Source organism: Plectropomus leopardus, chromosome 5 (assembly GCF_008729295.1).
Source record: "Plectropomus leopardus isolate mb chromosome 5, YSFRI_Pleo_2.0, whole genome shotgun sequence".
Taxonomy (NCBI): domain Eukaryota; kingdom Metazoa; phylum Chordata; class Actinopteri; order Perciformes; family Serranidae; genus Plectropomus; species Plectropomus leopardus.
In genome coordinates this window covers 15037952-15110040 of record NC_056467.1, presented here as the reverse complement: position 1 = coordinate 15110040, position 72089 = coordinate 15037952, and the positions used below count along the sequence as shown (strand labels likewise).

Sequence of the window (72089 nt, the reverse complement as noted above, 5' to 3'; positions counted from 1 at the left end):
AGTTCCAATTATTTTTGACATCTCAGTTACGTCTCAGAACTTATTTTTCTGAAATCCAGTGTTATAATGCAGGACAAACTGTCCAAATGCCATTTTTTGCTCTTTCACATTTATTTTAAGGTAGATTATTTGAAATGCAGACAGCCCACTCGCACACTTGCACTCTGTACCTTTGGGCACAGACACATTTACTGTTTGTTTGGCCTTCTTTAATTATCATCTATCAAAACACTTTTTGCAGCTCTCCCTAGTTTTCTTGCTTTCGTCTCTTATCTTTATCCTCTCTGTCTGGCTATCCGTCTAAAACATCAAGACATTATTTTCCCTCTAATCAAAATAAATTTCTCATGAATCGCAGCTTCTGCTCAGATCTGATCACAGTACATCTGCAGCTTGAGATGAATTACATTTCAGGGGAAATCTCTGAGCACATTCCTTGTGTCTGTTTCTTTTTCCTGTTTTTTGAGCAAACAAGCATATATATTTAAGGCTCTGCTGTTCCTTCTGAACACACATGAGGCAAACATAAAGTGATAAACCATATCTGTGTTATTGCAACAAAGACTTGGCTGTTTGTTTTGTTTTGGGTTCAGGAGGATCTCCAGGAACTGTTGCTTAACACACACACACACACACACACACACACACACACACACACACACACACACACACACACACACACACACACACACACACAGTTTTGTGGCTCAATTCCAGGGACGGGGGTTGTGTAAGTTCCCTTGCGTTCCAGGCTGTGTTCACTCAGCAGCTCTGGCTCCTTGCCTTGGCCTTATTCTCTATATGTTTGTGTCTCATAAAATGCACTTGTTTTATGTGTATAGTCATATGCACAGACAATAAATAACAAACTCACATAGAGCCTAAAGTAACAGATGCATATGGTGTCTCATTTCTTTTTACAAAAACTGAAGTGGCCACATTAATCAATGAATATGGTGCAACAGCTCCCCTCACTGGTGAATCACAGCATTGTAAATTGTAAATGTTCATCAAGAAATCCATCCTGATTTGCATAATCCAAATTCACTATCCTGGTATGAAATGTTCAACACAGCAACTTTTTTTTTTGTGTGACAGTTAAATCATCTATGATTTTAAAAAGGTGGATGTTATGCTGGGATACCTTATAACAGCCTGTCCCAATCTGATGGTAAAGCACATGTATTTATGTCCTTTGAATTAGCAGCAATGAATCTCAAAGTGGAGATGCAGCACTTCACAACAAAAATCAAAAATAGTAGTGTGTGCAACAGAGATGAAAAGAGCAGTACTAGAGTACTGCCTTTTCGTGTTACATTACTATTAGCCTACTTTAAAGGTCCAGTGTGCAGGATTTAGGGGAATCTATGGACAGAAATTGCACATAATATATATAACTATGTTTTCATAACTGTATAATCTCCTGATAATATGAATTCTTGTTGGTTTCTTTGTTGTTTCTATATACGCTACAATCAGAGAGGGGACTCTTCTACAGAGTCCATAGTTATACAGTAGCCCAGGAGGGACAAATCAAACTCAGGCTCTAGATAGGACAATTTACATTATAGTTTTGGCCAGCATAGTTCTCCTGCATGTTTGGCACACAAAAGAAGTCTCAGTTCTGCAACCTCACCACTAGATGCCACTAAATCCTACACACTAGACCTTTAAAAAAATGTTATTACAGTAGAAGTGCGATGATATCTATATAATACAGACTATAAAATCAATGGTATCACAGGTCAATGCAACAACACCAGTGAATGAAACAACATCAAGCCCTTATGTCCTAATCACAAATGGCTAATATTACTTTTACTTTTCTATAGACAGCACTTTGCAGCCCGCACACAACTTAAAACCATGCCTCTGTCAGTTAAGCCTCGCTAAAATGAACCACAACAGAGACAAAACTCACAATTAGGTTAAACAAGAGGACCAACAATATATGAAACGAGCTATGGGCATCAATATAGCAAACCAAAAGGAGCTGTATGAATAATATCAAGTCCACATCAACTGCAGCCACAACCAAAGGTTAGCCTTCATAACGCTTTTACAGCAAAGAGAGGGACGCACAGTTTGTATCGCACATTGCGCAACACACCGTTAGCTTGCTAGCTAGCAGTAGGCTAATTGTTGACGTCCCTCTCTGAAGAGTGTGTCACATCCATAAATCACTGTGTTATTGTAGCTCACTCACCTGTCTGCACCTGGAGGACCTGGAGAACTTCTCCTCTGCCTGCTCCAACAACAGGTCCAACTTCTTTGCTTGACTTTTGTCAAAAATGATATAAACAGTCCGCTCGGCCTCTCGGTCCCACTGCGACCTCAAAGTGTCCAAACAATTAGAGCTGAAAGACGCTCTGCAGTCACACCAGGGATTACTGCCACACACTTCACTGAAGGTTTGTGCTCATAAAGACGGTAGCAATTATTGAAATCAAGCTGGAGGATGAACCGGAAGCAAACACCTGTTAGTCACGTGAGTTTGATCCATCAGGCTACCACTTTTGATGCTTCTGATTGGCGCATTACATCGGTGATTAGTTACCAATAAGATGCCACGACGTTTTTTTATTTTTTAACTGTGCCGAGGTAGGCCTACATTAGTGCTCGCCATAACCCATAAATATATCCATCCATAAGTTTAATGCATGATTGTGCATTTTTGTGGTGGTCAGACTGCAACCCCAACACCTCCTGTGGTCAGCCAGTAAACAAATGGGCTTTATATTGAACATGATTTCCAAAGTGTCACTAACTGGAGCTACTCTGCCTTTTCTCTACTGGTCCTAATACATCCATGGTCCTCTCTCACATTTTAAAATGTTAAAAACCTTTTAACTAATGTGAAAACAAATGTTGGAACAACTTTATTTTTTTGAGTAATGTACTTCAAATGTGTGTTTATTAATATTACCATAACACTTAGAAAATTAGTGGGGAAAAAATCAACTTGTATGGTTATTAATTTAAAAACATGTGCTCATAATTATGGTAATGAGGTATTTAATTAGAATATTTAAATACAAATTTTAAAGTTGATTCCTCAAAAAAAAAAATGTGTTTTTCACATTATTTGGGAAAAGTGTTATGTACTGTTATCATAATTATGAACACACATTTTTAAGTTGATTAAAAGTAAAAATTACATTGGTCCAGCAATTCTTTTCCACAATATTAAGTGTTATATACTTCATTGCCATAATTATGAACACTGTTGATACCTCATAAAACTATGCTATTACAATGTTTTTTCACATTATTTAAAATGAATTTTAGTGTTGTTAGTGTTGACAGGGCTATTTCATGTGACTTTGTTTTTTACACAGTACAAATAAGATTACTGATTTTTTTTTCACTTCAAAAAGTAAGTCTACAAGTAGCATACATAGAAATGCCTTTAATACAGTAACGTGAATAAATACAATTATTACTTCCATTCTTATTGGAGCCTACAGAGTCAACACTACCTCAGATTCAGGCTCATTAGAGCACAGCAGCAGGCATTTTATGATTACAATCCATCAAAAACAATCCTGTGACACATCTGGGTCAATATGGTCAATTACTGGGCTTAATGCTGACTTGTGATCACACTTTGATCCAGCAGAGGGCAGCAGAGTGGAGCAGACTCCACAGTGATCACACTGGCTGAAAAGATTGTGTTCCTCTTTCGTCTCACCCAGAACACTGAAAGGTATCTCATTCTCAAACAATGGACATTAAGATTTTACAGCATTTATGACTAATGTTAGATGATAAATTCTGGATTACAGATGGTTTTCCAATTCAACCCAAAGATGTCAAATGGGCATGAGGTCAGGAGTTCCTCCACACGTTAACTCAGAAAAAAATCTCTTTATGCACCTTGCTTTGTGCTTGGGAACACTGTCATGTTGAAACAGAAAGGGCTTTTCCCAAACCCTTGCCTCAATATTGTCTAAAATATTAAGGTAAGGCATATTCATATGATGAAGCACCTTTCAACAACACAGCAATACAAACACATGAGACACAAAAGGCATCAAGACATATGACAGATATAAAAGGGGCAACATAAAAAGACACATAAAAGGGATTTAAAAAGAATGAAGGAAGATGGGGATAAACTAAAGCAAAATAAGAGAAATTTAACAGCAGAATAAAAATTATAGCGCAGCTACAGTGCAGTGAATCCTTTTTTTGCCATATTCCTCCAAAACAAATGAGTTAAAAGAACTGATTTCTTGACTTTCCCCCAGCCACTCTCTCACACTCTGAACTCATTGTCTCCTTTTTCCTGGCTACACTTTCTGCAGACATTTGTCACTGTTATCTTGTTTTCAAACCTCCTACGTCCACCGCTCTCGCTCTCCTTCTCTCTGGCTTTCTAATTGAATCCACAGGAGTGAATTCCAGCGGGCAGGAGAGGGAGGAGGTGATGTCAGAGGTCAAAGGTTGGGTTGTGACCTCTGGCCTGTGCATAGAAGCCGACTGTGCGCTGTTTTTGGATGTTTGTGTGCGTGTGTGCGTTAAACACAGTCATAGTTGTTATGTATTTATGCATAACTAAACATTCCAGCACAGTCACTCTGGTTATCATGTCTATTCATGAGCTGGCTGTTATGCCTTTATGCTAATAGTTTTATATAATGCGCTTTACTACATTTGAGAGGTGTATATGGTCTATGTTATCTTGTCTTTGTTGGTAAGTTTTAAGTTTAAAAAATGGTAACAGATTTCAAGGAAGGTACTGTCTTCTTTCTTGTCAATAACAAAAAGAATCACAAAATAGATGCTAATATCAGATGAAAAAGTGGTGCTAGTTTTCTGTTGATTATGTTATATAATACTCACACTGAAGGTACCAACCATGAATTCGGTAAAATTTCTCTGTTGGGGAAAATCTCTTCCCAAATCCCAAACTCTCTCTGTGAATCCTAATAGCTCTCTGTAAGCACAAACACACACAAATGCACACACACACACACACACACACACACAAGCGAATGGGGCAGGGGGTACATTGTGAAAGAAGGAAGGTGGTGAGGAGGGGGTGTTGAAGAAAGGGGAGAAAAGGAGGAGCAGATGTTCATCAGGTCCACAGACCCCTCCTCCCCCCTCCTTAATATTTCAATGGCAACAGTTGTCTCTTATCTGAGGAAGATGTAGAGGAATGACTTCACTTAATCAAAAGAGTTTCAATAGGCTGAGTGTGCAAGAATGCAAGTGTTCGTGTGTCTTTCTGTAACACACACACAAATACGGAGTTAATTGTTTCACTCTGTAAATTATCTACAGATTTACAAAAACAGCTATAGCTATACATACCTATATCTTTTTCTGAAACCCCAAAACTAGCTCTCCAACATTCCACCCTTCCTGTCAAAGAATCCAGAGATAAGTTTTTTGATTAAACATTTAATTCTGAATTTAATGTTAATAGCACAATGTAATGACTACAGAGCAATGAAAAAACCTGTGCTAACATTAGTTTGCTATTAGCCTAGCTTTATGCAATTCTGCCTGCCTGCATGTACAATCTCCCGGGGAAAAATGAAGCATTGATTTATGGCACAAAAGGAGGAGAGTAAACCATTGCACAATAAAAGCAGGATGAGAACGGTGCTGTTTGTTTTCCCAGGTGCAGTGCTAGCTATCTGCAGCAAAGGAGTAATTTTACAATGTTGTTTAGTGTTGATCACTCATATTTGGATAATTGCTATGCTCTGAGGAAAACGATGAGTGATCCTGCTCGTCTTCATGGCAGTGGTGTCAACAATAATTTCACTTGGACATGCTACGGGAGGGTAGAATTGAAAGTTGACAACTTATCACTTTCCACTTTAATGTATATATACTGCAGTGCAGGTTCATTGAGGGTTCTGCCAAATATTTCTATTAAAATTCATTATTTCATCACATCTTAGATGTACAACATCTGCACCCTGCAGTCAGTGATCTTATGGCACTCCCACAGTGCAATGCTACCTCTGTAAATCTCTAATATCATACAGATGTTAAATCAACAAATGCTTTCCTAATGACTCTGCTAATTATTTCACTGCAGGAAGGAAACATATCCCGTGATACATCTTTATGCATCAGGTTGACGAATCCCAAACCTGTAGATGAACCATGTTGCAGATCCAGTCTTAAAAACCATCTCCTTCCTCCAATACCTTCCTAATGCCTTCCTCTCATTTCCCGTTTCTTCTAAATAGCCCCCAATCTTGCCCCCTTCATCCATCTCCTCACCCCCCATCTCTTTTCTCCTAACAAGCCCTTCTGTCCCACCCATTCACTGCCCCCTGTTATTTCCACTGTGTGTGTGTGTGTGTGTGTGTGTACCGTGGCAGTCGCAGAGGGCGGGCCATTAGTTTGTTAGTTGGTTCTGCAGCTCATTGAGCTCATTGTGCTCGGTAGGCCCTCGAGCCCAGCTGGACTCAACAAGTAGCAAGAACTCTCTTTCAAATCCCTCTCCTCCTTTCTCCTCCCTTCTCCCCTCCCCCTTACCCCCAGAAAACTCCCCCCTTTCTCTCTCTGCTCCCAGTAATCCCCAACTCACCCAAAAGGGATTTGTTTATAGAAAAAAAAAACCTCCACTAGCCAATCAAATAGCCTGTTTATAGATAACACTTGTTTACTTAGCCAAATTGACAGAAGGGCCCGCTCACCTCAAGGCACTGCTGTTGTTGACATCTTGCTAATGGCTTGTTGTTCACAGTGGTGGTCTTTAATTTAGGGTAAAAAACAAACACACAGAGCCAACTTCTTAAGACAATGAACTAATTAGCACAATGTCTCATGTCTGGGTTAGTACCCAAAGGTCAGTCACAATATAATTAGGATTTGTTCACACTTGGCATTTAAAGCACTTTGGATAAACGCCAGCAGCTTTAAATACAAGATGGAACAGCCAAAATACACAGTGGGATCTGGAAAATGTGTCCACATAGTCAGAGTTCACATTTTCATATTTAAAATTTCCAAACTTTTCCATTACTTCTCAAGGACCCATAATACAGTTATTTTTTTTTCATTTCCCACTTGCCCTGTGTTTTTAAAACATATCATATTCATAAACATATCATCTCTATTCAGACATAATTTCAGCTTGCTGACATACATATAGGGAGAGACGGGACAGGCTGAGGGACCAAAGGAATGTATGTGATGGTTAACAAACCACATTAGAGCTACATTACATCAACAGCTACAGAAATTAAATTTGTTTTTATGGTGCATTTCATGGAATGTTTTCAACAGATGATTACTGTCGGAATTTTATCTGACACAACAAAATTCCACGAATTTTCCAAAACCTTAACATTTTTTTTAACTAATTCCATGCCTTTTCCAGGCCTGGTAAATATGACTACAAACCACGAAACCCTTTTTACAACCGTGTGCAACTCAAAGCAGGGAGTTTCTGTGGTGACATCCGTTATCTTTTCCGAACCATAACCAGGTCGTTTTTGTTGCCCAAACATAACAGATGACCCCTTCTTATTGCTGTGTTCATGCCCCCCAAAGCTGGGTGTTTTTTTAATGACATCCACAATCTTTTCTTAACCAAATCTAAAATGTTTTGTCACTTAAACCTTACTCCAACCACTTTTTACGATTGCCCCCTTCTGCAAAAAACAATGCAAAAGGCTGCCCCTAGCATCATTTTAGTTACACTGGGGCTTCTGCCTGAGTGGCAACATATGTCAAGTAGGGATGAAATCACATTGCATTCCTTCACTGTCTACCCTAATTTCTCAGCAACTCTCCCACATCCACTTTTTAAGGCAAAATACTTTAAAAATTGATCTAAAAGGCAGCTTGGGTCTACACAGCATAGCCCACTTTTTATTGCCCATAATGTATAAAAATGTGTATTTTTTCTCTTCAGAAGTGGTTTCCGAATGATAAAATGAAAGGTGAAATGGGAAGCAAAATATGAAATCAAAAGGTCACTCAAATGACACTCAGGAGGCATTTGGGATGAATTCCAGATAAGAACTGCAGTCCATCTTAATTGGATCTCGCCACAATCTGCTGATCTGGACGATACTGCATAAAAACTTACACCACATAACTGAGGTGCTGGTTTTCATAGGCAGACACATGAAATGAATACAAAGATTGCTTTGTGGCAATACAGTCATGGCGGAGAGTGACAGGACAGAAGGGAAAAGAGGACTGTTGAGCAGTGATTATCTGCTGCAAGATTCAAATCTGGGATGTTGTGTTTACATATGTCCGCTGGACACCAAGATACCTTAGTCCACTTTTACCACAGATATGTGAGGAAGGACACCAAATCACACACAAGTCAAAACAATGTGGCTAAGACAACCATCAGGCTAGAAGAGCACACCTATATACCATTACATCATCACAATACTGGAGGAATGAGGGTGGGGTGGGGTCCAACACACACAAGCATGTATACACACACACAAACACACACACTTAATGGTGACCACTTGGCTGGACCAAAACAAAGCTTTTCGGCAGGCTTTGTTCTCAGCTGAGCTCATCTTTCTTAAAGGGCTCAGAGGTGTGTGTTGCTTTAAAGAACGCTCATACTATTTTCTCAGAGTGAGGGCCTAACATTTCAAAAACTTTTACGTGTACAACGTTTTTTTCTTTGAAAGAGTTTTTGCGAGGACTATACACCTTTTAAAACAACTAATATGAGACTGTTTCCCTCCTCTTTTCAAAAGTGAACATAGTCATTTTTAAATTAAGCTACTTGGTATTTTTATTTTTGCCATACATGCTCACACTCTCACTTTAAGCAGGGCTCCAGTGGGAATCAAACTCTTATATCCGGCCACTGGAAGCGCTGAACTGTGCAAAACAAACCGAAAACTGTTCCTCTCCCCTGTTGCAGCCAACTGTTTGCCAACTTGTCAGGCTACTAGGCATGCTGTTGCAATCCTTTTTACAATCCCAGAGGTGTGACAACTTCACTCCTGGCAGACCTGTGTGGGTGTGTGTTCTTGAAATTCTGTCTTTGTGAGGACCAAATGTCTTAACAGTTATGATAGGGAAATCAGGCTTTATTTTTATTTTAGTGCCCACTTTTTTGCTTTATTCCAGGCTAGAGTTTACGGTTTTAAGTTGGGTTGTGTTTAGTTTAAGGTTGAAGTTTAGGGAAATTAAAGGTTGCTTTGACAGCTTTGCTGCAAAGATAAAGGAACAAGGCTGTGTTTGTGTGTGTGTGTGAGTAGGACGGTTGGATATTATCATGGCTCTGGAATTTTTCACACATTTACCTTTGAAATCAAAGACCTGACTCCTCCTTGTCTGTCTCATAGGGCTAGGTTGTCTCTGTACTGTCTTTTCTACCCATGTGTTCAGTCCTCCTGTTCTCTGTTTTGTCCTTGTGGTTGCCTTTTGTGCTAGTCTCCCCCCCCCCCCCCCTAAAAACCATACCTTTACATAAACTTAACAAGTCAATATCTGGCTTAAAGCAAATTTATGCTTTAACCCGTAAAGGAGTTTTATTAACATCTGCCAACAGCCAGCAGACATTATCAGAAAGTATCAGGATTATGGCTAAAAGTGCACATTGCATTAGGGCCAACTATTTTAGATGAATACTTTGCCCACAAAATGATCATGTGTAGATCTTTTAGTCGTGCTGTGTTATTGTGAATTTGTGAAAAAAAACTGCTTTTCTCGCATGCCTCCATGGAAAATGGTCGACATATTAATTCATTTTAAAGACTGGGAGTTTTTACATCAGTAGAAATGTATCAAAACATCAGTTTACAAACTCTCACACAACTCATGCTGTATGGTTCATATCTCATGTATGCAGTTGTTTCATCAGTACTTCCCAAACATTTGTTTTTTTATTTTTCTAAAAACACCCCTTAGTATTGAGGTTTGATGTTGAAGACGGCATAGATAATTTTTGGTTATGTTTCAAATAGTATGTGTTTTGGAAGCACTGAGCATACAACTGGATAAATCTGGCTTGGATTATAGGCTAGACTACTGAATGACTTGTGTAAGAGATTAATAACAGGTATTTTGGAACAATTTCCCTGCTGTTAAATGTGGCACACAATCAATTAATAAATGAATGTGTTGGGCATTATCTGTGGAAGCATGCAACAAAAAAAAAAAACAGTTTTGTTCACAAATTCAAGGTAACAAGGACTAATTGATATTGGCCTAAAAATGGTCTTTTTTGGGTGAAGTATTCCTTTAGTAGCAATTTCCTTTAGTGGTGTAATGAGCGAGTAGCCTAACTGTACTTCTTAGCAAAGTGCAAAATAGAAACTGGTTGACATGTAGCCTGTATTAAATTCATGTTAATCTATAGGCACTCATTAATTTCACAGGCTTTATGTTCATAAGCCTATTTTATTAATTTTTTAATATTTTATAACATTATAATTTGTTTTTTTAATGATCCCCAATGAAAATAATTAATTAAAGAGTGCAAGGAAAGCATCAGCATGGGAAGAAGTTTTAATATGTAAAACCTCAGGCAGCTATTTTTTATTAAAGTTTTCACTCGACTTTGTAAAAACAAAAAAAAAGTGCTACGAACTTGCTTGTATATGATGGGTTGAGGTTTGATTAAACATTTGCTAAAGGCATTTAAACAAAGTTTTGTGTTAGAGATTGTTATTATCCCAAATTCTGAATATTGACAGAAAGATTTTCATTTTTGTTGCAAACGCATGTTGGTTCCAAATATCGGTTATCAGTCTCATTAATTACTAATAATCAGTATTGGCATTGGCCCTGAAAAACCAACATCGGCTGACCCTCACTGACATGTTTGACAAAAGTTGTGTGTTTAGCTGTTGACTTGTACTGATTTGTACTGATTAATACAGTATTTCAAACACGATGATGACTGGACTGACTGACTGGAGAATGTACAGTCAAAATTTCAAGTTTGTACAAGTAGCCTATTATAAGTTGATATGTGTTGCTCTCCCATTTGATTAATGAAGCTAATTCTATAACTTCACTCTAAAGAGCTACCAAAATATGATTCATTCAATGAAACCAGCGTCTTTTTAAAAAATATTTTTTTAGGAATTAAAAAAGGTTAGATAGCATTTTCATAGAGCTGGGTACCCTGTGTACCCTCATGCAGTTCAGGGACTGCTGTGTGTGGTGAAAACATCTCTGGGCTGACTCACAGAGGCGTGGGAGTGGCTAACAGCAGTGTTAGGTTTTAAATCCACACGTGGTCCGGGTCTTGGGCTTGTTTAGCATCGCAGTCACAGCTAGAAACTTCTGACCAACTCATGCCAGCGAGTGGCCCACGTCTATCACTGCGGGGGCAGACGGGATAGGACGAAACTTTCGATAGCTCAGCAAAATGCCATCTTTCCCTCTCTACCAGTTTGCTGACCTGGAAGAGATGATGTGCAAGGTAAACGAAAAGCGCAAAGAAAGTTGAGCGGAGCAAAAGTTGGCTAACGTTAGGTCATGGGGGGGTTAACGTTAGCTAGCTAGCTTCACTGCTAACTTTACGCTCTTTGCTCTTTAAACCTTTCAAAGTTTTGTTAGCAGATGCTGTGGCGCTGTCGTTTAAGTTTTATCTAGCTCGCGGTAGTTTTGTGGGATGTGAAAGCTTTCTTGAACTTAATTCTAACTTGTCACAAAGTAGGAACGCTGTTGAAGTTACGATTCATCGTAAAAAATGGGCCCATTAAACAATCTTATTAATTAACGTTAGCTAACGTAGCGATTCGGTTTGAGTTAACGGTAGCTAACGTTAGCACCAGCATGTAAACTCGATGGTTTAAAAATGATAAACAACGACAACAAGACTAAACAAAAGCTATAGCGAAAATAACCGAAGTTTTTATGGTAAAAACAACAAAAAGATGACAATTAAAGTTGCCAAGTTGCGTTGATAGCATGGAAACGTGTTTAAATTTTAAAGTAAACTAACACAACTTTTTAGAAATACGAAGGTTTTAGTGTATGTCATCCGCTGCGTGGCAATATGCTGTATTTATGAGGGAGATGCAGGTTTGTGGAGGATGCCAGGTTAAACCTTTGTGGTCTTAAATTGAGGATTTAAAAGGCAAGAAAGATACTTGCTGTTTTCGATACTGTTTATGTGTGAAACGTGGTCAGCTGTTACTTTGCAAACTCATTTAGCATGTTTGAAAAGAACTACCTCCATCCACTGCTTAATAATATTTTTTCAATGTGGCACATTGTTGTGGGCAAGTAGTCCTCTACACTAATTTGTATCAAAGTTAAAGGAATACTTACCTCTCAAAGTGATAATTTGTGTATTAGTCATGCTGCTTTACCTTTATTAACTTGTGAAGAAAAATGTCTGTTTCTTTGCATGCCTCCACAGAAAACTGTGAACGTATTGTTTAACAAGAGCAAAACTATATCTAAACATCTGTTTACAAACTCTCCCACAACTCATGCACTATAACACAAGTCTTATTTTTTCAGTTATATGCTCTATACTTCCCAGACACATGCATTTACAGGAAACATTACTATTTAAAACTGAACTGAAAATGAAACTAATATATGCTTACTTCAAAGCCAGACTTCAGTATTTAGGTTTTTTAGTGAAAATGCATGTGTTTGGAAATTACTGAGCTTACGTGTTTGTAAATGAATGCTTTCATACAATTTTGCTGTATTAAACATGGTCCCTGATAAAACACATTTGCTATTTTCCATGGAGGTATGCAAGAAAAACAAAGGTTAAATTTACAAATTCAAGGTAACATTGCCTGAGTAACTGATGTACAAATGGTCATTTTGAGGGTGAAATATTCCCATAAGATAGACCGACCAAAATACAAATATTAGAGTGTGAGTCCATTAGACATATTTCTTACTAAAGTTCATGCAGATAACTTGTAGTATCTGAATTGCATTACAAAAAAGTCAGGGTTGACTAAAGTGCATATTGAAAAAGTTAATGTTAAACTTCTTTTACTTGTACTTGTATGCTAGTATTTAGTACCAATCACCCATGAATGAAGTTCATCATACATTTGCTTACTCTGCCAGAGTCAGACACTCAAAAATTATTTTTCCCGTAACATGGAAATCCTGCTAACAAACTTCTACCGGGAGAGAATTTTAAAAAAGCTAATTGCCACTAGATTGGTTGTACTTGCTGTACAGTTGACAGCCGGAAAATACATGAACTTAATGCATCTGTAAATATGTGGGCTAATTAAGTAAATTTGGGTGAAAAAAAAAAGTTTTGCCAAATGTAACTTCTGTAATGTTCAGTTAGGAAAATTCACACAGTTACATCCTTGTAACAGTTAATAAATAGCATTAATGTGCCTTTTGTTCTGTAATTTGTAAGGGAAATATCAGTGTATAGGAAGTTACGGTTATCTACAGACAAAGAAACATACAACAGTGATTCTTTTAAACTAATCACGGTATTAATTATAAAATAAACTAATGTTGTGTTGTTTTCTGTTCTTTTTACAGCAGTTACTAAACCTCGACTTGAGGGAGCAGAGCAGACCACTACCACCGCTCAGTCTGGCAATGAGAACACCAGGTTGTATTGGTCAGCCACGAAGCAACATGTCGTCTTCCCTCACGTCTCTCTCCTGCCTCCCGACTGATCCAGACAGTGCATTTCTGACCTCCAGCCAATGGGGGCAGCAATCAGAAAGCCCTCTGCCCTCCCAGCTCACTCATTCTACCCAGTGGGGAAAATCAGGCTTCCTTGCTCAGCGCTCCATCAGCATGGTAGAAACCAGCAGCAACACAGCAGCACGTCTTGGCTGGCCCGGGACTGACGCACTGCACTCCCAAAGTGACATCAGCCCCACCGCACTGAACACTGGCTCTTCCTCTTCCACCTCATCCGTTTCCTCCTCCTCATCACGCTATAAGACTGAACTGTGTCGATCTTTTACAGAAAGTGGCTTGTGCAAGTATGGCGGGAAGTGCCAGTTTGCCCACGGGCCAGATGAGCTGCGGGATCTTAACAGACATCCAAAATACAAAACAGAGCCATGCCGTACGTTTCACACCATCGGCTTCTGCCCCTATGGGATCCGCTGCCACTTTGTCCACAACAACGAGGAGGAAATGAAACACGGCATCTCTCGTTCCTCCTCATCCTCCTCCACCTCTTCAAGCATTACCCAGCAGCCACCCTCCTCCCTCCGCTCGCACAGACCTCCCCTCATCAGACAGAGCTTCAGCTTCGCTGGATTTCCCTCTGCTCCCCAGCAAACCCTTCAGCCTGCCCTTAATGCTCACCCTCCTCCTGCCACTGCGTCTTTCACACGAGCTCCATCAGCCTCCCCTCCTGCCTGTGCTGACATTACTGACCTCCTTTCTCATGCCTTCCTGGAGATGGACTCTGCCTTTGAGGCCTCCCCTGCCCACCAGTACCAGCCCACCATGGGCCAGGCCACTGCAGCAGATCCCAGATCTCCATTCTTGCCCTCCCCAGACTCTGGCTGTTCTCCATGTGGGCTGTCTCCTACTACCTCCCCTTCCCTGAGGCAGAGTCCCAGTGCCACTGGGGTCTTTTCAGGGCCACTGGGTGCCAGATCCCTGTCCTATACCTCTTTGTCAGACCAGGACCAGGATGGAAGCAGCTCTGCTAGCTCACTCAGTGGCTCTGAATCTTGTGGGGGCATTACCGAAGTCAATGGCAGACGTCTGGCGGTATTCAGCCAACTCTCTGTTCCCGAGGATGCTACTGGGTTCTGCCTTTAGGCCGCAGTGTGCTTTGAACACAAACATACACATTTGCATACATTCAGACTCAAACATGCAGGCCTACGAAACTCTGACACACCATAAACATATACATTCATGCATATCCACCCTCAAGCTCACGCAATGCTCACACACTGGAACCCTATAAATGCACACGTGCCCTCACACACACATACACGCACGCACGCACACACACACACACACACACACACACAGCCCCTGTACTGACACCTCGGATGTTCCTTGCACCTGAGTGACATCTAAGGAAACAAAGACTGATTCGAACATACAGAGAGATTTGCATGTAATATTTATGTGGTTGAAATGTCGCTATCAAATACGTAAGGGAAGCCACAGTGATGCTGAAACTGAAATTCGTGTTGCCACCAAAACGGTACATATCAAGACAGAAGTAAAATAGTGCTGGAAGCGATCAAGGCTTTACCAGAATAGTATATTGAGATGTCAAATTGTCAGAGCTATAGTGTAATCAGTGTGATTGGCCTCAGTGTGGCCTGTTGTTGAGTCCAACCACACCATTTCCATTACATCTGAGTGATCTACAGAACAAAGCCAAAGACATCTTTTGTAGCACAAATGTTTTGATTATGGTGATGCAAACACACAACTGTTGATTTTCCACTAACTGTACACAGTATTGTGTTTATAAGCTGGTGAAAGTGTTTTTTCCTCATAACTCTACAGTCTGAGGTAGATCACTGACCTTGAACGTGAATGTTATGTTTTTAAACTGAAGTGCCTGTCGCGTTATCCGCCAGGTCATATGTTGAAACAAGATTAGCTGGTTTGTTAGGAGTGATGAATGGACGGGTGTGAGTCTTCTTATTTAGTCAACTTAAGCTTGTGTGAGTTCAGGTCTCCCATTGTTAAGGTGACTACAAGTGTTCCTCTGTCCTGGTGTTATTGACAAACTGCCACCAGTAAAATGCCAAATGACCAAATTTAACCTGGGAGGAGTAAAGGGGGATCAGTTTGAGTTTAGCAAAAAAGCCAAGTGGATTTGATCATCACCTTATCAAATCACATGTTCATGACATATCAACTGGATGACTTGCCAACTCGAAAAGCAGGTCATAGAAATTGAATATTCTTTGATATGCAAAGTGAGTCAGCACAAATGGCAGGTATTAGAGAAAATCCATCAATATTGAGAGTCAGAATGGACCAAAAAAAACTCAAATGAGATACCATAACATCTTTCTGCATCTTATTTTAGGTGAACTGATCTGAACATAGCCTGAGTTAAAGGCACTTGGCATAGAATTAAAGTTTAATCAAGTAATTTGAATGTTTTATGCAAATCCTGTTTTACCTCTGGCGTTTTTCTGAATAGTTTCTGGTGCCAATATGTATTTTAGATAATCTTAAACACAAACATTTCCAGGAGTAGTATTTTTCTTCTCCCTTGTCCACAGGCAGCACTGGTGTCACATTTTTGATAATAAATATTCATGTGTTTGTGACTCACACCACCATATTTCATCTCTCCGTCAGTATTAATTCTTCTTGATTCGGCTTTGTACTGTTATGAATGTGTAGTGTTCCTGGTCACATGTATGTGAACTGTGCGCCCAGGTCTGTTGCCTCACTGAGCTAGATCCAGCAGTCTGTAGGGTTTAGGGTATGTCTGCTAATTGTTATAGAAATGTTACTTGGCTGTTTTGTGTGTTTATGACGTAGTTGGTTAGAAGAACAGACACTGTGCTGTTACCGGTCTATTTAAAATTGCCTTTTCATCAACATGTTTGAGGCCTGTTTAGTGTTAAAGGTGATAATCTTTAGTAAATTTCTTTAATTTATTTTAACGTATTTATAGAGGACTTTGAGTTGGTAATGCTTGTATCAAGTTTAATATATTTCTTTTTTGTTTTGCTTTTTGTACTGAAAATAAAGGTTTTTTTGTTTTTGATTTTTTTTTAAACTGGTTTGTTTGTATCTCTTAGTGTCTCGGGGTTACACTTAATCATCTACAAGTAAAATCTATTACATCCATGTTTGGCACATCAGCTCAGAAACTTTGTGTTGAGGTGCTGATGCAACAATTCGGACTTAGACTTATGCGTGTTTTCTTCAACATCCTGTCTAACTGTATGTTTAACACTGGTTTCAGCATATGAGCAAGTGTTCACACATTTGTGACGTTTTAGATGCAACGAGCAGGAAGGAAGGAAGCAGGAAACCAGAGAACAGACATTTATGATTTTCATTGTAGATCACATTCCCCCAGAGGCCCTTCACTGTTGAGGTTAACTCTATACAGGCGGAACGTGAAAAGATTCACTTCACTCTGAATATCTCAGATTAGACTGAGGGATAAAACAGTGATGTTTTCCTGGACAGCAACACAACACCTGGACAACACTAAATATTTTATAGAGGGTTTTAGTTGTTTGTTTCTTATTAGGCTAGAACATAAGTGAACTTTCTTAATCCATAAAAAATAGATTATTAAGTTAACCCTTTGAAACCTGAGCAAATTGTCTCTGTCTTTCAAAAAGATGAGTAAAAGGCAATAGGCAGCTTTAGAGGAAGAGACCCAAAAATCAGCCAAAAATACAAGAAAATTACCTTTAAGTTGAAAAAACAAAAACAAAGCAGGAGGATTAAAAAAAACAAAACAAGTGACCCTAAAAAGTGCTTAAAATTATAATAATAATAACAATTAACTCTTTTACATATATAATGATGACTTTTTTCCAAAGCATGTTTAAAAATAATTTTTCCAAACCTAAAACTTTCTTGCAGTTTGTGGAACATTTTTTTTCTATGTTTTCAGAAGAAATCAAGCCAATTTGCTCAGAAAAAACTACAACAGCACATATTGACCAAAATGACCAGCATGGGTAATCTGAGACTAGAAAATTTGATTTTTATCACGTTACGTCATAGTTTTCTGTGTTTACAGGTGAAATCTTGCAACGAAGTGAGAAATTAATCCTTAGTCTTAGTGAATCCCACTGCTACTCATAAATGTATATATTGATGCAAACTGTCTTCTGAAGTCGCTAAGATTAGGGCTAAGATGTTCAGCTTGGCCTCATATGGTGGAAAAGACATAACTGCAAAAAATACCAACATACACATTTTATGTTAGCAAAAAAATTGTTTAACCCTGTGGAACCTGAGTAAATTGGTTTGTATTCTTTCAAAAACAGGAAAGAAGCAGTAAGCAACTTACAAAAAAAAAAGAACCAAAAATTATGAGAAAATTATTGGGGGAAAAAAGTGCTAAATTAAAAATATTATTTTTTTTTCCTGTAACATAATTTGAAATATATAATTAGAAAAATTACAAATATACATTTCTTGCCAGGCTGCTCAGTGCCTTTTTTGTCCATGTTTAAATTTGACCAATCAAACAAAATTTCTAATGTTTCAGAGGTTTAAATGCTTGTGTAATGCATCTGAATGCAGCACAAGAAAAGAGGTCGATCGAGGTGTTAAAGGGTTAAGGTTAGTCATTACTTAGTATTGTATCATTGTTATTCAAAAATCATTTCTGCCTCAACCACTAGCAAGACACTCTTGTGCGTGTGTGCATGTGTGTGCGTGTGTGTGTGTGTGAAGTCATGCCATTGAGATTTCATGTGGAGTTAAGAAGTCTTTGGTTTGGGGTTTAATCTGGGAAATCCTGGGCTCCGATGTACCTTCTCCCTCACTGCCTCCATTGATTCTATCTTTCCTCCCTCACTTTGTTCCTCTCGTTTCCTTCAATTACATCTCCTCACCACTCCACTTATTACACTCAGCTCAGCATCAACGTACTAGTTTAAATTCTGTAACTACAGTATGGTGAGCCACACAAGTTTGTAAAACAGCAGCACTCAACTTGCTTTGCTTGGAGGCCACTTTTGCAAAGTGACAGGAGGCCAGGAGCCGGTCGCACTAGCCCCATGCATGTTTCTAGGACTTTAGGGCATTTTTGGGATTTTAGGACATTTCTAGGATTTAAGGACATTTCAAGGATTTTAGCACATTCCAAGGATTTCAGGACATTTCTAGAATTTAAGGACATTTATAGGATTTTAGAAAGTTCCTAGGATTTTAGGACATTTCTTGGATTTTAGGATGCTCCTAGGATTTGGGGCCTTTAAGGTAGGACCTCTGTCAGGGGTTGCAGGGAATCCTTCACTGACACTTTTTTAAATAATACACAACTCTATTTTGATGCTATTTTATGCCTTACCTGGACTAAAAGTACAAAATCAATTCCCAGTGTGAATCACTTTATTTTTGTTTTGAATTAGAAAACGGTTGGGGGGCAAATTGACACCCCATTGGGGGCTAGACTAGGCTTGCTGGCCAAAAGTCGACTATCAGTGTTTTAGAGAGACAGGATCTTTGTTCATAGACAACACTACACAATATAACTGGTACTTATTGAATGAAACTATGTGAAAATATGATAAAACGGGTATGGTTAAATTTAAGAATTAATACAGGATTTCATTATCTTCACTTAAAAAAAACCTCAAATTCCCACCATGAACAACAACAACAACAACAAAAATTGTTAAAGTTGCATATGCATGGTTGACCCTTTAGGAATCTCTCTTTCATGCACACACACACAAGAGCTATTATCTTGCCACTGTTAACATGAGATGGGCTGGCTGTCTGGAAGTGATTAGTGGCTGTGAAGGGGTTAAAGGCGTGTGCATGTGTGTGTGTGTGTGTGTGTGTGTGTGTGTGTGCTGCATTGTATCTGATGGACATTCTCCCACACTCTTGCCCTGTGGGACAGAGTAAAGGCAGGCAGATGGCTGTATTCAAGTCCACCACGGGTCAACATATGGCCCCGAGAGACAAAGTTTGTGTTTGAGAGACCAAGGATCTCCCTCTTACTATGCATGAGTGGAGGAAGTTGAATGAGTAGGAAGGGGGGAGAAAGGTAATAGTGCAGGCAGGGAAAAAAACTGTGAAAAAGAAGTTGCATGATAAAGAAGTAATGGGACAATTTGAGAGGATGAAAGTGGGAAACATCCTGTGAGATCATACAGGTTGTTAAATAAAGCACACTTGGTTGTCTGCAGATTTGTTCAGAATGCTCAGCGAGACTTTAAGAGCCTCTTTAGTAATTTTTAACATGGACTCTATTTTCCCATGTTTTTATGTCTCAGTGACTAACAGAAACAACTACTTTTGCGTCTGTATAAGAGGATAAAACTCTGCATACCTCCAGATGGCGATAGTCTCTATTCATCATCCAACAAGGGAAACTGGAAGACTGACAGGAAGAATTAGAAATGGATGTTCGCCTAACTGGAACATTAACAAATCAACTCGATGTTGAAAGAATTAAGCATATTTACCGTGCACTTGCAAACAATAACTCAAACAAGTAAAAAACATTTTGACTTAAGAGCTAAATGGCTGTTTTGATCTCACACTCTCTTGATTTAAGCTGTTTGTTTACTTTCCTCAGTTCAGTTTCTCTTTTTGTCCTCTAAGCTGAACGGTCAATCAGTGGGATTTCATCACCCACAAGCCCTTCTGGCTCCAACACCATTTCAACATGGCTAAAAACAGGCAACAAAGGCCAACTCTTTCCAATGATGCGGGACGAAAATCTGGGACGACAGGAGTTCACCGTGAGCCTGCAATGACCAACAGCCAACTGTTGCGTTGATGTGTCAAGGTCCTATGGCCAAAGCTACCAGAGTCCACTGAAATAAAAACTCATTTCACCAGCGTAAAAAACCCTTTAGTCAAAGTCAACAGAGACAATAAAATTTACGAATGATACTAACTCAGGTTAATGATTACTACGCTGCTGCTAGTTTACCTAGCCAACTGTAAGCTATAATACTACCAAAAATAAACATGTTTAACTTTGAAATAAACAATTTAATAGCTACAGCACACTTAACTGATGTTATATATGCTCTATTTGGACACGCTGATGTTGTACAGCTGCATGTGTTTACGACAACAAATACTGTTTTGGACCGCAAATATAGTATATATTTATATATATACCAAACTGTCAGAGTTCAACGATGACTCACATTTGGTGATTTTAGTTAGTTTCTGCCTACAAACTGAAGTGAACCTTCAGGAAACCTAACCCAGATCAATTGTCTCTGCCAACTTCTCACACAACAAAAGACTTCAGTCAGTCCATGTGGACAGTGTTGCTGAATTTTAGCAAGTCATCAATTTAAGAGAATGCTGGTTTTACTTGTCCCCCACCCCCCCCACCCCCCAACTCCCTCCTTTCTTTCTTTGTCCCTGAACACCCCCCCGCCTCCTCCTCCTCCTTTGCTCTCCTCCCTCCATTCACCGCCCCTCCTTTGTGAGGTGATATTGTGATGCAGGCTAGAGCAGGAGGAAGGGGAGCGATGCCGTGTTGACCAGCACAAAACAACTGTTGCTGAAATCTCACCATCATTCCTCAATTCCAGCAAGCCAATCTCTGGTCTCAATTCTGTTTGTGAGACATTTAGGTACAAGAAATGTCTCACATCTTTGCTCTTTCCTCTCCTATCACACCCTCCTCATCTTTCTCTGACCTCCACCTCTAATAAACTTCTCTTTTCTACCTTCACTTCTCTCCAGCCTCCTGTTGAGGCCCTTAATTCTCTCCATTTGATTTTCCTCTCGCCCACTCTCTCAATCTCACCCTCTCCTCCTCCACCCACTTTCTACAATTCATCCCCCGCCCAGGCTTTCTCTCTAATCCCCCTTTCTGTTACTTTTTTTCTTCTCTCCAGAGAGGATTTGGTCAAAGTGTTTAATGGATTGCAACAAATGGGCAAAAAGAGTGTGCTACAGTCAGCTGCTGCACATTTATGCAGACGCCTAACTCAATTTTCCTGACTGTTTTCTTCTTTCACAACATTCCTACAGTTGAATAGGAGTTCCAAAACCACACATCTTGCTTTCACCTACAATGCACTATGCAGATCAGCAGGGGCAGAGTGGTTGTACTTATAACCACAGATCTTATTTAACTTTTTTTGAACTCTTAAGCTCATTCAAGAACTCTTGTCTTGAGTGCTTACAAACTGAAGTTAGGACACAATCTAGTTTGAGTGCTACGTTTTAGACAAAGGTGTTAAGATTATATTAAGGGAATGTAGTATTGCACTTCCATGAAGTTGGGGGACCTGCAAGCAATAAGATTTTTTAATAAAGAAGGATCAAAATCGACGCAGCTGAAGCCGAGGTGTCTAGACTAGTAATCCCTACTAGCACTGATCAAGCTCCAGAAAACACTGGATCGTTCACTTCTCATTACGCAACATACAGCAAATCTGAAATTAGACTATTCCTTCCTCTCTAAGTCTATACTGCCTATTTATAATGCAGACCCTTTGTCCGAATAACCCTGATATCATAGTCAGGGTTCTTTTCTTGTACCCTTTCCCCCCAAAATTAGCACGTGCACCCAGGATTTATAAAACACACGAAAACCTACAAAACAATAGACAATACACTCCTTTCCCATTACCATTAGAACAGAGCTGACATGTATACCTTTCTGTGTGTGTGTTTTTTTGTTTTTTTTTTCTGGTTTGTCACGGATGGGCTGGAAAACACATGGTAAATAGAAGAGAGCAGCATTAAAGCCAGTAAAATGTTATAGTGGTTATTTTTAATAACTCTAAATTATTCGGTCTCTCTTTCAAACACAATGCTAACAAAAGTTTTGTTCAAGTGCTGCTTGGGCGGAGACATCTGGTATTTTCAGCCGGCTCAATATTGCATCGTACTGGCAAATTAAGGAGCTAAAATTAGCGTGTCTAACTGGGTGTTGAATTTCCATCACTGATGATGAAAGCCAGTCAGAGCTGGAGACGATAAATACCCATGACTACTGCAGAGTCATTTGACCCGAAGAGTGAATGCCGATTGTACTTTCCCATTAATTAAAAAAGCCAGATGTTGGCGGGCATTAGTGGGGTTTTTGTGCAGTGGGAAAGGGGCTTCAGACCATAAAATGCTCCCTCGAGAGCCACAGAAGCCATTTTACAACTGTTTTCAAAGGCCGATTGGAAATTGGTGGAGTGCTTCTTTGAGATGCAGTCCAAGTCATTCTCTCATTCTCCTCCCACTTTTTCATGGCAACCATTTATGCTTAATGGTGGGGTTTGTGCACAAGTTGAGCTGAGGGGCTATTGTTTCAGTGCAGAAGCAACTGATGTGGTAATGTTGCAGGAGTGAAAAACTAGTAAATTATAAAATGCCACTTTTCAAATATTGAGCATTGCTATTATTTCAGTCAAACTTTGGCAATGCATTCCAGGATATCTGCCAGTATATCACCTGGAGGGTTCTAACTAGGAAGGACGTCTAGATTTAGTGCACAACTTTAATGTCCATATAAATGCATCAGAGGTTGTCCACATAATGAGAACAACTTTTCCATTTGCTATCAACTGCCCTGTTATATACAAATTCCACTCTGATGTTGACATTCATGATTAAAGAGAGGTTCAGGAATGAGCCCTAAAACATGGAAATTAGTTGGTATTTTCGCAGTTCTGGTTCCCTCGTCTATAAGTCATTGGGTTTTTGGCTGGATGTCTGAAATAAGGTCTGTGGTAAACACAAGATCAAGTGACTTTCAGTTTTTTATTCTACTACATAAAATATGACAGTAAATCCCCCAATAGTGAAGTTTGACGCTTTTAGGTGGCAGTTGCTAACAAGTGGCTAAATGAGGCTACAGAATGTCATCATGCTGAACAAAGTCAAGCGACCATGGTGTAGTTTGTTTAAAGTCAGCTTTTTACTAGTAGCAATTGCATTTAGGCTTAAAAACTCCTTGAAGTTGTGTTAATATTTTAAGATTATCTTGCTGAACAAAATGCGCAAGCATCGAAAACTTTTTTTTAACTTATTTTCTACAGTAATCAAAAATCCAGTGGGAAAATCCTATTGATTTCAACCAGGGAACCAGGGTGACGCCAACTTCCACATTGGCCTAAAAACCATGATCCATCTTTAGCCATTATGTCAATGAAATATTGAGGTGTTTCTACCTTTATGAGGAAACTGAACAGCTGTAGGTTCCTTGGACTTACCATCACTGAGAACTTATCTTGGTCATCACACATCACCACCCAGTTTAAAAAAGCACAGAAAAGGCTCTACTTCCTACAGAAACTTAGGAAGGCTACATTCTAGAGCAAGATCCTGGCTAACTGCCACAGAGGAGTAATTGAAAGCACACTGCCTGGAAACATCACAAACTGACATAGTTCGTGCACGGCCCAGGACAGGAAGGCTCTACAGCAGGTGATTAAAACTGCCCAGAACATCACTGGTTCCCATCTACAGAGCGCCAGTGACCTCAGTGAAGTGGGATGTCTGCACAGAGCCCAAAGGATACTGAGAGACAGAAGCCACCCCAGCCACAGTCTGCTCACCCTGCTGACATCTGGGAAAAGATACAGAAGTATCTGCTGCTGAACCACCAGACTACAGAGCAGCTTCTTTCCCCAGACTGAGAATCCTGAAGATGGAGCAAGATTTAAGGACAGATTTTACATTAAAAAATGACTAATAAATCTACCTTGTACCTACTATTTTCATGTTGTGCCTATTATAGCCAGCAATTAGTGTTGCCAAAGCAGTAAGAGAAAATATGGAAAGTAACATACATGGTAGTTTATCCAGCCCAAGCCTCAGCGAGAGACACACTGAAAGGATAACATAACATATAAAGACCTTTATTGTGTGAAACTATAACACTGATAGCAGTGGAATATTGGAACACAGTCAGGATACTTTATTAGAGCAGAGACAAAAGTAAAAACAGATTGAGCACCATAATCCTTCAACTAGAGCCATACTAAAATGTAACTACAATGAAAATCCAAACATTAAATACTGTACCATATCTGATGATGGATTTAACAGCAGCAGTATGAGGGTTATTGTTTACACTGACTAAGAACTCATGTTGACCCTTATGTTCTTGATAACGGGAGTAACAGTGTAGCCTGCTGGGAATATCTCAAAAGTCTCACTCACATACAGTAGAACGTCTTAATACCAAGCTCATGATATGGATCAACAGCATCAAGGAAATATTAATAACTTAAGCAGGGATGGTGGGGAATGGACCTGCGGTTGCTAGTTCACACAGCGAAACATGTTGTTATGCAGAGAAGTAATAAAAAAGAGAAAAGGTGATGCATAGATTATTATAACTAAACAGTTCAATTCAATGTGTATTTTATTCTTTACAGTGCCATAAAAAGTGAGAACAAGTTTTGAATTGGTATGTTATTTTTTAAGTCAATGTGAAAACATTTTTTGGATAATTTCTATGAATTAAAATACCATACATGGAAAATAGGATATGCAAAAGGTATCACACCTTATTTGATCACCAATTATTATTATTATTATTATGAATAACAAATATTGAAATAATTAATGGGAGACACTGTGGTTATTCTAACAGACTTTTTAAAATCACATAATTGTTAGAGATTAATTTGTCCTAATAAATATTGTACAAGTAAATTCACATGGGTTGTTTTACATGGCACTGTACAGCCATGTTTGCTCAGCTCAGAGTGCATCAGACAGACAAACTAGAAATTTGAGAGAACAAGGTAGAAAAGGGAAGAGGATCCTGGACAGAATTTGAAAAAATGGTAAAGCGACCGACATGGAAGTAATGCAAGCTTTCTGTCTCCATCTAGTGGCTCAGAGAGGCAACAGCATCTACCCAAGAGGTGATTTATCACTAAATCATTGAATAGTCTTTTCTTATTCAGCAGGCTTTGTTTGGTGGCATTTTTTCACAACATTATTATACAATTAAGAGGAATGTTAAGTTGAGAAAACAAAATAATTAAGAAACAGCACATACTTGTGAAGTTGTAAGTTGTTTTAGGATTCATGTTTGATGAGATTTTTATACAAAGCAATGTGTTATTTAACAAATGTAACCCAGAAATTCATGTGAAATTACTTCGGAGCCATACAACAAGATCAAAACCCATTTGCAACTGACTGTATACAAGGAAAATATCAACACTACATACTACACATATTAATGCTGTGCAAAAGGAACATCAAATGTACATTTTGGTGCCAAAAATAATATGTAAGCGGTCAACTCCATAATGTGATATCCCTACAAAAGATTAGAGTGACTGCCCCCAAATCTAATGACAGAACATAATTAAACTAAGAGTCCTGCACCAATGACTCATTCTAGATTTGCATTTTGCCTTAAAATTAACTGAAATTTAAATGACCACCAGTGTGCATGAAACACCCAGCTCCTAAAGGCAATCCGCCACAAGGCAGAGCAAAGCACCAGGAGCTAGTTACAGATTCTGCAGAGAAACAAATGTTGAATAATGAATCGGATGGGCCAGGTGCAAAGATTTTCAAGAGTTCTAGCTATTATTAGGATGGATGCTCGAAGAGATGGTACGGCAGTAAATTCTTATCCTAAATTAATTTTAACTTTCATTTATTTCTTAGAATTTCTTTGTCCCTTCTCTCAGTTTGGGCATCAAACATTGCAACACATTACAAAGAACATTAAACTATCTTGTGATTTACTACACATTCACATTATTGTATTCACATCACTGACAGTCAATATTTCTTTTCAAAGCTCGACCGAAAAGGCTCAGTCAGGGCGAAGCTCAACTTATTTAGTGAAAACCTAAGTTGAAAACATCCATTATTTCACTTAAATTGATAATAAACTATCAAATGCAAAAAGGGATAAACCAAACCTTCTGTATCAGAGTATCACAAATATATGGTAAGCCCTGGTTAACCCTTTTTGCTCTGTCATGGGTACCTGGTTGTCAGCAGAACATGGCTTGTCCTCTTTGACACAGATGTGAAAATCATGGTGACACTTGATTCCCTCTTTGGTTGGACAGGAACGGCCATCCTCTCCTCAGGATCAACAGAAACCCACAGGGCGCTGTTCATCAATCCCAGGGTAGCAGATAGGATCAGGTCACAACTTTTGGATCACCACTTGAAACTTACCTGGCAAGACAAAATAAAGAAGAGGTGAACCACTTGTTTGGACCTTAAAGGTATAATATGCATGCTTGCCAGCAAAAAAAACAGTAAAAGCACCCCAGGATTCACTCATTTGCCATTTCCCCTTTCTGTATTTGTATTTTTATTTTATTTTATTTTTTTGGCGCTGTGTCTCTTGGATGCCTGCAGCTTGTTGTCTGAAACCTCGTTACTACCCTTTCTGAAAATCCCTAAATTCAACAGAGCACTTTGGGTTTACACACAACATCCTGAAACACAGAAAATAAGGTGTAAAAAGGAAAATGCAGGCTGATGACAAAGTCTCTGCAGAAAGATACACTGCCATATACGTCTTGTGGGTCAAGTGATGATAAAGAGGGTTAACTTCTGTTTAAGTCTATACTTTTTTATGGAAAATCCTGAATCATATATATTCATAAGACGAGTCCAAAATTCAGTATGCTACTTAATTATACCTCTTGAATCTCACCAAAATGTCCTGACCTGACTGACCACACAACCATTCTGACACATTGTATGGGTTACAACAGTTCTTAACAGCACGTTACGTTATCTTGCTCTTTCCCACAATAAAGAGAATCATGAATATGTATTCTGAAGTGCTTACAGGACGGCATAACAGAGACCTCAGCTGTCACAACGCTGTCCAGACCAAGGTTAGACAGAGCTCCTCTCACCACACCACATGAAAAAGCGAGGTACTGAAAAAAGACATACATAAATAAAAAAATTAACATTAGCCATAATGAGATGGATTCTGGTTTCTTTGGCTGTACATCAACAAACGAAGTCTCAAGTGCCCACTTTGAGTGGATCCCTATGAAATAGCAGTATGGAGTATACTGACCTTTGGAGCCTGATCCAGGTACTGTTTTCCACTGGACAGCTGAGTGAGCAGAGAAAACTTGTTGTCCTGCAGGACATAGGTACCCTATAGCAGAAAATAAATGCATGCATTAACACCCCAAGAAACATACAAAAAAATTAACCAACACTAAAAAATGCTTTTGTATATATATATATATATATATTCATTTCTTAATTTATTTACCAGCAAGGCTTCATGTAATTCAAATGCTATTAAGTAAAACATGACCTTAGTTAAGATTAACACACTCCAAGACCTTCCTAGCCATAATTATCTGTGGTATTTATCACAAACTAAGTCACAATTTCACAAAAGAGACCCTTATTCCTGTCAGTGAAAGGATTACTCTTAAGTTTTTTTTTTTACCTGATGGTTTGTTCTGAGGTTGTCAACCTGCCTCCTGAAGACCTTCGTCCAGAAGTCTTTACAGATGAATTTCATTACATCCAACTCATCCTTGAAGCTGGGAGAGTCCCTGGTCAACCTAGATAGAGCAAACATCAACACGAGCCCTTATCATAAATGATGATGCGTGACTCACAGCATTTATCGTTACACATTCAGTATGTGTGTGCTCGTCTACCTTTCAATGAGTCCTTGTCCCACCCTGAAGCCCATGCCTTCAAGGACAGAAACACAGACAGCTCTGTCCTGAAAAGAAGACATGCAAGCTGTTTACTTGCTCAGTGGACAAGCACATACATGTCTGTCTTAGTGTTGCGTGTGCTTTTGAGGCTACAATATTATAATGTGAAGGTGAGGCGTATCATAGAGCCCGAGAGAGGAAAACACATGGTCAGAGAGATTATAATATTATTGTTTGATCGTGATAGTGTTGTGCAAGGTGCTTCCAGACCACAGTCTTACTCAAGGCTAAGGTTATGCCTCATATTCTCTGTCAGTTCATTAATTCATTCCTGAACTCACCTTGTTGTCCATCTCTCCTTTACTGGATTGCTGCTCCTTATAAATGTGTGACACAATCTCCATGTGGAGAAAGTCAAACAAAGACTCGTCTGCCATTCCTGCAAAACGCATAAAAGAGATTATACAACCAAATAAACATTTAAGGGAAAACAGTTAACCTGGTTAACTGTACCTTAAAAGACAAAATCAACTTTGCTGCTAAATGTGAAAACCCTTCACGTTAGCGTTAGCTTGATGGTTAGCTTCAGATGGCAAGCGAGTGATATTTACTGGTAATATTATCAAAGTCTACTTTTTCCTATCTCGGTATATGAAAGATAACGAAGCAAGGCATGTGCTTATGACATAGCTTGCAGTTAATTTTTAATAAATTCAACATAGTAGACGGTGAAATGTACTATACCTGCTAACTGGCTGTAGGCTACACGAAGTAAATACAAGCCTGCTTCCCGGGTTGCGGTCGATATTATCACCAGAGTACTCCTCGAGATTCACGAAGGCGGAGTTAGTGGGAGTTAATATCCAGAGCGACATTAAAAGCAGTCGTTCGCAGTGGATTACATGTCCCAACAACCAACAGTATCTCACATCCAGCGATAAATCACACTGTTCACGGGTGGGAGGCGTTACAAAATTCGTTAGAGACTAGAAAATGACATTTCGGAGTACGCCGATTACATTACAAACTGACCCTTAATGACGAATCTGGCACGTCTATAACGTCACTTATCACGTGGGGCGAAACTGCAGATCCGATTGGATCTTGGAAAACAAGTCACTTCCTTAATGCTCCCAAGGAAACCATCTACTGCTCATGTGATTTTGAGATCCCAAAAGAGGTTCGACAGTTTATGTGTACTTTTTCGTTCCCTATTTTTGAACAGCTATCTCTTACATTGTATTATAGATACTCGTTCAGTTAATTTGTACTGAGCGAAGTGTGGCTGATATTTCGGGACCACTGTATTACCGTTATTACTGTTTAGCTGCAGTGATTACAGTTTGTTTCAGTGTTGCTGAGAAAGTTCCGTGTTTTGTGTGCAGTCATGTCCAGCAGGTACCCGATTGTAGTGCAGGGCGAGGCCTCTGAGACAGACTCTGATGATGAAGTCTACATCACGTCCATGTCTGCTCCCCAAACTGCCACCGTCGGAGCCAAGGTTGTCTTGCATGCTGTGTGTATTTGAGAGAGATAAAAATGGATGTTCAAAAGCATCAACCGCTATCTCCTTAATTCACAGTCCGCTTTGTCTGTGATCTTGGATGCTGTCAGGTTCCCGGGGAGGCGTCTGAGACGGACAGTGATGATGAGGAGGAGGCTGACCGAGCCTCCTCAGTGAGCCAGGAGAGCGCTCAGATACTCAGGAGAGACTTGCCTCCTCTTATCGTAGTTAGAGACCATCCTGATATACAGTCGATTGTGGAGGACAGGCCAAGTCCCACACACAGGCCACAAGGTGAGAAGTGCCACAAAGCAATGTTATGATAAATACACAATACGATATTATCACAATACTAAAGCCACAATACAATATTATTGCGATTTTAAACATGTTGCAATAGGCTGAAAATTGTGTAATATTGCAATTTTTTTTTTTTTTACCATTTTTAAATTTCAAATTATGTTGCCAAAGGAAAACATTGCCACCATTGATTTTAACTAATAATGTAAAGTTTTCAGTCTATTCATCTCAATTTTTTTTTTTTGCGGCAAATTGTATCTAGTAATTAAAAAGGAAATTGGATACCTACAGCTTAGTCTGTATTCATAACACTAATAAATTATATCTTTAAAAAAAAACAATACTTGCAGTCTGTTTATCAATATGATTTTGCCAGGCAAAAATATTGTAATACGATGCCGTGCCATTTACTGATTTTTCATGACCTTCATCAGTGAGTGGATCATTTGGCTGTATGAATAAGTGTATGCATTAGTGGATCCAGCTGTATTTTCTCATTAAAACTGATGTATTTGAAATATGGTTGAAAGCTTAAAAAAAATTTAAAAAAAGTAAGTGGACCTCTTAGTTTAGAGTATCTTGCCCCAAAAGAACAAAAAGAGGCTACTTGTTCAAACTGTAAATATAATTTTTAAAAATAGCAAGTAATCAACAAAATGGGTATCTCTTTTTGAGATCATATATTGTTATGTGGTTGTTGTAGAGTGCAATGATAAATTAAAATTTTTTAACAGTGGTTTTTAGTGTTCACCTTTTTTGGTTTTGTTTCATTGCATCATTATTAAGTGATGGATAAGTGACAAATGAAATGGTTGGTTATTTAGTTCTCAGTTATATCAGTATGTTATTCTGTTTCCAGGTGAAACTCTTTTACAACAGAAGCTGCAGGAATCTAACAGCCGGCTGTATTCTGACGTGGGACAGACACTACGGCAGGTTTATGGCAGTGCCAGTCGAGAGGTACATAGATGTATTTAACTCAGGACATTTATTATCACATATTAAGCATACAAAGTTCTTCTAAATACCTTTTATAGTCAATACTCATCATTGCACTTATTCTCCAGTGTTGTGGTACAGAATAACAATATTTTAGCACCAAACATATTGCCATGCACAAGAAAAGTTATCAGAATAGCGCTGCATAGTACAGATAAAGACACCGCAATGCAATCTTGTCGTAACTTGAGCATTTAGTGGCTATGACAAAGTAAGAGGAATCATATGCCCGTCACAAAGAAGTACATGTAAAGTAGCAACACCGTCACCTTTTCATCATTATCAAAATTCCTATAATAAACATCTTGTCACAGCTAATTGGTTGTGGTTGGAATGCCTTCATTTGACTCTTGATTGTTCTTTTGAAAGGTGCAAAGTGCAACAGCTCAGCTGAATGCGTCGCAGAGCGCCATCATTAATGCCTCCCACAGCATCCGATTAATCCTGGATGACCTAAAGGCTGTGTCCGAGAAGATTGACATCATCACCAGCTGTCAAATACTGCCTGATATTAACATCAGTAATCAAAATACTTGTACTGCCCCTGTGCCTTAAAGAATCAAAGCAATATGTATGTTTGAAATGCACGTGTCATTATATTTATTTGTATATTTTCATTGAATATCAAAGAGTCAGATTCAGCTGGGAGAAAAAAAGCATATTAGCTTTACTTCAGTGTTTACAAACAACACCTATGCATATGAACAAATATGTATTTTAAAGTCACACACTGTTTATCTTTCAGGATTCTCTGTCCCTGTGTCTGGGGCTGTGGTTATGTTTCTTTAAATAGTAGGAGTTAAGGAAATAACATGTTCTGTCATCTCATGTGCTTTGTTCTTACACTTTGGTCTACAAATTTACATGAATTTATGAACAGTATCCATTTTTTCTTTGTAGATATCAGTGTAATTACACATAATCCCTCATTGTAAGAGTTTTTCTTTAAGGCATATCCTGTAATATCTTTGCTTTTTGGGGGAGTCCTCTTTTATAGACTTGTACAAGTTTATCATGCTATAATTATTTCATTTCCTCTGTTTTGTGTTAAAAATAAATAACTCGATGTAAATTAATTTTTGCCAAAGCGTGATTGCTGTTGAAATGTGTTGGCTGGCATAAGAAAACACAAATTGTCTACAGAGATGTAGGTCTTTGTAGCAAGTGTCCACAGCTGCTGCACTGATGGAAACAATTCGGAATCATCTCTTTGCTTCAGATGTATAAGTTATAAATTTATTTTAAAAACAATAACATTGAACAAACAGAAAAATACATAAATCAAACCACGTATGTATCGAAAACATAATTCACAAAAATGTGTAGTGAAAAAATATGATTTACCCAGTGTTGGTCAAACATCTTCCGTCAGAGAAAAGGACTTTGAAGTTATCTAATCACAGTTACAAACACAAATGTCTTTCATATACTCAACACTAACAATATTAAAGAATGCTATTGATATGATAGGCCTTTTCTTAGTACTAAAACACATTCCTGAGTTCAAGCATCCTGTCTTTTTCCTTTGGTTGTCCTTCAGTCCATCCATCCATCCATCGATTAGGTGATGTCCCATTCATACACCTGCCCATCCCATCCAACAGTTTCACAATAAATAGACCCATATGAACTGGGTGAAGGCATGTCAGACAGGTGTGTAGATGTACACAAACACCACGACCAGCAGGTTGAGAACAGCACCCACAATGCCCGCAATGCCGAGCATATGTTCAAGGTCCACTTTACACCTGGTAGCCTCAGAAGGCACGCTAACAGGACCGTCCACCTGAAAGAGACAGAGAGACATGAGCAGTGTGTAGCTCTTTGTGTACAATTCATACACACTCAAGGCAGGAGTTATTGAATTCTCTTTTAGTGTGTTGACATATTTCCACCAGCTGATGGCGCCATTGATGCAGACACAAAATCACTCAGAACAATACAAAACTTGTTGGCCCTCTTCTTAAGTCCATAATATCCCATAATATCTGCCATCTGAATAGGAGGGATATCCACATTATGTCTAATGCAGTGGTGGGAGGAGAACTCAGATCTTTTACTTACAGGTAAGTATAATACCAATGTGTATTAGAAGCAAGTCCAGTCTGTTGTCTATAAGGTTTTCATGCACGAGGTACTTGGTTTGGTGTATTTGTGCATACTAAGAGAAAACGAAACACTGTTGAAAATAAAATCCATGCATTCAAAAATTGAAAGTGAAATTGAATTGAAATTACTAATTGCACAGCCTTTTGGGGCATGTTCTGTGATTGGCCTACAATAAATAAACTTTGGCTTGACTAATCTGTAACACGCTTTGGATTGCTTTTGGGTATGAAATGGGTTCTATAAACTTTGCCTTGCCTAAAAGCAAGTATTGAAAAAATAAAATATTAATATTGAAAAGAAGAAAATATCAAAAATACTAAAAAAAAATACTATGAAAAGTAAAAACACTATTACAAATTTTAAGCAATGCATTCAAAATTATAAAATGCAAACGTGTTAGCATCTATATATGCTAAAAGTACCAAAAGTAATAGTCCTCATTATGCAGAAGAGCCCATTTTACTGCATTACTATTACTATTGCATTAATATACAGTATACACCACTATAACACTGCAGCTTATAAAGATAATCAAATTTAAAATATTAATTAAAAATTAAAATCATCATTTATTTGTTTATTTTTATTGTAAGTATTGTTAACCTGAATCTGCAGTAACCCTTGACATCAGATACATGTAGTGGAGTGAAATATTTCCCTTTGAATTGTAGTGAAGTAGAGGTATAAAGTAGCTGAAAATGTTAATACTCATGTAAAAGTACATCAAAATTGTACTTAAGTCCAGTACTTGAGTAAACGTAATTTCAAACTCTGGTCCTACCTCTCTGCTGTTTCTCATTTTTCTGTCATTCCTCAGCTCCGTTGGCAAGGTGGGCTCCATTTTTCAAAACTCTCAGAAGAGTCAAATCAATTTCCACCTTAATCCTGTTTGGTCCCAAAACAAATAGATCCAAATATTCACAGGGATAATGACTAGACGACTGTGCACCACCAGCAGCTCTTTAAGTTCAAGTCTTCTTTATCCTCCTCTCCCAGGGCTCCAGAGACCCATAGCTCTGTAAGAAAAGAGAGAATAAAGGGATGCTGTTTTGTTGCGCTGTGTGGCTAATAGCACAGACTGTCACAAAAGGCCAAGAAGCTGCTCTGTGTTAGTTGGCTTGTAGCTGCCCCTGTCTGTGTGTTTCTGTGTCTCCAGTGTATTACTTAGGGAGTGGGGAGGCCTCAAATACTTTCTTTTGACGTCACTAGTGTGCTCTTTTTGTGTGTGTATGTGTGCGCATCCTAATTATTGCTGTGTCTTTAAGTGTGATGGATGAGATAGAAATTTTAGCCCATTTTTCCTTTAGGGAGTTTCCCTTTTACATAGTTTATTGTTCAGTTTAAAATGATTAAGATAAACACACACATACAGTGTGGTGCTGATTCACATCCATCATGCTTAAAACAGACAGCAGAGAGTTTGCCACTGGAGAACCTTTATAGAAATCCACTGAGGCTTCATTACAGGAGAAGCTGGGGAGCACAGCAGAGGTGAGCTGTTAGTTAGGGTTGTGCTGAAGCTCCCTCGAGCTACCTGTCATTTAACAACACAAATTTAGTCCATTCAAATGACAGTCATTCAAAATTGTTAGATGTCTTATTTTTGCTGCCATAAATTGAAAAAAGACAGTTAAATCATATGTATTGGTCAATATTTGGAAGTGCATATGTTAGATTCATATCTTTTGCATGTGCTGTAAAGGGAGTTTACCAAATGATGACAATTCTGTGCAGAAACTGGAGAGAATTGGCTAAATTCAATTCAATTTTATTTATAAAGCCCATTATCACAAAACAGTTTGCCTCAGAGGACCTTACAGCATAAGACATCCCTCTGCCCTTAGACCCTCGCATCGTCTAAGGAAAAACTGATCCAAATAAGAAAAATTAATAGCATCAGCGGCCACGCTCAACACCAACCCTTTAGCACACACAGAGACCACTGGTTAAAATATACAATAAGAAACAATTACAAAGCTAAAAAACAACTATTGGAAGAAATTTTTAAACAGTGAGGTGACAAATAACCAAATAAACACTGTTTACACAAATAAGTCCAAATTAACCCCAAAAACTAAAAAAAGGTCACACAAAAGCACATGGCCCAACTGCAATAAGGAACAAAACAAATGACTCAATCGAACCAAAAACCAGGCAAAACAGCAGTGGCAACTGTGTCTGTAAAACAAACAAGAAGCATGTTAGTGGGCCTAAATGCGAACTAAAATGTGGTAAGAAAACCAAAACAAAACTGCCTCAGTTTAACCTTCTATGTGCTTTCTGTTGCTCTCATGGTTGGTGAGCTCAGGCTCTCTCTCTCCAACAGGAACCTAAAAACATAAAAAAAACAGGAGCGGGTAGCACAGCAGCAAGTTTTTGACTCTGGGATAGAAAAACTCACCACCCACCAGTATGCAGGCCTAAGCAGCATGAGAGACAGACAGCAGATGTGATGCAGCCTGATTATAACACCTGTGCTGAAAACCAGGAAGTAGGAAAGGCTGGACTCACTTTCTCCCTAAAGTGGCTCAGAGAGATGCAAACTACCGGCTACATATATGTAACAATATTGATTCTTGCTTGTCAGCTTATGGTCCCTCCTTCGAATGTTTTCACAGTTTCGATAAAATGTTAATCATGGAAAAATAAAGGTTACAGTGTAACCCCATTTCTATGAGCACAGGCTCCACCCTCTACTTGCCCACTCAAATCTGCATAAATGTTGCCGGCCAATCAGGACATGCCTACCTGCATACATGCTGTGCCCAGAAGAAGGCATTTGAAGCTGTCTCCTAACCTATACCCTTTTCAGCGAGCAGCATTGGAGCAATAAAGCCCCTTGCTAGGATTACAATATCGTAATCTTCGTTCAACTCACCTAGGTACCGCCTTCTTCACGTCTGTCAGTGTACAGGAGGTGGAGCCCAATGAATGACTGCCCTGCTGCGCCATAACATCAACACAGATACACTGATCCTGACTAGCTAAGGGTCAGAGGGCAAACGCCATTGCAAATGAGAAAAGGATGGCTGATGGCGTCACACACCTTATATATGAAGGCACATCCTGACTGGCATTTGACTGGAGAAGAGAACGAGGTGGAGATAAAACTGCATGTTCAGGGCTCACTCTGGTCTTGCTGCTTCTTCCGTCACTAGAACGGAGGCAGCAGACCACGGTGGGTGTGAAAGAAATGATTAATCAATTGATCATGGACTCTCATGGGATGCAGATAATATGAATATAATGAGTCCCTGGGGACACTGGAATCTGAGATCTTCATTACAGGAACCATCTAAGAAAAAACAACCCAAAAAACATTTTTTGCATCCTCAGAATATCTGTTATCTCTCTTTCCAGTATGTACGTGTGTGTGTCAATATATTCCTCAGTCCTGGTTGTCCTGATTGAGCTCCAGGTTTTGAAGGATGTGTGAGTGGTAAGTAATTTGGATGAGACAATATTACATATCAATGAAAAAGAAAGACAACATCATCCCAAAAAGAATAACAATAAATATGATGATGGTGATAATGTTTGTCACACCCTTCTATTCTACCTATAACTACTTATGATAAAGAAATTGCACTAAAGTTGTTAAAGTTCTAAAATATATGTATTTTTCCTTACAGAGAAACAATGGTACTTCTATATTTGCCACTGGCTGAGGGAAACCATATTGACTGTCAAAAAGCAGTATAAATGTTGATGTCATGCAATGAGCTGTCAGCTCATTATATGTTTTTTTCTTGCAAAGGCACATATATACAAAATATAATTTCAAGATTTTGTTTGATATTTATAATTTTAAAAAAAATCTGTCAAAAATAATGTAACTTACTTGCCTTCTATTTTTGTATTCAGTTTTTGTCTTTAAAGGTTAGAGATACAATTTGGGGCAACGCTGGTAAACTGAACTGATATGTTTCCTGGATTCTCCTGGTGGGATTGTGACTCAGTTTGAAAGTGAAATGTAAATGATTTTGATCCTTCCAGACACACTGTAGCTTGTGTCTTAAACAGAGACCAGGTGCATCTGAAGGAGGCTAGAAACAAAAAAACTCTGTGACTCAGTGGGTATTTTCCTTCAAGGTTGGGTGAACTTCTGAGGGACTTGTCACACTCAACAGGCAAATAGGACATTATATTACTGTTTACATAAAACATCTTTCCTTGTTCCACTGACAGTGGCTTAAGGCTCAGAGCCAGGGATGGGGTTCATGCTTGAGCTGGCAAACTAACTAAAGACTAAAATAGGAACACGGCAAACAATGGACCAGGGCGCTGCAAGAGATCATAAATGTTTGTGGTACAGGCAGTGCGGAGGGTAAGGGAGAACAGGAAGAGATGCTAGATTATTAAATCACACTAGATTATACTTTTGAGCTGTTGTCAGATCCATGCTGCAGAAGATAGGCTGGTGAGTCTTTTAGAAATGCATTTGTGTTTGTGTGCGTGTGTGCACAGAGGGCAGCCACCCACATTAGCCAGGTCAGTGGCTGTCTCATGGGGCGCCTGAGGACACACTGTTAGTTTATCTGGCTGACTGAACATGGCTGCACACAATAGCACAGGTCTGCCAAAGCAGCTATACTACTTTAAAAGAACTCTGCTCTGTGGGTAATGACCTTGTTTTCACATAGTGCATTCAAGACAACACAAAATTAGGATGCATCCCACTGACAAGCCGGAAGAATAAACAAGAGTAAAAATCCTCAGAGGAGCTAAAGTGAACAACAGCACCAAGCACTCAAGTTGAATCTGGGTGATAAAAAAAGGGAAAATGTGAACTAGGCTAAATAAGAAAACAGAATTTGGAGAAGTTAGGCCACTCAGCTTGGTTATCTTGTCAGCTGAAAGGTTTTACTTTGTACTTTTAGGCTCCTGGATATATTTTAAGGCAAATATCATGGGAGCAGAAGGATAAAGTCCCCAGTGATACAGATACAAAGTCAGATTTTGTTGGGATCGTAATCATATTTTCCGCAACACATCCCCGTATGATCAGATTACAACCAACAGAAAAGATCAAGTCATGCTTGTTTGACTTCTATCTCGCATTTCCAGGGCATTGGAAATGTGTTGCAGTCTTTCCCAACAGTTGAGCTACATTTCCCAATGCCAGAGGTCCATATCTATCAAAAGGCTACATGAGTGTAGAAGCTAAATTCATTACTTTGGTTCAAGGACACACGCTTCCCTTTGTTATGATGTGTGTTGAGTTAAGAAAATGATCTGTTGCAGAACAGACATCATATTTATTCATTCCAGCATGCATAAGGTAGAATAAATGTCCATTTCCATATTTTAATCCAAAACCCCAACAAACAGTCTTCAGTGTGTCAAACAAATCTTTCACACTACAGCGGTCAAAACCTTTTTTCCCCTTCCAGTTCAAAACCTGATGAATTGTGAATGACAATAAATGTTTAGTAAGTTAACACATGTAATAAATGACTTACATGGAGCTAGTATGGAAGCAGAGAACAACTGTCCCTCAAATTACCTTTTTTGTTTATTTTCATACCAAGATCATAAGTTAATTATGTTGTTATACTGAGTAAAAAAATCTTAAGCTTTGTTATCTCATGGCAATGAGACCATCAACCCGTTATCTTTATAGAGATAAAATAACTGAAATGACTTTCTTGGCTTTTTAAGAGCTTGTGATTATAATACAGGCTACAGGGGATTTTATAGGCTTAAAATTTCACCATTTCAATTAAAGAACAGTGAAACTCTTTGAAAGTGGTGTTTTTCACTTTTATTGGCATTACTATAACTATACATTATATATATAAACATTACATGAAAGTACACCAGATCTCACAGCATAAGTTCAAAGGGAACCCTCAAGGATTGTAACAAACTGTTTCATTATCAACGTCATCAGAAATTGTCGTAGAGCCTGTTTGTAGCCGGTGTTAACATGTCTTTCGGTCATCCAAACAAAAGTGGACTGCTGAGATACATCACTTGCTCCAGTTTGTTGTTAAATGGCCAAGTAAGTATGCTGTCACCAAAACAACCACCTTGTCTTGCACTAATGAAGTAGTCCTTGTTTGGGATGCATTACTATGTACACTACAAAAGATATGAGGTGAAATGCGTCCCTGACCAGCTTGGTAAGTGGTTTAAGTGACTAGATCACACTCGATCTTAGTGGTTGGTTGCACTATTTAGCACTTCGCACTTGTGACTGGATCACCCAAGATGCATGTTAATAGCTTTAAACCAGGGTCATAATTTTGTTTCACAATTCTAGAGGATGCAGCATGTGTTTTTTTTTTTAAAAAATAACATTGTCACTTGCTGGTAGAAGCAAACATTGTCTCCCGTTTCAGATCTATGTTTGCTTGTTTAGTGCTGTAGCAGCTACTGTCCTGGAATGTTAATCAGTAATTTGGTGCATCACACAAAACTTGGGTTGAAGGATCATTTCTCAGACTTTTGGTGCCCGAATCACTGCTCCTGTCTGCTTATGGACTAAATTGCATTTAAAACTAAAGTGAAATGTGAAACAAACACTTTTTTTCAATGCATGCCAGGTACTTTCCTTAACCTTGTACTGCAGCTAATGCAGAAAACACTGTAAAAATGGAATCTGTTATGCCTGGATTTGTACAAAACAGGGTAGTAACAATTCAGTCTTCCCAGGCAAATCTGTGTTTCACTACTATTTTTTAGAGACTCATCTTTTTTTGGTCAGAATATGAGATAACAAAATTTTCTTCGGCTTTGTTGCTCTGAAATAACATTAACATATCTTAGGGATCCTCTTGTTCGCATTATCTTCTCTTGTCTACACTCAGACAGTCTGCGTCCAATGTGCCCTCTCAGGCTAAAAATCAATTCAGCTCATGCATCATGAAAAAACATGAGAATCCGTCTTTGCTTTGGCTGAACATAACACAGTCACTGGCTGGCTCAGACTCAGAGAAAGAACATTTTTGAATACAGACTCCAGAATGAGCATTTGCCAGTCTTTGAACATTGTTTTCTTGTTTTCCATGTTTTGTGTTAACACTTCGTGCCTGGGGCAGTGGTTAGGAGTCCCAGGTGTACTTTGATGCACCTGTTTTTCCTCTAGCATTCAAGACTTTCATGACGTGTGTGCACACGTTTGCCTATTTACCTTGTAAAATGATACAATACCATAAACTGGCATGAAATAATGCATTAAACTATATTAAAAGGTTTGTATTTTGATGCGTGAATGAGACATTTGGGTTGCATTGTTAAAAAAAAGTCCATGCTCTGTTTATTTGTGTGTGTGTGTGTGTGTGTGTGTGTGTGTGTGTGTGTGTGTGTGTGTGTGTGTGTATACTTTGAGGAGGTGGCTGAATGTCTATTGGGAGAGCAGATGGTCAGAACTCGCCCTCTAGGCTCTCTCCTCTTATTGGCAGTGAGTGTGTCATATTAAAACAGGTCTAAACCAAAAGCTTGAACTGCATGCAGAGCACAAATAACATGTATCCGAGGTACTGTCACCATTGAGCACAGTCAGCTTATCATAAGCTGCTGTCGATGAAAACTAAACTTTTATCTGCTATCAGTCAGTAGGGTTGACTACTGACATGATGCAGGGTCCTTCCCGACCAAGGCTACAGGAAACTATAATAAACACTATAAATCTGCAATAATTTTTATTTTATGTTTTTGCAATTGTTATTTACTAAATGTACTAAAGGCCTGGTATACGAGAATACCATTGGTTGTATAAGATGGGTCAGTCACAGGGTTTTTAATATATATTAACATTTTCATGTATTGCCATGAAAATTTTCAAGTTAAAAATATTAAATATTAGCACAGGGTAAATGTCTTTTATTTGTTTCAGTTTAAAAATACTTTAGACAGTTTTAACACTGCCCTTTGAAAAGCAGCTTTGCTAATACTTGTACTGGTTTCAGATGAGGCACCCTTTAAAAAAACACATTCTCACTCCAAACTCCTCAAATACTAACGCTTGGTCAGTGGTGCTACTAGTCAAACTATGATGCTCTAGGTATCCCCTGAGCATCAGTTTTGGGTGCTAAGGGACATGTGTATTTTCAAAAATAAACTTTTGTAACATTTAAAGGAATGCACATAAAAAATATGATATTCTAGGTACCGTTTGAACAGCAGTTTTCATTTCTCAGGCATGGTTGTTACATGCATTATGTCTTTTCAAAATAATCGCCTCTTTTCACAGGAAATGTACGTCAAAATATGATGCAAATACGACCGCACAAGTATCAGTTCTGGACACTCAGAGTCTGTTCTTACATGAACCATGTCTTTTTAAACTAAACTTCTGTTTTCACAGGTCTCTTTCCAAAATAAACAAATGTGAGTAAGAAACAAAAGAACGACAAATGACATTGAGAGGTTGGTAGTGAGACTGGGTTGTTTAAAGGGGGTTTATTAGTAAAAACCAATTTTGTTAGCAATGGTTAATAAATTATTTGCAATGGCTTCAAATCAGTTAAGCATTTGTGAATCATTTATTAACCATTAATATAAACTCAACCTACAGCATTTCATTTAGTCATTTACGAAAGTATGCTTTTTCACAAAGTGTATGAACACCAGCCAAAGAGTAACCCAACAGCTGATCCTATTAGTTGCGTCAAATTCATCTATAAAGCATAAGTGAATTATTTATTAACCATTAACAAAGCCATTGGTTACAGCCTATAAACCCTTTATAAAGGGGCTTTATTTGGAGAGTGGTATTCTAAAACCTTTACCAGTATCTGAATAAACCTGAGATAAACAGTTGCTTGTTCATTTTGTTTGTTTGCCAACATCAAGTGACCCTTAAGAGGCAGCACGAAGAGAACCAAAAATATCTCCAGTAGCCTACTTTTAGTTATTTCAAAGTCTATTTGAATGCGTTTCTGCACAGCTGTGGCTTCGACTGTCACACTCTGACAGCAGATGTCTGGCAAACCAAAGGTGGCTCACACTGTGCTTTGGTGCACTCTTAAAATGAATTTAGCTCAACAAACTCCTCTGTACAGATATTAGATGTGACAGAAAGTAAATGTGCAAGTCACATCGATCTCAGCACACTTACAGTCGAATCTCCTGATGTGTGCTGAAAGATGGTGTAAAATTAAAGTCATGCGTGTGTGTGTGTGGGGGGGGGGGCTTGTCTCTCTATCTTTGTGTGGACCAGTTTGAGCTTTAGGTATTTAGAGTGAGAGTGGTTTTGGGGATAATTTGGCTATGGTTTTCACATTTTAAAAGACTAAGACTTAAACTTTGTGTTGGGGTTGTAAAAAATGATGTTTTTTTAGAATTTGGATTTTATTTTTGTAGTTGAATCACTCTGATCTCAAAATATGACAATGAAAAAAATAAGTCCAAGGAAAAGGAAACTAGCAGCCAGGTGATCATACAGACTGTAAGCAAGTCTATGCTTTTGTCAGATTAACTTAATTTGGAGAAAAAATAAATACCTAGTGTATTTTGCTGTTTTGAATATATATTTTTGCAATTGTGTCCCCTAAAAAAATACTTTGGTAAGTACAGCGTTAACATAATCAAGAGAATTGATGAGGAAAATAAACCTAACTTTGCTTTGCTTTAAGATTTCCACAGATAGGATCAGGTTAATGGTATTTAAGGTTTTGGGATTGAGCATATTGTGTTAGGGCAGCACATTTGCTTTTAGAAAATATTGGCATTATATGTTTCTGCAAACCACCGATAGGTTATATTTGTACATTTCATCATATTATTTCAGTGTTTCAAAAGTGACATAATATATAAGCTGAATTTGTCATCTGGATTTGGAGCAGATGGTGGATGGAGTGACACTGAGGTGAGGCGGGTGCTACACTGAATACTACTGTTCGAGACCAACAAACAACAAAATAGGTTGTGTGAGCAAGTCATTGCTGTTTCCGGTAGCATTTTAAGCACCAGATGTGGGTGTTATGTGGCAACTCGTCATTGTTTTTACAGCATTTCTTTAGCAACCAGTAGTTCCTCCAATGGCTTTTTAAGCTTAAAACGTGGTTGTTTTTTACAGAGCAGCGTTTCCTTTTCTGCCGGGATTGTGATCCCTAAACAGGCCTTGTTAAGTCAAAAGCTGAGCTTTGACTTAAGTGAGCTTTCCCTAACCATAAACCAACAACCTACAAACCATAAGTGGTTTTGTGCCTACACCTAACCACATAGGTAACTACAGTGTTGTTAAAATGAACAGTTTTTACCTAATCGTTACACAATAATGTGCAAATGAAACATACAGTGCCAATTTTCTTTGTAGTGTTTAGATTGGTTAGTGGCAAATCCAATTTGTCAAATGATGTTGTCAAGTAAAAAAGTACAGATGTGTGAGAAAGAGAGAGTCTGAATATGATTTAGATCTAACTGAAATATTTTTTTGTTTTAATTCAGCCTTTTTGCTGTTTTGGAATTTAACAAAGCAACTAATAATTCGTAATAATACCTGCAAGCAGACTGCGGTCACTTGTTCATCCAGCACTCTGTAGACATGGCCATGGAAATGCTTATCTGTACTATTCTACTCTTTATAAAAATAGACTGTGGCAATCAGAACCTAGGTACTGACTTGAGTTTTAAACATTTTCCAATGAAGTGATTGTGACTTTTTGATTTGCTTGCAAACCTGTCCAAACAAAACTCAATGATAAACTAACTGCTAACACAAAAAAAACATAAATTCACTATGGAAGAAGGAATCTTAAATACAATGAATATCAAAATTCTCACAAGCCAACATGTTAAAGTGACCAGTTAGCATTGATAGTCGTGGGGGCATCCTGGTTTTGTCTTCATCTCGTGTAATCCCTTAGCATGTGCGTAAATATAAAAGTATTGTGCTATGTGAAACGACATCAGGGACTTGTGTGGGTCCTCTCAGTACTATGTCTTCTCTGGTGTCAGCTTGTTTGTTGAGAAGAGAATGATGAGGATCAAGTGTAGATTCAGGCCAGTCCGATCTGCACGTGCGTCAGCTGCGTTTAGGTTTGCTCCTCCATTAGAGGCACAGTGCTGAAACCTAAAATCATATCCACAGTGACATGCAGCTCTAGTGGAAATGCTGTAGCCCAATCCCTGGGAGTTTTTTGTGCATTTTTGAGTTTCAAGACAGATGGCGAGGCCTTGTACAGAGGTTTTATGTCCTCTTTTTTCAGACAATCCACACTGCAACAGGCCGCTGTCTTGATTTGTGCTACATTGTCTTAGTCCCACGCTTTGCCCTCGCTGATGCTGCTCCACGCCTGGACTACAGATCCAATCAGAAAAACATGACACCAGAAAATAGACCATTATCCCACGGTACCAACAGTCCAGAAAGGGATCTTTGGTGGTGCACAAAGCTGTTGCACTGGCTGAAACATCAACACCATCCAGTTTCATGTTTGGGTGTTTTCAACATCGATAGGCATGTAAAACGAACAGAATTATTGTAAGAAATGGCAGTCTTTACATCAAATATTTTGGTCAAAGCGTGATAAAGGTTATAGTAAGTAAACATCTTATCATGCACGTATGTGAAAGAGCACTCCATCTACAAAAACATCAATTGTAAGACACAAATTATGCAAAAAACGTAATCCTCTAAGTGTATTAAATCTATATTAGTCTGTGAACAAATATCATTTTCTTATTCAGCACAGAAACCTGCCTAGAATACCATATAATCCACAAATCGGCTATGACTCAGGGTGCGCTTAGGTACAATATATACAGGTGTTTGAATAACAGACTCTAAGGTACAGGTGCTGTAAGGTGTGGCAAGATTATCTCATAGCTGACACTGTGTTCAGGCACATATATCAGGCGGAGGTGTATATATAGACGAAGACAAGTAGCAGGAGGTTGAGTACAATGCCGATGACTCCCAGCACAGCCAGGAATCTCTCCTCTGGTGTGCTAAGGTGTGGACACGTCAGGTCCATGAAAACTCTCTCAGTCACACTACAAACTACAGAAACTGGTGTTTAGCAATAGGCGTGAATGATTATCCTTATATTTGTAAAAATGTTCCATTCAAGTAGATTTAAGGGTGCTCAGGAGTAGAATTTTGGTCCTCTCGAATAGTCTCTCTCTGTAATTTGGTCACTCAAAGGTGCCTTGTTTGTCAAACCATTTAGATTTAACTGGCAGTGATAATATATAATGATAATAACAATAATAAAACTTACAAAGGAGCTTGATCGTTCAAACACTTTTACATGTTATAGCACAAAGATGCAACACAGTCAAATATGGCAACCATCAGATCAAAGGGACTCATTTAAGCAGTCACAGAGGTGCTATGCCCCAGTCATATGAGTACAGAGACATATAACCATTGGCAAATTGGACACACTGTCAACAGTCATTTATGTAGTTAAAGAATTGAAGGGCAGTGGTGATGACTCCACTTGCGGCTCCTTCTCTGTGACTGGCAGCAGTCTTTAGCTGTCTTAAGGGATAAGCAGTGACGCAGGTGTAGATAAATATCCAGCTGAACACTGCCAACGATCCTCACAGCCTGCTGCTCACTCTAAACAACTGAACCCTCTTAATACTTAAAGAGGAGGGTGGTAGCATGGAGAAAAGTTGGGGACAATGCCAACATCTCTTGTCTTGCAGAGAACCTTAGGTGACGGAGGTGTAGATGTAGACAAATATGACCACTAAGAGATTGAGGATGGTTCCAATGATGCCCAGCACGGCTAAAATTCTCTCCTCACGGTCGTTCCCGGCGTCTTCCTCTCTGGCATGAGCGCTGCAGACATAGCGGCTGCCGGGGACCATGGTTACCATCACAGAACCCCACCCCCACAGGGCACGACGCCTGTATATGGACACAGTGATGGGGGCAGAGGTGAGCGGGAGGTTGAAATTAAAGGAGGAGAGAGGCAAATGGAAATAGGAGGCAGAAGAGAAAGAAACAAGTTAATTATTTCTGACACAGAGTAGCTGAAAAGGGTCTCTCTCTTTCCCAAACACAGGCACACACATCTCTTTAGTCACAAACTTTTGCATGCATTTGGGCATTGAATATTAATAAATGAAACGTTAAAAGTCAGTGAAGAATGAAATGAGATTTTGACTTTGTTCGCTGTCTGACCCATATCTGCACCAATAGTAGAAGCGTGTCTTCCATTTTCCTCTTTCTTCTGGTTCTTTTTGTTCTTGGGCGTACATCTTGTTTTCTTTTCCTACTTTCACTTCTGCTGCCATTGTTCTCACCTCTCCTCACTACCTGTTCCTGTTCCTTTCCTCATCTTTTTCTAAACTTTTTGGTTCCCATTGTCCCAAACCTGTCTTCTGGAAGTTGTTTTTGTATGTTACTAACTGCTATCTTAATTCTGTTAATGTGGTGACATATTCGCTTCCTGGAGTATGTTCAGAGACAATGCGAAAATGTGTCTTTCCGATAACGAAGCACCACATTCATGTACTGCGTAGGTTTAAGAACAAGATGGTTGGGAAGGATGGTTTGAATACAAAGTGCAGCATCTTGACACCAGAACTTTGGGTTTGCATCCAGTCTCCTATCTTAGATTGAGGCAACAAAAGTACTTTTTTTAAGGTTAGGGACAGATCGTGATTTTAGTTACATTTGAATGAAAAATGTAAGACTCTTGTTTTGGGTTTAGGCAACAAAGGCACTGTGGTCAAGGTTAGGGAAAGATTGTAATTTTAGTTAAATTAAAATAAAAAAAGTAATAATATCTTTAAAAAAATAATGCTGTAGTCACTACCAGTGAATACTGTATTGCAATATTGCCAATGTGTTCAGTATCAACATTTTTGTGACTTGCCAGTCATATTTATTGACAACATTTCCATGTCAATGTATTTGCTGTTTCAAATTAGTTTTATAAGAACATAATTTCTAGGAGTCAGGGCTGTCTTCAATCACCTTCTCCTCTTCTAAATTCTTCCCCACCATCTTAACTAAAGAACTCTGATAAAACTCAATTCAGCACCCTATCCACAGACAGCCTTGATAAAATGTAAACAGGTGAGTTATAAAAAAAAAATTCACCCCCTACAGTTGTCATGAACAGGGAAATTAGCTGTAGAGACCAAAACCGTCAATTGTACCATGCTGTAATCATGTTTACTTCTGCTGTAAAGTTGGACATTTAAACATGAGGGTCTCTAGCCTCTGGAAGCAGCCTCAAGTGGACATTCAAAGAACTGCAGTTTTTGACATTTAAATGTTGACACCTGGTTAAAATTCATTAAGGTCCTCTGTCACTAAGTGTTGATGTGGAATCAATGGTGTCTGTTAAATATGAATAAGGTTTGATGCTGACGAGAGCATTATCTGCAGTCCTCTGAGACAGTTTCGGAGCGCAGGGAGAGAGAGCGGTTAGGATGAGGACAGTGTGAGTGTGTGTATTTATATCTCTCTCTGTGTGTGCTAAAATGAGAATGACTCCTGGGCTTTACACAGGATGTGAGACCATACGCTGAACTTGTCACAATTAGGTCCACCAGTTACCTCAGCTCATTTTATTTATACTTCACATCCTTTCAATAAAAACACAAAAATAGAGATCATTGAAATAATATTGATGTGGTTACAATGTCAACCTCTTCTTGGAAAACCTTTTGTTATGCATGTAGTGGGGATGTAAACACACAAAAAAGATGAATTCTCAAAAGTGTTTCTTCTCCTGCCTCCCTTTCTTATATGTTTGCTTTACTCTGCTCTCCACTTGTTGTTCAAAGTTTTCATTTTGTTGGTGCACTGGGCAAACATTTCAACATCCAGCAGCTGTTCTTGCAGCTCAGGGGTGTGTGTGTATGTGTGTGTGTCTGTGTGTATGTGTGGATGGGGATGGGGGGTAGTGTAAGGACAGGGACATAACACTATCTTTTGATGCAGCTTAGCCATTCAACAGTGTAACGTGATTATTTCCAACCCAATTAGAGGGAATGCATGGCACACCTCAAAACTCAGGGCAATAAAGCATAGAAGAGAGGAAAAAAAAGAAAAAAACAAGAAGAAAGAAAAGAAAAGAGAAGTAAATAAAAGAAAAGAGAACGCAACCACACATATTTATTTTATCATTTACCTGCCCAAGTGTTGACTATAAAGGCACTGTTGTTGTAAAGAAGGTATAATTATTACAGCATTAAAGGTATACTATGCAGGATTTCCTAAAAAACAAAACAAAACAAAAAAAAAAACAATGTATAGACTCATACCTCTCAATCATTACTTGTGACTCTCTAGAAGTGTGTGGCAGTGATTCTTTTCTAATGTTCCTCTTATTTTGCCATGTTTGACACATTTATGGGCACAGGCACTTTATAAAAAGGATTGACCAGGTGTCATATCATAAGCAGTTTATACTTAAGATGGAGCAAAGAAAATCATGGACACAGCACTGAAAAACACAAATAAAGCACATGGGAATGAATCTGGAGTTGGCCTTCACTTTCACTTTCAGTTTCCCTGATGATATTGTTTACAAACAGAAACTGACAATTTCTGCATAATATACCTTGAAAGGAAGTGTGCGACCAACTAAAACTTCTCTCCTGTGCCAGGTGAGATCAATGGAGGCTGATGCAAAGACCAAAATGGTTCTATGTAGAGCCAGTGTTTGGTTTGTCTGTTAAAGGCAACAGTAGAAACAACATGGCAAACTTGGTGGTGGGTAGAAGACCTGCTCATTATGTAGTTATACAGTATATTCTAAGGTAACAAAAACACCGTGATTCTTATTTTCAGGGGATTACCAACTCATGAAACAGTTTTTGCAGGTAAGTCTATACAAGCTTTACTCTAAAGGCCTTCTCACACCAGATGCGTTTTTCGTGCAATTAATTTTTTAAACTGTTGTTATCATTATAAGTACTGTCACACATAATGTGAAGATCATGAGGCAAAAAGTGACTTAATTTTCTGGGGCGAACAAGCAAATTCTTTTGGACTGTAAATAAAGGAACCAAACGATTGCATTGTGCACAATGCATGTCACATCTCGATGTCACGATAATGGTGGACCTGTTGCAATTGTTGCAAATTTACATAGTTGTATTTTGCTGTATTTCAAATTTTTATGTCATTTATTTGTCACATTCCTGGTGTGTCAAGAGCTTAAGTATGTTTTCTTTTCTTTTTATAAGGCCTTAAATTAACCATAAGCAAATTACAACCCATAAGATTTTGTATTTGTCAGATATCAGACTATATGTTGTGTTCTTGTACTGACATTTGGTTTTCAAATATCTTATCTCTTCACTGAATTTCTAAGGGCATTGACATTAGACATCAATCTCAGAAGACAGCCAACTTGTATCAGCCAACATGAGCATGAATGTGAATACATATATAGGCTTGAAAAAAAGTACGAGTGAGTCAGTGTTATGTTTGCAGCTCCTTCTACAGATAAAAAACAAGTATGATTCTTAACACATGTACTTTATATTTACAAATGCACAGTATCATGGTGCATAACTGCAGCATAACATCCAGTCACAAGCTCACACATCAGTCTGTGTTACTCCCAATGTACAGCTATTCCAAGAACTCTTTCTTTCCCCTCCTCCCCTCAAGAACACATATCTTAATGAACCGCAGCAGCTCAAGCATTTAGTCATTCAAATTAATATTTGAACACATCTATTCTATTTCAGCCATTCAAACCTCCAGTATCCCACCACATTACTGTCACAAAAGAGAAGGAGGAATCAGATGAGATTGTCTTGTAATAACCTATATGATTTTTAATCATGTGAAACATTCAATTTATCTCACTATGTCTTCACTATAAAGGTTTATTTTCCATGAATTCCAGTTCCATTGTTGTTTAATGAACTCTTATTGTATTCAGTTTGCTCATTTCAATCCGCGGGGTTAGTTAAAATGTTCTCACTGCAGTACCAAGAAGCTTTTATTCAGAAATCAGACTGACTATAAATAACAAACTACAAAAATAAAGATGTGCTCCTAACTCTGACTTCCCTAATGAGTTTGTTTCCATGCAAACAAGGCATTGTTTTAGGGAAATGTGTAATTAAAGCTGCACATGCCAAATGTTCTTCTAAATTTGTTTTGAACCAGACCATGAGGATACTGTGCCATGCAGTAGAAATACAAAGTCGCACTGGGGAATTCACCAACGGCTTCCCCACTGAATGAGCAATGCAAGGCAGTCTACCCCATGAAACTCATGCATAATATTCATCATAATTGGTGCAGATAGCTGCTCTGCTTATTTCGCTGTCAAATTAATTTATATAGGGTGCGATATGAATTCCCTACGGATGGTCCATCTGCAGTGCAGTGCGCATTACTCTGCAAGTCTGAGAGGTCACATTCACTACCAGGGTAATCTCATGGAAATATCTAGAACGGAAATAAGAGGCTGTGAGATGCATATTTTAAATTACACTGGAGGAAAAGAAAAGACTTACTGGGAAAAGTCACTATAAGTAAAATATTGTCTTTAAAAAAGTTGTTTCTGAAAGTTTAATTGTGGTAAATGGGCAGTTGTTTGTTCCTGAAATAACTGAAACCACTAATCAGTGCAGGCATGAGGTTTAATGTTGTTGAAGGACTATTTTGCCCTTCGTAAAAATGTTTCCTCTGATGCTTAATAAGCTTCATAGTCAAAATGTTTAGTTTGAAGATTTTCTTGGCAAGATAATAATCGAAGAAGCTTTTCGGTGGGCCATGCAACTTCTGGGAGTAAGCCCACCTCAGGGTGAAGAATATCTGTTGAGGATGAGGTTTGATTATGTGACGGAGGCTCATCACTAGGGGTTTGAATTACACTATTCCAGGAGGAAATGCAATCTTTAAAAAATGATAAGGGAAGTGGTTAAATAAGGATAATGATTATAGATTTGTGGAAGAGCTAATAATAGATTGTATTTTTGACTGTAGCCATGATAAGACATTTTATGTCACTTAATTGCCACTTCAGTTGGAAACGTGTTTCCATGAGCCTCCAAATTTTTGCGTATGACCCCAGCAGCCAGCTCTGTGTGTAGATAGATAAATAGAAAGATAGATGAGCTCAAATATCTAATAAGAACGTTAGAAGATGAGCAGGCTGACAAACACTGGCTACAAAAGAAACAGATCAGACCAACCAAGAAATAGGCAGTCAAACAAATGTGCAAACCTAATTAAAGGTAAATCTGCACAATTTTTGCCTGATCCTTATGTTAGCATTTAGCAATTTGCTTTCCTGTCTGAAGTGGTCACCATTGTTTTAATTTCTTCTCATTGGTTCTGGCAGACTGCTTGCAAAACAGCATTAGTCTCGCCTGTGGCGCTGATTGGCTGATCATTAGTTCCCATGTGGTGCGGACTGGATCAACTGGCTTTTCAAACATTAACTTCTCTTTCAAACATTAACTTCTCTTTCTCAGTCATATGCTGAATTAGTCAAGTCGGACTTAACCCCGCAAAAAAACACACACACATACATACTTACATTGTACCATATTTACAGTCATCATGCACTTGCTCTGATCACATTCTTCTCTACATCCTCACACTTTTGCACACAATAAAAACTTTACATATACACTTGTGTGAACCCAGTTTATCCACCACTACTGTGTGAGCAGAGTAGATTGAGTACTGAATGTCCTTAAAGTTTTTGCTAGAACTGATTGGCACTGACTCCAATGCTATTAATGAGCAACTGACCATGCATTAAGAGTTTTGTCTACTTCACTGTCATTTATTTACATTGGCCTGTAATGTTTTTAGGGTAGTAATAGATAATGTGTGTTTCCAAGTTTGGTATCAAAACCATAGCTGGATGAATGTAATCTTTAATTATTGTGGAATGATTTTGCATGTGAAAAGATTGAGTCACCTCGGATCAACTCACTGCTTATGTGTCATAGTCATAATCATAGCAGGGTTTATGGTAGTTTTGATAACAACAAATTGAATTTTGTTTCCAACAATCACCAGCAAGTCACCTGTGCCACATGGCTGGCAGCTGTTTGCCACCACTGAGCCAGCAAAAAGAGAACGACTGAATGAATGTTTCATTGCTCAACCTCTTACTAACATGTCCTTTTAGAAATGTGATATTCTAGAATCTCCCAAAATTTACAGCATCTGAACTTATGCACTAATTACACTAATTTTACTCCGTCACTTGTGTGTTCATGTAAATACAGTTATAGGTTGTTATCAAAAACAAAACAAAACAGAACTCATTTGTTGTCATCGGGATATCCTATTTGAGAAGTCAACTATCAAACATTCCCACTTTGTCCCTGATCACCCATCAGATTAATCTTAGTTGAAAACACAGAAAATATTGATAGTGACAGTTGAAAGGATTGCTACTGTCACAGGTTAGGCTGGATGAGGACCCAAATGCAGAACAGAAACGAGCAGCCATGTGTACAAACAAAAAGTGAGCTTAAATGCTGAGAAATTGTCCAAAAAACTAGCAGGCATCCAAAACACAAAATATATATGAAGCACGAATGAAAAAACTAATCTGAAAACCTACCAGGATAACAGGGACGAATTTGGGTGAAGCCAGGAGCAAACAACACAAGGAGGATAACAGACCAACTAACAAGGAACCAAGGAGTAACACACAGGTATACACAGGGAACTAATAAGGACAACGACACACAGCTGAGGTTGGTGGACACAGGGAAAAGGAGGGAATCAGAGGGATAGGCGAACAAATGAAGGTGTGGCAGGCAACACAAGGGTGGTGCAGACGAGACTAAAACAGAGCAGGTATGCAGGAAGGACTAACAAGAAAGGACAAACCAGACTGAAAAAAGACAGGTGGAACTAATCAGGGAAACTCTAGGGAGGGAAAACACACAAAGACAGGAAGTAAAACCAGACATGAGGATTGATAATACAAAATAAAACAGGAAACAGCACATGAATAACTTCAAAACATAAATAACCCCAAAAGAAAACCAATGGTATAACAAAACCTAGACTCATGACAGCTACAGCATTTGAGAAAAAAGTGTTCCACTTTGTACTGATCGTATGGGCGACTGTACCTCGACACTTCCTGAGGTTGTATCTGTCTCCTTTGAAAGAACAACTGGTTAGCCATATCCAGCAATATGTGAACGTCTTAGCACATTTTTATATGTTTGTTTGTTTGATTGCTTTGTTTTATGTAATTAACCAAGTCATAGTGTTTGTATAATCTGTAGGTAGATTTATGGATTATGTATATCTGTTTAAGAAATTCATGAATCTGACCAATTTTGCTGTTTGTTCACAGCTGTCAGCATATTAAAAGGTCTAATTAATTGTCTGTATGGCAAATCTGAATTTGTAGAGTACTGCAAATTTCTCATCCTAAATTAAATTGATCATGGACCACTGCAGCCATAATGTTGCTAAGAGATATTCAGTCTACTACAGCAACCCATTGAAATGTTTTGCGGACGCTGCAGCTGTCCATCCAGTGTCACTGCTTATAGTCCCTAGTGTTTTGACCGAGGACACTTTAATGTGTGGACAGCCTGTTTGTCGTCATGGTCTCTCAGAACATCAACCTTGTGTTCTGACCCCTCCGTCTTCAACCTTTGTCATACAGTTTCCTCCAAACTCAGCAGCTTTTCTGCCAAGCTCTTACCTTCATGATCTGTCATTTGTTAATCTGTCTCTGGGTGTCCTGGGGGGGAACTAGGAGTTTAATGTGCTGATCAAGTAATCACAATATTCCAGCTTCGAGTTCAGCTTGAGATATGTGTTGGATGCCATACCCTGTCTTTCTTCCCCTTCATTTTCTTTCAGTTCACTAATTTACTCAGATTACTCAGGACTATGTCTATGCACTGTAGCTAAATCCTGGACTTTGTGAGTGTGTGAATGTTTTGAGAGTCTGCTGTCAGGAGCATTGTGCGTAACTTGGATGTTTAAGAGATTTTTACTTCATATCATCTTGACATTGACAGCTCATGATGAAGAAATTTGACCTTTTGTAACCTCTCAGTATTTGACTTTTGGCAAGCAAAAAATAAAAATAATGTTAAATAAAATGTAAACAAACTGAGTTCTTTGTGGTGCACCCTACCTTATCTATCAGTTTCACATCCAGCAGTGATTGGACAAAGAAAGGACTGCAGGTATTGATTTAACTCATTGATTGGTAGTCTTGTTGATTTCCACACAAAGTCTCAATCAATGACCTTACAGCTGTTTTTTTGTTGTTTTTTTCTTTGTTACAATAAAGACACTGTTTAGTTTTTTTTAGAGATGAATGACACACAGCTTGTTTGGTACATAACTGAGCTGTAAAGACCAGCTGTTTGTTGCCAAAATATATTATATTGATTGGGGAGCAATACGACAACCTTTATAAAGCCTACATGTTACAAATTAAATGCTTTACATGATCAAAATCTCTCTCTAAATATATCTTTCACACACACACACACACACACACACACACACACACACACACACACGCACGCACACTGAGCTGATGCACAGAGTGATGGTGTGGGAACCAGATCCGTATGACACTAGAGCGTTCCACAGCCTCATTACGAGCTTGGCTGGCCAGCGCTGCCAGAATCCGAGGCCAGCGGCCATGAAGCGACTGTCACTTCTCCTCAGCCACGGCCCAGCTTTCTCCGCATTTGTGCATGTGTATTGTTATAGTGTGTGCTTGTGTGTAAGGAAGAACTAGAGGGGGAAATAAGAGATGAGTGGGCTTACTGTAAGACCGTGTGACTCCATATATGTGCTGTATTCATGACAGCACGGGAAGAGTGATAATGTGTCAGTGTGAAGGAGAAAGTGCGAAAGGAAGTATGCATGTGTGGTTCTGTTTGCTTGGCTGTTGCTTGCTAATGAAGAAATGCATGTTTTTGATAAGATCATCAGCATAATATAAAATTATATTTGTAACACTAAATGCTTTTTTTGATACTCGCTCAATAAACTAGATCAATCCATGAAGCTTTAAGGGGTTCTGAGCTGTAAAACTCTTGCAAAACAACAAGAAAGTCAGGGCCCTGTCCGAGTGCGTGTGATGCATTCACTGCTATGGTATCAACTACATTTTTCACACAACCACAAGCACAGAGCACATTTTGGTTGACACTAAATTCACAACAAGTAAAAGCCTTCCTCCCTATCGCACAAAGGTAGTAATGAGTGACATGGGCACCCATATATTATCTCTGATTTCCACTTCGGACTTCACATATCATGGAATCATTTTCTAGTTTTTGGTGTTTGGAGAACAGGGCATCATTAGGAATTATGGACAGGAGGATGAAATGTTCCAAAAGAGGCCCCTTATCCACAGCCACTCTACCACCACCAACGTTCTGCAGTTGACACTGGACCAAACAAATTTCACAGTAACTGCAGGGGTATTAGGTGACAAGTTAAATGTGTTTTAATGACAACAATAACTTTATTTATCATGTACATACATAACTTGTATTATTTTGATACGAGTCAGTGGGTAAATTGTTGCAACTTGACAGACTTTTGTATGCCGTTTTTAGCGCTGTTTATGGAATAAGCACCTCAGGCTGCTAGCCACGAGCTCAGCCAACCCCAGATATGCTCTGATATATAGGCACCCTTTGGTATCTCTGCGAGACGCACTCATTACCATCTGTATGTGACCCACAACTGTCCTCTTGGTGAAACATTTAAGATGTGGTCAAGTTATGAGTCCATTAAAATCTGTTAAAACAGCACCCTACGCAGACTTTCCAGCTCTTTGCACAATGACAGTTGCCCTGAGCGTTAAATATTGTCATGGATGTGTTGGAGTAAGTTGAAAGTCTGGTGCTTCTCATAGAGACGCCAAAGGGTGCCTTCGGCATAAGACACCAAGGGTCGTGACAAAGCATCTGTCTTTGACGACCTGGGAATGGGAACGAGAACAGGGTGCATTTTACTATAAAAAATGAGTGGATATGTAGATGAAACATCTGCTGACAATAATGCTTATCCTGTACAGTTAAACACACCTTTGATTATGGGATTTGCTTAGTTTCCATGCAGGTGCCAGGCTGGATGTCATGTGACCCACTGAGTACCGCATCATGTGACCTACATTCCATTGAGTGAATCAGTGGATAGAAACATATAAACCTATGTGTTGTGTCAGTAATGTGTAAATATAATTTGGACACTTTCAGATCACATGGCCTGCATCTAATCAAATGTAACCATCTTAACAGTCCTGAACTCTGAGTCCTCTAACTGACCTTTCACCTTTGACCTTGGCCAACCTCCTGAGGGAATGTGATGCTCATTGGTGGATAAACAGTGTTCACGCACTCACACATGCACAGACTCTGACACACATGGCAGCCATGGCGGTGAACCATACATGTAGGATTATGTACTCACCACACATTGCACCAGGGGGGCAGCCAAAAACTCTCGTCTTTCTTCTCTTTATCCGAGCATGTTGTCAGTTTTTTCTTCTCCTCTGTCCTGCTGGTTTCTCTCACCTCCCTCTTCTCCTCCTCCTCCCCCTCCCGGTCCCCCCTCTCACCACTGCTGTTCAGGTCCAGCTCTGTCGCTGGTGGGGAGAATCCAGGCGACACACACACACACACACACACACACACAAACACAAACACACGCTCACACAGCTCCAGGCGATGCTTTGAAAATGTACTCAGACACAGCTGGGCTCACACACACACCTCTACACTCACACCCACACAAGCATACGCACAAACACAGCTGAGCTCCTCGACAGTCCTTATACCCCTACGCAGCCACACACATAAACACGCAGCTGGTCTATCCGCAGCTGAATGGAGTCTGTGGCATTGTGTCTTCCTGCATTAGTGTTGTGATGTTTTGAGGAATCGGTGATTCAGGTCGGACTGAAAGATGTCTCTATATCAGTTTCTTGAAGGCTTTGGCTGGTGAATCAACTTTATGTGGGTTATGGAGACAAAATCAAGTATACATTTTCCTTCAAATTAAAAGATCCTGCGTGTTTACGCACATCAAAGCATTTCCACACTTATATTTCCTCAAGCCATGACAGCGATCCTCCACTGCCCAATCTCTGTGATGAGGCCATTTTCAAAGATAGCTGGAGCAGGTCCTATCAGTCCAGGACAAATTAGAAACAGGAGACATTTATAAATGCATCAGCAGTGTTTGGCTTCCCTCATCTGGCAATGATGAATCCTCAGAGTGCCTGTCAAAGCAGGTGTAGTATGCCAATCCAAAGTATGAATCTGTATTCATCAAGGGGTTCTTGTTCTTGCAGAAAAGAAGAAACTCTAGTCAAGACGTGGTCTCTGTGATCTCTCAAATGTTTCCTTCTTCCTTGTTGTTCCCACAAAAGTCCTAGTCTTTGTAGTAACTCCACTCTCCTCCTAAAGAACTTGCACAGCTGGCCAAAAACAAAAAACCTCCAGGAAGCCAACTGTCTCCTAATTCAAACGTCTTGTCTTAATTTGAAGCAACATTTGAACTTAACCCCGCTTGGCTGCCATGTGACACACTTAACAGCTTGTCTTTTCTGGTGTAAAAATCCCTTAGAATAAAAAAGCAGCTGTGTTGCTTCCTTCTGTTTCTCCCTCTGTGGTGCAAGGAGTGAGCTCCTTCCAGAGTGGCCTGTCAGCATCAATATTTAACAGGAACCTCTTGCTGTGTTGCTGTCACAGTTAAAGTTTCCACGTCCCCTTCGTTGTGCGTTGGATGACATGTTCTCTGGTCTGCAGTGTGCTCCTTTTTAACTCTCTGCTTGGATGAAGATCTTTCTCTTATCTGGTCCCTCTATGTTTTTGGTCCGCTCTTTTTTAACCCTCTAGCATCTATCATTTTCTTTCTTTTTTTATGGTCAACCTTCTTGAAGCTTGCGCTGCCATATGCAGACCTCAGTAATGTTCCCTAACTGTAGCAAGACACAGTCACTTGGGACTTTCTCCCCTGGAGCTGCTCACATAGTTTTACATTAAGCCTGTCCTTCTGTCCTTTGCTGTTTTCCACTGTCCACCCTGCAGCAAACCTTCACTCAACCTTCCCTTAACCCTCTACAGTCATACCAAACCATCCACTTTCTGAACCCTCTTCTCTCCCTCTAGCAAGCTGATTCACTTGGCCTGGATCTCACTCACTGCTTGCCAGTATGGATGATTCTGTCTCATCTTGTCCTTCTTCTGTCTAATGACTGCTCAATTCTGGTCAAGTCCTCTTAGTTTTTCCCCTATATCTTTCTCATTGTTCCTCCATCTCCCTGCACCTCTCCTCTTGCATGCAGAATACACAGTATTCTAGCTGCTATGCTCTGACTCATACTGCTCTCTCCTCCCTTTTCCTTCCAGAAGCTTGCAAATGTTCCTCGGTTTTTCGCCCCCCACTTACACCACGTCAGGATCCGTTCAGCTTTTCATTTTGTCCTGGGCACCAAAATGACACCTCTGCATCCTGTTAAGACAGATGGAAAGACAGCCTGTGGACAGACAGTGAAGCAGAAAGAGGGAATTGCAAGAGAGTGACAGACTTTTTCCCCACAGAGGCAGGATCTGCCTTTTGTCCATTTCTCTCCCTGTGTTCTTAAACCTGCCAGTTGTCTCGTAGTTTGATTACAGGTGGGTTCTTCTAGCCTCTTCTTACAGGAAAAGTGTCTTTTCACTTGCTGATGCAAGTTTGCTTCCTTGCTTCTTCTCTTTACCCCCTTTTGCTGCTTCTACACAGTCACAGTCTGGAAGAAAAATAAAAATAAAAGCTAAAGCAGGGGTAAATGTTGCCTGAAAACACACACAGCAGAGAGACCCTGTGAGAGGGACAGAAGGGGATGGGAGAAGAAGGATATGTGGAGATGAATTGAAAAAAAGAGATGCCCTCAGGATCTGTGGAAGTGACAGCAGAGGAGATACGGAAGGAGGAGGGAGATGAAGACGGGGGGTTGGTGTGGAGGAAAGCTTGTGTGGGTGGAATGGAGAGATGATTGTAAGATGGATATGGAGTGAAGTGAGAGGAGGAGCTTGGAAGATGGAGGGATGGGAGCACATGGATGAATGGGGGGATAGAGGGGGAGAAAGATGGACATGGATTTATGGATGGATGCTTTGACAGATTGAGTGCTCTTCTATGACATCCAGGAAACCTTTGATGCAGCTGTCATGGAAGAAAAGGGCCTCTCTCAGTCTGTAATAAGTTAAAACTATTCAAAATATAATTAGTTGGAGCTATTTGATATTTTACCTGTATGGGAATCCTGCCGTGCTCTCTCAGACAATGCTCCTCTACCTCTCTCATCGATTCTCTTCATGCCTCTGTCTGCTCCTGCAGTCTCAGTCTGTGCTATCACTAAAATGCAGCATCCCTCTTCCCTCCTCCTCCTCTCTCTGTCTGTTTCCCTCATTTCCCTCCCTCTTTCCCTCAACCCCCCTCTGCTCTCTATATTTGTCCTTCTCCGCCTTTGCCTCTTGTTTCCCACTCTCTTCTTCCATCTCCTCTCCTCCTCCTCCTCCTTCTTCTTCACCCCACCCTCTGTCTCTGCTCCCCCATATTCTATCACCACCTCCACCACCTCACTCTCTTGCTTTTTTCACTCCCCTCCCGCGCTGAGAGAAGCTTCGAGAACAGAGTGGCCGGGCTCCGGGAGTGGAAAGCTCTCAGGACATGTGAACACCATTCATAACCATGCCACATGAATAATACACACACGATACATTCACATTTTCTCATAATGCATGAACATGTGGAAAATACACACACACACACACACACATATACTCTGACTTTCTCTCCATCTGGCTGACAAAACAACATCTCTCGTTGAAAAATAAACATACAGACAGGTTTTTATAATGCATGCATACCTGAGCAACACTCACAGCACACACACAAACACACACACACACACACACACACACACACACACACACACACACACACTGAAGAAATCGATGATAAAAGCTGTTTTTCTGCAGTGTGAGATAACAGCTGTAAATCAATGAAAGATTGACCACAGAATATATGTTGTACATGTGCACATGTACACAAACACAGTGCACACACTGGGTAAAGAATGCTTTCATTTGAAATGGAAATTCTGTTTGACAAACAACAACCCATTGAACAAATAAATGAAACATCAGCCCTACTGTGTGACCAGGGAGAGGAAGAGAGAGTGTGTTTCACTGTGTGTGTTTGTCAGTATGTGTTATACTACAGTATGTAAGTGCGGCTGTGTGTGTGTGTGTGTGTGTGTGTGTGTGTGTTTGTAGCTGGTTAGAGCTGTCCTTTTGGCCTCTAGCATCACCCAGTGCCACCATCTGTCCTTCTAGCCAGATGGGAGGGGTGTGTGTTTGAGTGTGCATGAGAAAGAGAGAGAGAGACAGATTGTAGTAGTATTTATTCAGAAGAACTGATAAAGATCATCATTGGTTATGGTTATCATTTTGAAGAAATTATACTAATGCATTTCTTTTGTCTTTTATGTTTGAATGTCTACTGTATAATGACCCATCCAGGTTACAGGGTAGGCCTCAGTGTTTAGTGAGTCATAATTCTTAAAAATGTTATTTTCCATTTCCATTTTGCCTTTTGGCTTTCACATGTCATTAGTCTGTTAACCTAACTGCTAATGTTAAACTACACAGATTTACGGCAAAGGAGCAAGCGCACAAATGTGCTCATTTTATTTAGGAGGCCAATGGCCAATCAGCACTGACACTGTTTATAAAGTCTTTATTTCTTCATTTTTTTCTTTGTCTTTTTTTAGGTCTTTCGACTGCCTGAAAGCAAGTCATTTGTTATTTATGTAATGAAAGATCACAGCAAACATAATCTCAGGACACTTTTCACACTGAGCAGACCTTGACCACGCATTACAGAGACCCAACAATTTGCCCATAAGAAGGCACTTGGCAATAACGACAAACTTCATTCTAACAAACCAAAAAGGTATAAATGTGAATCTCTCCAACATATGCAATACGAACATCTTTTGGATGCCAACAGGATATTGAAACTCCTGAGTGTTTGCTCCTGACAAGCAAGTGAATATGGCAACTAAGACAGAGCGACTGGAACTGAGCTGTCTCTATTGCAACTGATCAAGTCTTTAGTGCATGTGCAAAAAAAATGTCTTTAACTCTCCCAGAGGTTTTCATGGTCCAGTTTTTAGTTTCAGCTAGGTGAAACTGACTCCAGTTAGATGATACTGTTTCAGTTTTGGGTTGATAAGTCTAATAAATATCTGAAATACATGTCATTGTTCAATATCATCAGACAAGTTACAGCTATAAAACTCCACAGCTGAATAGGCATTTTATGCTTTTATATATTGATTCAACAGTCTTACAGACCTGTCAGGAACATTTATTTCATGGGTTGCTGATCATTTGACTGTGACAGAGTTGGCAATGAAGACATAAACAGGAAGTGGGCCATATCACAGCAATGCTTTCTCCAGTTATTCAAACAAACTCTGCAGTTAGACAAGTCCTCATTTTGCTTTGCAACTGGAATTGTTGCCTGCAGCAACAGAGTACATCTTTTACACAAAAACACCCTCTGAATAGAGAAGAGTGACAGAGGTGTCAGCACTGTACCACTGCTAACACTTTTTGATAGCCCACTGTTGAGTCCGTATATGTACGTTGGCTGTCAAGAAGATAACTCTTCACAGATAAATAAACTGTCATAGCAATGTCCACTCAATCTCCATCTCAGGTCCCTTACAGTAAAACCGCTGTCTCTCTGGTCTCTGTTGCAATATTCATCCATTTAGAGGCTGAATGCAATTTTTGTGCCGAATATGTCACATCAAGTCAACATGGCTGTACTTTTCATTTAAAAGGCTCTTCCTAATGCCAGAGAGGAATAGATCTGTTTGAAACTTTCAAACAGAGAGGGCAGAGAAAACCTCCTTTTCAGTCTGATCATAAGTGACCCTACAACCACAATATGTTCCAAATAGAACACTAATTGCCTACCCTAAACTGAATTGTTTGCCATGACCTCTTTCATTTATCAGTTATTATAGAAATTAAGGATTTTTTAATAATGCTTGCACTGGACAGGAAAACAATGTTATCGCTTGCTCAGGTAATGTGAAAGGGAATTCCTGCAAGGGATTTACTTAACATAAATTATTAAACCAAGATTAACACCAAACCAACAATGAGAGGGTAGATCAGCAGTTAAATCAGTTCTAAACTTATAGCCTGTCACAAATTGGTGTATGAAAATTCACCAGAATGCAGGACCACCAAACCCCTGTTGCATGTGTCTTCTCCATTGAAACAAAACCCAGGCCTTTGTTACCATCTATCACACCAGCTCCAATCCTAGCAACACTGGATTCTGAGGAGCAGTTTAAGGGTAAGAAAACTGCGAGCAAAAGAAAAGTATGTGAATGGGCAAGTCATTAATCTCATGGCAAAACTAGTTCATTGGTACATGGCAGTTTCTAAACTCCCATAACTGGTGCAAGAGCTGTAGGGTGGATGTCAGCTCTGAGAAGGGACAAACACAGCAAACACATGACCCAGCTTTTATAGCCTAAGAGCCCAGGTGATCCTCATCAGCTGACAGCCCTCAGCTGTCAACCAAATGACTGCAGAAGTTGTCCTGGATGGCCTCCAAAACAGACCTTTCACAGGAGACATACTGACTCATCATAGTAGGAAAAGCACAGATGTAATGATAACATTAACAATGGCTTAATTCCATCAAGTGTCTCAGTAAGTAAGTGGAATGACACTACTGTTATTGAATACACCTTTTTTTTTTTTTTTTAAATCTACTATGCAGAAACATCCAGTATCCATGTTTTTGTCTGGCATTAGGGCCTCATGGTGCTGACTTTCATGCCAGAAAATAAAATAAAAAAGAAAATGTAATGTAATGACTAAGGTAAAATTATACATATCATTTCCATTTTTGTAAGAGGAGATGTTCCAGAGAAGGCAATAGTTGTAAAATCTGCAGATGACATTATACACTGATGTCAAGAGGATGTTACACCCAGATTTTAGGCAACGTTTATTAGCATAAATGTTCCTACACATCAGGCAGTGATAGGAGACCTCATGCATATATGAATGCACTGTACATATTGGATAAGGTACAGGCAAGCAGAATTGATGCAGTGGTTAATCCTACTAAATACTTTAGAGATGTGGCAACTCTGGAGTCTATTTTATGTGATGTGAATTTCATGCTTTAGTTGGAAGAAACAGACTGAGCATGCAGATACATAATGATGAAAATACTGACACATGCATATCTGGCAGCAGACACATTCACACACAGATGCAGGGAAGCAGCAGGGACCTTCATCTTTTTGCTCATTCTAAAGTTTGCTGTGTCATTACCCTGATAAGACCTTAGCTGCTCTCCTTTTCTTCATCTGTCTTTTGTATTTTCCTTCTCTCCGCCCTTCCTCTTTTCACAAACCAAACCTGCTTTGGTAAAATGTACAACTTTAAAAAAAAACAGAGCTGAGGAGGAGAGGAGAGATGGAGAATAATTAAGACAGAAATAAAGAGCCAGTGTGAGAGAGGGAGAGCTAAATTAGGAACAAAAGACAAGACACTGGGGGGAGGAATCTGTGCATGTGTGTGTGTGCTCATGCATGTGCATGCTTGCATGTTTGTGTGTATGTGTGGATCTTAACAAAACCCTTGTGAAACCGCAGGCTACTTAATTCAGTTTTTCCGGTTCAATCCCTCCCTCTTGTCTCGATCTTACTTCCATCTTGTTTTGTTTTAGTATAATTGTAAAATTAAACATTTACGGATCAGGTAAGCACATTAATGAAACACTTTATTTCCTTTCCTAGTCTAGAATTTAGCAATAAGCTTTTTTTTATTTTTTATTTTTATTAACCAGCAACGATAGTCAGAGTATCCTCTCTGTTCCTTTAGCAGAAGTGTTTTGCTGTACATCAGTAGGACATCCCGTCCATTCCTTTCGACTCAGATCTTGATATTCATCATCTTAATCAGACTACTGGTAGATCTATTAGATGTAATTAATGTCAGTTTGATCCCCTGCTAGTAAAGATTATTGTTACTCTCATACCTAGTTTTAATAATGACCCCCTCTCTCTCCCCTATCAATAAGTTTCTTTATTTGTCTTCTTAATAAACAATATAGCAATTGTGACAGAAATGCTGTAACTCAAGCCTAAGCCAAAGCTGTAAAGAGAGGATCCCATGCACATATATACATGCACACATTCACAATGTATTAAGCTAATTTGCAGGTAATCTGTAAATGTAAAAGCAGAATCATCATTACAAGAAAAACATGGTGTACATGTCCAAAAATATAAAAATGCATGTACACATGTTCTTCACTGTTAACATGTTCTTTTTTCACTAATGATCTTGGTCAACAGCAGACCGCTAGACTGTGTAAATATGCAGCTGTAATAAAATGCACAGGGTTATGGCTCTCTCTTGTGGTGCTGTTTGAGACTGCAGGATTGTCTGTAATCCAGTGTATTTTGCATATATAAAATATATTTCATTGATTCTGATTCTCAGTGTAATGGTATATTTGCACTTTTTGGCCTCTTAGTTTATCCGTGGGAAACAGACTGATCTGTAGTTGACCAAAAATAACTACAACCAGGACCTTATAATAATAATAATAATAATAATAATAATAATAATAATAATAATAATAATAATAAATATAATAATAATAACTGGCTAATATCTGAAAGTTTAACAAACCTTTTCACGTTTTGGACAGAAATTTAAAATTATTTATTTATCAATTTTTTATTTGAGACGCTAACCAGTTTGTCTTGCTCTTTTACCAACAGTGCACACTTGAGGCCTGATCTTCTGCTTGAGTGAAGCTGCTCAGGTGCATATATAAATGCAACTCTCTTTGGTCTGTGTAATGCTTATCAGTTCAATTTTGCATGCATAAAAAAAGAAAAAAGAAAATGTTTTTGTAATTTTCTATTTGTGAGATGTTCGACAGAAAAATGGAAAATTGAGAAATTGAAAACTAGAGAGCTTTTTGCCTTTGCATCTATAACTCCCTTCCCTAGGCCATAGCTGTTGTTGAATTGTTTTTTAGTCACCATATTGGGTTTAACAATAAGGATCCTGAAACAAAGTCTCCCCTGAGACTTAAAATATCTCAGTATCGACCACTGTGAACAGCTGTGCCTATAGCAGACTTTGAGAGAATTTGGCTGACAGTACAATATGTAGAGTGACTGCTTAAACAGGTTATTGGTACAATCAATAAAAATATATTGTATGGGGCTGATTGGGCTTTCTACAGTAGATATTTTGTTTATTTTGTAAGAAGATATTGTTTTTTGATTCTTGTGTTTTGGTTGAAAGATTGTCGGTTTTTGATTGTTGGTTAATATTTGTAAAAAGCTCCCCAGCAAAAATGAAAGTAAAGGCCAACCCCAAATTCCCTTTTAGAATAAACAATAATATCTTTGAGACTCATTTTAATAGAGTGACCAGTGTTCCTTAAAACATATATATTTCCTTATCTGTCCAATGTAATAGAATATGAACAATGCTAAAACAAATGTGTCAGCATTTCAGGTTCATTATTGCATAAGTGTACATTTTTCAGCCAAGTCATTAAATCTTGACACCATTATATCAGAAGGGTAGAAATTGTGCAAAATTTAAAAATAAAACTGTCTAATCTTGAAGTACAGAATTTGAGACAGAGGCACATCTCTTCCCATCCACTGTCAGATAAGGTTCACATTAGTCCAAACCTGCTGCTCTCTTTGTAATTTTGATTAGTCACTGGAAACTTTGAGAGCTAAAGTAGACTGCTATCATCTGTCCCTGTTCATTTGCTCCAGTGCCTCCTTACCTGCCTGACTGCCTGGAGACTCTTCTGCACTAAAATAAGACTTCAGTCAGTTCAGGTCAAATGTGCTGCAAGTTAGACTTCACAGCAGGACTTCATGTCGACATGCACTCCACACTTACTGTATATAACAGCATGCACACACACACAAAAAGTCATTGATAGAAACATACTGTACACAGACTGACACACATGTGAGGTACACACACATGGGGCCTCTTCATTCACTCATTCATTCATTCATTCATTCATTCATTCATGCCAACCTCTCTGACTGAGCAATGAGCCGTACCTTATAGTTTACTGATGTGTAATGAACTGTAAAGCATTACAGTACACGGGATAAACAGACACGTGTTTGTCAGACAGCTAGTCTGATTTATGCATTTATTGCTCATACAGTATTTGTAGTCTTTTTGGCTTAAGCTGTGTTATCTATTAGCAATACTCAATGACAGCTCGGTACATATTTGTTTTGCTTTTCACTCTTTAAAGATGGGTGTGACAATGTTGCAATGTTGGTCTTCATATAATGTAGATGTTAACAGTTGGGGAAACAGATTTTTGGGCATGCTGAGGGGTTTCATCATCTTTTTTTCCATGTTTTGGAATAATTAAGTCTTTCATTTGTCCAAGCAGCAAGCCTCGATCTGTCTATTCAGCCATCTGTTCATACATTATTTTTATACTTTGGTGTTTTAATTTGTTTAAATTACCTCTATGCTCCAGAAATCCTTATGGCTTTGACAGTATATTGTTCCATGCCATTGCACAGATTATATTCTACAACAAATATGTTTTAACACTGTGTAGCCTGTTTTAAAATTCATGATAAAGGAACTGACTTTCATGGGTAAATATTACACAAAATGCTAGAGGGAAAAAAAATTCAGGAATTAGCCAAACTGATACCTCCACAGTCATTCAAGAACAGTTTTATTTTCAAATTCTATAAAAGCTATTAAGAAAAAAAGGAACTGCATCCTGCCTTTTGCCTGACCTGTCTTTCACAGTGTAACACACTAGCGATCAATTTGGTTTCCTATTGAAAGATGTTGTTGAATGCTTTAAATGCCTGAATACTTGAGGGGGTTAGGGTAAAGTCTTTGTCACTTGTCTGGCTCCCACATGGTCACTGATGACTGGCAATTTGTCAATGCTGTCGGCCATTCTCATTGTACTCTAACAAAGTGAGAAAAATCGGGACATTAATCTATCTATAGTCCTCCAAAGGTTTTCCAAAGATCTGTTGGAAACACAGTGGATCATATTAGAAACTGTACTGTACTAGAATATATATATATATATACTACTGTATTGTGGGAAGAGGAGACCATTCACAAAGCCACATAATAGGACGAATATTTTTTGCAGTGACATTGTGTGCCCTGGAGAAAAATCAATGTGAATCAATGAGCTCCATTGTTCGTCAGCACTTTAGAGTAGATTGTCAGAGAATTATAGAGAATAACAAGAAAGTTATTTTGCAGTAAATCTTTATTGATATCCCAGGCACTCTGTGCCCTCAAACCTTCCTATGTAGAAGTGGAAATTGTTTTATTACATTCATCAAACAGAATGCCCAGCATTTCCTTGTTAAAAAATCTTTTCATTTTAAAACTACATTCAAAATGGTATCAAAATACAAATTATAAAAAGCTACTTTAAAAATAGACCTGCTGAAGTTACATGGTACAAAAATACAAATATCCTCTTGGAATAAGATATATTGTCTGACTGACTCATGAATGTCTAGAGAGTACGTAAACAGAGCACACGACCAGAATATGATTAAAGTTTATCCAAGACTCACTCAGTCCACTTTGAACATCAATATGCAAAACTGGAAAACATTAAAAAAGTGACATCACCACCATTAATGGTTATGAATAAGCAGCCCAGTCCCCAGAAGAAAATCTTGGCATTGACATTTCTACAAATCATGGATAATTTACGTTTGTATGTGTCATACATATATCAATATTCCAGAGTGATAGATAAATGTAGTTAGATAGACATGAGCTGGCTTTGTCTGGAGGTGGTGGGGATGGTAGATGGTGTGACACCTCGGCGAGCAACTGCCAAGCTGCAGACCACTTTTTAGCAAGACAATGCAGCATTTCCAGCTGCGATTGTCCCACCGAAAGCGTGTATTTTCAGCCAAAACATGACCTTTTTTTGTGCCTGAGCATAACCACATGTTAACAACAGAGTTGAAAAACCTAAAGTTTCAACATATCTGCTGCATAACAACATACAAATGAAACATATCCACGGTTTGCAGAAGCGTACAGTGCCAACATTTATTTTGGCTAACGGGTTCAAATGAGCAGTCCGTAATAACCTATAAAAACTTTTTCAAATCCTATCTTATTTTCTTCTGTCTCACCCTGTACAAACCATACATCCATATATCACTCCACTATCTCCACCTTTCTTTCCTATTCTTTTATTTCCACTCTTCTGTGCTAACCGCAGATTACCCCTACATCTTCCCCATGTGAGCAGTTGTGTTTCCCAACCCTTGATCTCTTGCACTCCAGCAGTGATCCCTCCCCGCCCTCACACTCTACATCATCCAAAAAGATCCTTACATTGTGGGCTGCCTCTCCCAGCGCCGCCCTCTTCATCACTGCCAACACTGTCGTGAAGCCGAGCTGTCGACACACCACAGTGCCTGCTTTGCTGGTGAAAAGGTCATCGCACACTGTCCCCCACTCACCACGGATAAATATCTCCACCCTACCTCGATCTGATAAACCATCAGCGCTCACCAGTCGTACTGACCCTACTCTCAACCTTCTTCCTCTTCCTCTCTTGTAACCTCTTCCTCTTGGCCTCTTAAATACTTGGTTACCCTCCCCAGCTCGTTCCAACTTCTCTCCAAGCCACAGCCTCTCTTCCTGTGATTTAGGCAATGTTGAATTGATTGATGGTCTCTGGGGCTTGTAGCTTGATGTTGTGGGTTTCTGGCTCCAAAATGACAACCGTGGTGTTGTCAACACTCCAAGATGCTGGTGGTATCGTGCAGAGGATGGAGAAGAAGGAGGTTGTGGTGAGGTTAAAGGTCGGGAGGTGGTAAGAGGGGTATTCTGAAGAGGTCTCCCATGTCTCTTGGATGGAGGTGTGGTGATGATTGGGGTTTGAGCAATCCTAGAGAGGGCTGCAGTCATGATGGTTGTGCGATAACCTGATGGAGAGACAGAATCACCCTCTTTATTTGAATATATGAAGTTTAACAAAGTGTTATTGGTTTTTTTTTTGAAGTAACAATTTGAGAATTTGGGAAATATACTTATTCACTTTCCTGCAGGGAGTTGTTACATTCACTTAGGATTGAGTTTACAGAGAAGATGCCCCCATTTGGTAGCAAATGATATTGCAAGTAAATTTTTGGAAAGCTCCAAGGTCACGATTCATGACGTGTTTGCTGACGTTTTCAGAAATGGCGGCGGCCATGAGAGGTTTTTTTTTTTTTTTGGCAAATGGTCAGTTAATATGTTGTAAATTTAGTCATGAAGAGTTTTTCTTTGTAATTTAAAAATGTCTGAGATGTCTGTTCATATTGCCAACAGCCAAACAGCTTTTGCATTTCGTGACCCGCTCACTAACTTACTAAATTGCTAGCCTCTGTGACTTCTAGATGCCATTGCCTGGCAGTGAAATTCTTACAACTTAAACACTGAAACGCCAGCATTGTGTACAAGACTTTCTATGTTGCATTCACGAACCAAGAAGTTCCATTTGAAGAAAGCGAGAAGATTGACACCACTATTATATCTATATAGTAAATATGAAGATGCTTTCTGCAGCTGGTTAGCTTAAATACTGGAAATTGGGAAAAAGCTAGCCTGGATCCGTCCAAAGCAAAGTCAATCTAACTAAACAGCTTGCTAATTAAGATATTATCTGCTTTGATTTGAAACAAAGTACAAAAGCGTCCATTAAGTCACTCCATTCGGCCAAGAAATACTTTTTATACTTACAATTTTTGTACAAACAAGATATAACATGATAATGAGTGAGCTTCAAAGGCCCTGGTAGCTGGATTTTGTTGCCTTTGGACCAAGCCAGGCTAGCCATTTTGAGTCTTTATTCAAATTTACCACACAGATACAATCTTTTCGTCTACATCTCAACAACAAAGCAAATAAGCATATTTCCCAAAAATGTCAAACACATCTTTAACCCATAGCCTACACCAAAGTGGTTATTTGAAAACTTCAGATTTCACTAAAGCCATTTAAAGGAATGTTATCCTTGAAGATAAAGAAAAGACATAAACACAGACACACAAAGATGAATGTCCAAACTGAGCTGATGCAGAATCATTTATTTAAAAATAAATAATGCCAAAGTACCTGATTTAAATTAAAGTAGTGCAAATACCCAACACATAAATAAGCACAATTTTTCCTGCTTAAGACCCTTGTACCAGCCAAAGAATATAGTGCTTGCAGGATGTAAAGTTGCAACTTTAGCTAACTCACCTAGCCTACCTGAGTTTGACACAAGCTTGTGTGAGAGACTGTCTACATCTGCAAACGCAAACTTGTTATTGGTCAGTAAGCAGAACGTAAGCGAAAGCTGATACACTAAAACACTACTGTACTTTATACTAAGTTTCTAATAACATGACTGCAATTATACTGGCATTTAATAACGCAGATTTATTGGTTTTTCCCTTTTAGGAAATCTAAAAGTCTAAATCTAAATCTAAAACATTTCATGTGATTTCTTTTTTCCCTACTTTTTCAGTGCAAAGTGCAAAGACTGATATGAAGCATATAACAAAATGCGCTAACTATATAATTAACAATTGTTCTCAAGTTTTTTCAGGTTTTCAATATTCATGTTCTTGCTTATGTAATAAAAATCATTTTTGAGCTTCGAATAAATTATGCTATAATTGCCACAAGTGAGCTACAATTAAGTCCATTTCTACCCTGCAATATTTTGAGCTAGCTAATGCAGAAACCAAAAACTGATCAAAAGTGAGAAAAAAACTGTCTATATTTACAGTAAATCTTCTTCAGCATATCTGCACAACTATTTTTATTATTATTATCATTTTTGTTTTTATAAAGCTGAGTTATTAAACATGATATTTGTAGCAACTAAGAACTCTGCAACAACTCTGCAACTGTAATTTATAGTTTTCCAGTTTAAAAATGATGTGATTTTATCAAAGAGGGATTGTTTTATCTTTAAAGGAAAGCAAATTGCAAATAGTGTAATTATTTTTAGCAGTTAACATATTGAAATGTAATGCAAAAATAGAGCACAGAGGAAGAAACAACCTGGTCTGACACTGGTGGCTTTTCCCTGCACTATGGTGTGCACTGGTTTACTGGTGGGTTTAAGGTTAGTTGTGCCAGTTGACTCAGTGGTTGTGTAAAAAATGGATTTAGTGGCTGGGTAAGCAGTGGAGCTGCCGTGGTAAACAGGTGTACCAGTAGGCCTACCAGTAGGTGTGGTTGGGGCGGGGGTTGTTGCCATGGTCATCTGGATGGTTGTTGGTTTTATTGTTGTTGCTGTGGTGGGTTTTATTGTTGTTGCTTTCGCAGTTGGTGTCGGTGTCGGTATTTTTCTTGTTGATTTTCTTGTGGTCTGTAATGCTGTTGGCCTTGCTGCTGTTGTTGTTGCTGCTGTTGTTGGCGGTGGTTGAGGAGGTTTTCTTATTGTTTTTCTTGTTGGCATTGGTGGTTTTATTATTATTATGGGTGGTTTTCTTCCTGTTGGTGTTTTTGTTGTTGTTGTAGTTCTTCTTGTAGTTGTCGTAGGAACAGGCGTGGTGGTTGGTTTCTTGTTGATTACAAACTCTGCAAACAAGAAAGATATTTGTACATCATCATCAAAAAAAAAAAAACACTATCCAAACTTTGATACCAACACAACACCAACACAAACCAACACATTGCAAAAAAATATAAAAATAACTGACAATATTATTTTCTGAGCTTTCAACAGATAAATATCCAATGAGGTTTTGGTAGTGTGCATATGGTATGCAGCTAGAACTAGAAAGACAATGGACTCTAACATCAGGCAGACATAAAATTGTGGTTTATTTTCATTTTTCTTAAACGTAGTTTAAGAAAAAGTGCAATTAAAGTTGACCCTAAATCCTGCTACATCTTTTCAATGTCATTTGTTGTCAGTATTCTACGTCAAACTGTTGTTTGCATCAGATGTCCTGACTTTTGGTAATTGGATTTTGGTAATCGAACATCACAAT

The 72089-nt window shown here is 38.9% G+C and overlaps 4 protein-coding genes and 1 long non-coding RNA gene across 5 annotated transcripts in view; 2 read left to right on the top strand and 3 right to left on the bottom strand.

The window, feature by feature from the left end:
• The first annotated feature begins 11241 nt into the window (after positions 1–11241).
• zgc:114130 (uncharacterized protein LOC570332 homolog) lies at positions 11242–16633 on the top strand. The gene is made up of 2 exons (XM_042487332.1): positions 11242–11389; positions 13450–16633. Exons 1-2 carry the CDS (start codon positions 11336–11338, stop codon positions 14698–14700), a joined length of 1305 nt encoding a protein of 434 aa, XP_042343266.1. The 5' UTR covers positions 11242–11335; the 3' UTR covers positions 14701–16633.
• A 7804-nt stretch (positions 16634–24437) lies between these two features.
• Positions 24438–29212, bottom strand: trappc6bl (trafficking protein particle complex subunit 6B, like). The gene is made up of 7 exons (XM_042486597.1): positions 28920–29212; positions 28517–28614; positions 28173–28240; positions 27956–28073; positions 27569–27652; positions 27329–27422; positions 24438–26703 (listed from the first exon to the last, which is right to left on the bottom strand). The coding sequence occupies exons 2-7, from the start codon at positions 28610–28612 to the stop codon at positions 26672–26674; spliced, it is 492 nt and encodes a 163-aa protein (XP_042342531.1). The 5' UTR covers positions 28613–28614; positions 28920–29212; the 3' UTR covers positions 24438–26671.
• Positions 29213–29281: 69 nt separating this feature from the next.
• bloc1s3 (biogenesis of lysosomal organelles complex-1, subunit 3) lies at positions 29282–32054 on the top strand. Its single transcript, XM_042486974.1, has 5 exons — positions 29282–29355; positions 29561–29676; positions 29790–29973; positions 30839–30939; positions 31348–32054. The coding sequence occupies exons 2-5, from the start codon at positions 29563–29565 to the stop codon at positions 31531–31533; spliced, it is 585 nt and encodes a 194-aa protein (XP_042342908.1). The 5' UTR covers positions 29282–29355; positions 29561–29562; the 3' UTR covers positions 31534–32054.
• Positions 32055–32185: 131 nt separating this feature from the next.
• Positions 32186–35554, bottom strand: LOC121943455. The gene is made up of 3 exons (XR_006105852.1): positions 35496–35554; positions 33869–34103; positions 32186–32764 (listed from the first exon to the last, which is right to left on the bottom strand). It is a non-coding gene; the product is annotated as an uncharacterized LOC121943455 (long non-coding RNA).
• Positions 35555–67380: 31826 nt separating this feature from the next.
• The window catches only part of si:ch211-136a13.1 (HHIP-like protein 1), a 20629-nt gene continuing 15920 nt past the window's right edge, over positions 67381–72089 (bottom strand). Inside the window, exons 13-14 of the mRNA XM_042486672.1 lie at positions 71317–71673; positions 67381–69041 (exon numbers count right to left, since the gene is read on the bottom strand). Coding sequence (XP_042342606.1) covers positions 68320–69041; positions 71317–71673 — 1079 coding nt within the window. The 3' untranslated portion in view covers positions 67381–68319. The remainder of the gene's footprint in view (positions 69042–71316; positions 71674–72089) is intronic.

Bases quoted from the DNA above. Each gene is read 5' to 3' on its own strand.
- zgc:114130 (XM_042487332.1), top strand. From the start codon at position 11,336: ATGCCATCTTTCCCTCTCTACCAGTTTGCTGACCTGGAAGAGATGATG. The intron at 11,390-13,449 runs GTAAACGAAAAG...TTCTTTTTACAG, and splicing joins TGGAAGAGATGATGTGCAAG to CAGTTACTAAACCTCGACTT.
- trappc6bl (XM_042486597.1), bottom strand. From the start codon at position 28,612: ATGGCAGACGAGTCTTTGTTTGACTTTCTCCACATGGAGATTGTGTCA. The intron at 28,074-28,172 runs GTAGACGAGCAC...TGCTCTATCTAG, and splicing joins GGACAAGGACTCATTGAAAG to GTTGACCAGGGACTCTCCCA. The intron at 26,704-27,328 runs GTAAGCACTTCA...TTGTCTTGCCAG, and splicing joins GGTCTCTGTTATGCCGTCCT to GTAAGTTTCAAGTGGTGATC.
- bloc1s3 (XM_042486974.1), top strand. From the start codon at position 29,563: ATGTCCAGCAGGTACCCGATTGTAGTGCAGGGCGAGGCCTCTGAGACA. The intron at 29,974-30,838 runs GTGAGAAGTGCC...TTCTGTTTCCAG, and splicing joins TCCCACACACAGGCCACAAG to GTGAAACTCTTTTACAACAG. The intron at 30,940-31,347 runs GTACATAGATGT...TTCTTTTGAAAG, and splicing joins ATGGCAGTGCCAGTCGAGAG to GTGCAAAGTGCAACAGCTCA.